Source organism: Triticum urartu, chromosome 3 (assembly GCF_003073215.2).
Source record: "Triticum urartu cultivar G1812 chromosome 3, Tu2.1, whole genome shotgun sequence".
Lineage (NCBI taxonomy): Eukaryota > Viridiplantae > Streptophyta > Magnoliopsida > Poales > Poaceae > Triticum > Triticum urartu.
The window spans coordinates 211,329,146-211,401,234 of record NC_053024.1 but is presented as its reverse complement, the minus strand read 5'-3'; positions in this window follow the sequence as shown (position 1 = coordinate 211,401,234).

Genomic DNA, 72,089 nt, shown 5'->3' with positions numbered 1-72,089 from the left:
CTTTTCCGGTGAAGTACGTTTTCTTCAGGTAATTCCGATACTGCCACCAAGCATTCTTGAAGATAGCAGAGGTATTAGCACAGGTTACCTCATCCTGAGTTTCCAAATCGGTCCTTCTCTATAGAGAAAAATGGGAAAATTTGCTGTATTATAACCATCATGGAGGTAGGATGTATGGGACGAAGCAAACTAATTGCCATGAATAACATTACTTACACATAACTCCTGGACAAACACCTGCAACTGGCATTTTCCTTCATCTTCAGTATAATATTTCCAAGATGGGAAGATACGCACATACGATTTAACAACATCAAATGCGATAGATGCTAAACTACGACTAGCTGGTTGTGCTTCCTCCACAGGAATAGGCGTATTAACTGGTGGAGTTGGGGTTCGCCGTGATAGTACTGGCCCTTTGGGCACTAGAGCTTCCTTACTAACTGCTCTTGTTTGGGAGCTCTGTGGTGGAGATGGTGTTGTGTTAACAGGAACTGGGTTACTATCGGCTGGGGTTGGGGTTAGATTGGGTGAAGCTGGTTCTCTGTCCATCGTAGTAGGGGTACAATCTGCGAGAGTTTGGGTTATGTGTGGTAGGGCTGGTTCTTGTGCATGTACAACCGGGGTGCTATCTCCACCAAGAGGTAGCACTGTTTTATTTGAAGACCGTGTTTTTAGTCCGCTAGATACTGGCATCACCCGCTCCAATTCAAATGGCTGATAAACAGGAAACATAGTTGAATGTACAGACATTGTATGAGAGACAGATGCAATAGATAGTGTGGAAAAAAGAGGGCATGAAATAGTTGACATGTATATTGTTTAACTAAAACGGATAGCATGACATAATTTCAGATATATGATGTCTATCTAAACTGGATAGCATAGCATAACATAATTCAAAGATATGATGAATAACTAAACAGGATCGCATGACATAATTCACCTACATGTTATCTAAGTAATCAGGATCGCATCATTTAATTCACATATGTGATTTATATGCTATACAGAGGGCATTCGATATGATGTCTGAACTAAGAACATGGTGTTGAATATTGTGTATATGATGTCTAAACTATGCAATGCAAGACACTGTATGCATGATATGAACAGTATAACCATGCCAAGTTAGAGCATACACATCAGTGGGGGAATAGGACTGGTCATCTGTCTCTGAATCCATCTCTGAGGAGCTATCGGGACCCAACAAGAGATCTGCTTCGACAGGTAGCACTGTCTGCTCTGAAGGCCTTGTTTTCACTCCAGATTTTTCCATCTCCCACCCAAATGGCTGATTCACAGGAAGAGTAGTTTAATGTACAAACATTGTCGACAAATGGAAATGTAATGAAGAAAAGGAAGGGCAAGATATCATTCAAATATATGATGCATGGTTAAACAGGATGGCATTGCACATTTCACATATATTATGGCTGGCTAAAAGACATGAGACTGCATAATTCCCATATATGATATAGAAACTAAACAGGTGGCATTACAGAACATGTCTAAACTAAGCAGATGACATATATGATGTCAAAAGTAGGCACTGCAAGGCAACATATGCATGATATGACTAACATCATCATGCCAAGGTAGAGCAAACACCTTGGGGGGTAAATAGGAGTGGTCAGCGGCGTTCGAATCCGCCTCAGAATAGATATCTTCCTCTGGATTACAATCTAGAGAGGGGTGGGGAGGGTTTGCCATTGAACCCACCATGGAGCGATGTCTGCATGACATTGTATTGCCGCGCAAAACTCTTCTCTTTTTCTCTACATGTTCAGCATGACTGTGTAAATATCTGACATGCATACGAAAAAATATGGTGAGATTATGTAAGGAGAGCATGCAGAAATTTAGAGTGATGGTAACAACCAGTGGATCGATGTTTTTCCGTTGAACCAAAATAGCCCTAATGGATCGACGTGAATGTATAGTAATAAGTGATGCAACAAGTGAACAACCTCTTTACCGTAGCCGTGTCGACCTCAGCATCATTAGGTTGGTCGCTAAAGCAGTTGAGGCAGAGGTGGCTGTCAGAGGTGTGGAGGAAGATCTGAGGAATCTGTAGACGGCGTCCAGGGCACTGCTCTGTTGTGATGGATCGTTCTGTCGTTGGAGCAGCTCCGGTGAGCCGTAAGATGTCAAGGCTGAAGCAGCACAAGACAGACATCGTCAATCTCAAGTGGGATTCTAATAGCATTTCCAATAGATGATGTAAAATGGATGTAAAATTAACATCACCAAAAACCACCTGACTACAATAGATGAGGTAAAAACTGTTGACTCTGAACTTAACTGTCGAAACTGAAATTTTTGTGGAATCTGAATGCTACTGTTGAAACTGAACGCAATGGTAGCAGAGAGGCACTTGACATGTAGTTTAGGGAGGGCCTACAGTTCATCTTCAACCTGCACCCCCTTGAGCCGCCAGCCACCACCAGCCGAACCGCCGGCCCCAGCGCCGCCTCGCCGCCCCAAAACAACTCACCACCGCCGCCCCGGCCAGCCCTCTAGCCCCCCCGCCCCCACCCTGAACCCTAAGATAGATAGTGGGGTACCTCTCCGGCGAGCCCCCGTCCCCGCTGCGGGTGGTTCTTCCTTAACTCCGGCGAGCCCCCCAACCCCTGAAAATAGACTGACCCAAAAGTCGATTCAGTTGACTGAAGTGTGGCTTAATCGGAGCAGAGCAGCAGCACGAGCGAGGGGGAGAGCAGCAGCAGCAGCTGGGCGAGCGAGCGATCGAGCGAGAGCCGGAGCAGCAGCAAATCCGGCTGGTATGGGCGCCGGCGCTGAAGGGGCCTCACACTGGGGGCGAGCCGCCATGGAGATGTCGCCCGCGATGCCGGCTTCAAGGTAGCCGCTCCATGGGGGTGCGGGATGGAGCACCGTCGGCACTGGGAGGTCGAGTTAAAGAGAAGGTGCGATGCGATGAGTGTACAACCTCTTTGGTGGCGCCGAGTAGGCCTCGGCTTCGTCCGAGGAGTCGGTGAGGATGTTGCGGTTCCGGTGGAGCAGGTTAAGGTGGCGCTGTGGGGATGGAGCAGCCGCGATAGATGACGCGATCGTCGAAGCAGCTCCTTGGAGGTGGAGGACGGGGCGGCTGAACCGGTGGGACGGCGAGATGGACGATGGATCCTCATCCGGGGAGGTGGACGAGGGACGTCGAGCTGTTGCGGTGGACGACGTCGTCGGGGAAGAGGCTCCGGCTGGGCAGCGGTGACGTGGCGGACGGAGGAGGGTGGGGTTTCGCGGCTGGAGCGGAGAGGTTATGGCGGCCTAGGATTTCGAATGGCGAAAAGGGGTTGATGGGAGGGGGTGAAGCATGACTTAGGAACGCGCTTGTCCAAAATGTAGGGTGTGTTACAAATGTACCCCCCACCGATTTGAACTAGCAGCGCTTTCGGCTCAGGGTTAGAAGGGGGATTTCGCGTGTCGGGATTTGGCAGCTGGAGGGAGTTTTCGCGCGCGTTGTAATTTCGGGATAGCAAGGCGCGGGTTGTGAAGGCGCCAGTTTTGTGAGCACGATATCTGAATTTTCGGGATATAACAAGATGCGGGTTGAATTTCAGGGACAAGCCTAACGTGTCATAATATTGTACTTGTACGTACCAAATCAATTCGCACTTCCCTCAACCAAAAAGAAAACGAAAAAAATAAAACTATTCACACCACGCAAAGAGAGAGTCTTGCCCCGTTTTACTATACAAATGCTATTCAAAGCTACTCCCTCCTTCCATCTATATAGGGCCTAATGCATTTTTCGATGCTAACTTTGGCCAAATATTAGAGCAATGATATATGACATGCAACTTACAGAAAGCACACTGTTAAATTCGTCTGTGAAAGGTTCTTTCAATGATATAATTTTCACATTGTGCATGTCATGTACTATTAATCTTGTCAATAGTCAAAGGCGGTCTTAAAAATCTCATTACGCCCTATGTAGATGGAAGGAGGGAGTACGAATCCATGTTATGTCCGATTAAATTTTTTCGCTTGCTGTATAATGCATGTAACCTACTCATACCAACATTTTAGTGCATTCCAAATGTCTATACTACCACTGCAATTCGAACTAAATTTGAATTCGTTTCTCTATTTCAATAAGAATCTACAATCATGATTGTTGCCAACTTCAACCATCAAAGTTTCCTTGCTATCCGCCAGATATAAATCAGACGGCCTATAATGCAGGATGGCAGGCACACCATCATCAACAACTCCGTTTTTTATAAGAGTAGAGATAAAATATATTAAATGTAGTATACCATGTTCATAACCACACCATGTTTATCACCATTATATATATTCACACATCCGTCGGTTTTAAACACTATGATAAATTCTTCAAATATCTGAATTCGCTTTTTATAATGAAGTATATATGATCTCTATTCATCTTTTACACCCACACAACCCTCTTATCTTTGTAGCTAGCGCTAACTTTCTCTTGTGCATGCACCCTCCCTCAGCATTCTCTAGCTCCATCATGCAAATTCGTGTTTTCACTTTAGGTTGTTCACCCACGGTGCGTGTAGGCCCCCCAGCTCCTTCTTTACGGCACACATCGATCGATATGCCTCTCTAGCCAGGTGTGCCTAGCACAAACACAAGCTTCCCCTCTTCTCTTGTCACCGTCCATGCCTCGCTCCCACCACTCTTTTCATCGTTCTCGTACTCGCACACTCCTCCCCCTCGATATAGTATGCCTCTCGTACCACCTCCTACATGCATCCCTCTCTCTCTATCCTTCTCCTCGTGCCTCATTTGCTTCTAACACACACATGCATGTATACCGATCGATCTCCCAACATATACCTAGATCGACTTTAACTAGCCCCCCCATCGATCGACGTACCTCACAAGTTATGTCTCTCCTTTCTCTTACAAAGGGCGATTGATCTTCCTATGTAGTTACGTCTGCTTACCACAGCCACATCGTCCCCCTCATCATTCGTGCATGCCTCCTGACCCGTCTCTCACACGCACGTGCACAGACAACAAGCAGCCATCTCCTCTCTTATTGATATTGCGGGCGTGCCCTCCGTTTGTCTAGAAAGCCTATCCCACCATTTGTTAGAAGCAACTCCACTACCACCCCCTCCAACACTCTAGCTCTGTCTCTCTCCCAACCTTATTCATCTCCTGCACATATGCATGGATGCCGATCGATCTCCCTTAATACATGAGGCAGATCGATCTCCTTAATACATGAGGTAGGCCTCTCTCCTCCTCCACACATATACCAGCCATTGTACCTTTATAGTTAATTGGGCCTCCCTCTTCCCCCACCACACACCGATAGTCGAGCGCTGCAGGTAGGTATCCATGCCACAGAGACAAACTGCACATGTCCCATCTCACATTCTAGTAGGCCAGCCACTCTATATCTTTGACGTGGGCACACACAAATTCGATGGCACTCTTTATCGATCGCGTAAGCGCACACACACACATCATACCTCTCTTCGATTCTATAGACACCTCAAGCCGATGATACCTCCACTCTCTTCTCGTGGATCGCCCCCTCTATATATATGTTATATCCAGGACTCTATTTCACACACATTGCATATGTTAAATTTTTTGATTAACCCCCCCCCCAAAAAAAACTCTCAAGAACCCACACACTATATCTCTCTAGGTTTGTATCTCTCCCACACAACCCCACGTAGGTGGTGTACGTATACAAGAAGTACTCACGCTTCGTGCCTAGCCACACCTGCGCGCGTACACGGTGGAGCTCATTTCTTTACGAAATGGCAGCCCATGTGCTAATTTGAACGCCTGTAGCGGTTGTTTACCTAGGGAGGTCGTGTACCACGCATGCACGAAACAAAGTTTGACTTGACGCGTTGCCGCATTATTTTTAAATAAAGTTATAGCGCTCAATGGCACGTACACAGAATATAAAACGATTTTTATGGAGGAAAAGGTAGTCCGCTCTTCAGAGTATCTCACACAAGGCTCTGGTGGCCTCTCTCTCTCTCACCATTGGTCACTGATCCGGCCGCATCCCGTCCGCCGGGGGAAAGGGAGTGCGGTGGCCTCTCTCTCTCACCGTTGGTCACTGATCCGGCCGCATCCTGTCCGCCGGGGGAAAGGGAGTGCGGTGGCCTCTCTCTCTCTCACCGTTGGTCACTGATTCGGCCGCATTCGTCCGCCGGGGGAAAGGAAGGAAGTGCATCATTTCTCCGTTTGACATTGCCGAGGCAGCACGTCCTGATTTGCGTTACACGCCGTTCTCTCTGACCAAGCTCCGGCGCGGCAGGGCCTATGCCACCTGCTCGCAGATTCCGCCCGCCGCCACTCACCTAGTTACATCCCGACGACCTCCAGGTATCCCCTCCGGCCTTGCTCCACTGCCCGTTTTCCCACGTCGCTGCATGTGGATCTTCCATAGTTCTTTGCCCAAAACGTAGCTCGTCCGATGTACTTTCCATATTGCATTCTTGTCCTCACACCGTTTTAGACAAACACAACCGTGTTGTTATCTTCCCTTAGGACAAGGAATATGCTTCTTTTTTGCCGTCGCATGTGTCATCAACGGTTATTGGCCAGTAATTGTTTCCTTTCTACCTCTTTTTTGCAAATAGGGCTATCCATTTCACCTCGTTGCTATTGCGACCTTTTGGTGAACTGCACAAATCACTTTTTTCTTAAGAGTGTTTTGTGCAGTTGTACTAAAATGTCACACGGGCAACGTCTCTACATTTCAGTGCGACTGCACAAAGCGAGATTGGTTTTGCTCTATCCTCCTCATCCAACTCCGAGCCTAATCTTCTCCAACTAGTTAGTCTTAAGAGAGACTGCAAAGGTGACCGGCTTCTATTTGTGTGTTTATTGTTTCATCAGTAGTCCTCTATTATCGTAATCACACTTGATATCTTTGGAACAGGGACGCTCAGCTCTATTTTAGTGGAACTGCACAAAATGATCGGAATGTTGCATGCTCCAGACAGCTACTTTTTTCCCAACATGCCTTGTTGATTTAGACAGAGCTGGGGGGGGGCGTTGCTGCCAATGAAAACATGGATCAATTTTAATTTAACACCTTCTCACAACTTTGTCTTCAGTTGTGATGTAATTATTAGCTCTGATCTGCTAATAATTGACATGCATTAGCAAGGAAGTTAGTTTTTTATTGTTTCCGAAAGAGCATCGATGGCAAGACACGTGAAACAAAAGCTGAAAGCTCACACCATTGTACAATTTCATGTCGCTGGAAAATTATTTGTATAGTACGTCAATTATGTAAACAAATAATGGAAGCTTGATAGCATTGCCAGAAGCCTCTTCATCATCCGGGTCCATGTGCCATGCACGAAATTATACTCCTTCGTTCCTAAATATTTGTCTTTTTACAAATTTCAAACGGGCATATTTTAGAGTGTAGATTCACTCATTTTGCTTCGTATGTGTACTCCCTCCGTTCCTAAATATTCTATTCGTCTTAACAGAGATTTCAACATATTTTAGGAAGACAAATACTCCGGAGTATATTTAAGAACCGAGGAGGTAGTGCACAACCGCATGGGAGACTCAGCCCGGTCGTTGCACCGCATTAATAGTGAGTAATGAGCAGTCAAATCATAAGCCCCACCTTTCCCACTGTAAGTTGCTCTGAAGAAGCAACCATCAATACGCTCTTCTTTGAATCCGCTCATACTACTCCATCCGTCACTGTTTATACAGCGCGCTTCAGAAAAAAGAAAAAAAATCTGTAGGACCAAGGCGACTAGTGATCGGCCTGAAAAATAGCATTGGTAGTTATAGCACGGCGTCTATTACTAGAGGGAATAATGCGTACACACATGCATGCAGTGCTTCCACCCCGGGTACACACATGCATGCACTCCGTAGTAGTACAGTACGTGGAGAGAAAATTGTGTACTTGATTGCGGTTACCACGCCCTAATTAATTGAGCATTAAACCAAATGCGTCTAAAGTCTCTCTGGTGGTGGAAATGCATTGAGAGAAATGCATCATAATGAAGCTCGCCCTGTAAACTGTGACTGAGGGTGGAGTACTATGAAGGTGCAAAACCAAGTACGCGTACTAGTACTGCGCTTGGCTCTTCGCCCCTTCGTGAAGTCGAACAATGATGGTACTCCGCATGTTGGGTACTACAGTGTATGCCTCTGACAATCTGACACCGAATGGACTGATGCATGTCCACCGAGGGTAGGTTGCATTAGTCAAAAGGCGTAAGCGAGCTTCACCTTGTCCTGCAAGCTTCTCCTCGTCCCGCGAGTTGACGGGACACACCAAAAAGTAGTGCTAGTCCATACTCCCTCCTTTCCGGTTAATATGGCTTAATCTTTTTTGCGGGTAAATGAGAGAGCCTTATTCATATATAAGCATTCTTAGGACGATCAGCCAAGACACTGGTCACTAGAAAGCCAAAAAAAGAAGTAGGAAGCGAGGTGTTTCATCAAGCCAGCTCTCGGCCACATTCAAAGTGCGGCAAGCACGGTTCGCACGAAGATGCGCCGCAAGGTTTGCTAACCTGTTTATGTGCTGAATAACAAAAAAAAGAGGAAATATTACTGAGCGCTACTATTTGTAACAGGATATGAGCCATAATTAAGCGAGAATTGTGGCGAGTGTTCCATGCAATCAACTTCCATTATCACATGCGAGAACCCTCGAAGAGAACCAAATGTGTTGAAGATTGCTTTATCACATTTTAAAATTATAATAAGAGTGCAGACACTCCTCCATCCGGTTCCTAGTAGTATAGTGTAGTATGCTTCTGGCAATCTGACACCGAATAAATTGTGCACGTCCACCGCCCGAGCAAGGGAGAGCTTGCATTAGTCAAAAGTTTCTCCTTGTCCTGCGAGCCACCACGCGCAAGCTTCTCCCGTCCTGCAACCTTCTCCTCGTTCGGCAAGTTGACGGGACACAGCAAAGTAATGCTAGTCCATGCTGCCTCCTCTCCGGTTAACATGGCTTAATTTCAAACGAGATAAATACACTGTCTATCACTGTATATTTGTAAAAATACGGTCAGTGGACTTCATAATACACTCATTGCGCTCAATATATATATTTTCCGATGTTCATACGGTCACTAGCTCATCCTGACTGAGTATGTGTGTGCATGCACGTGTAGGTTGAGCACTTGAGCGTCACCGTGTGTGTTCCGTTGTGTGCTCGGACATGCATGCATTAGGGCGTCGCGCGCGTTTTTGCGTCCATGTGTACGTGTGACTATTGCATACACGTAGGGGGAGTACGTGTAGGGGCCACTAAGGAGCAGTCAAATCACACAGTAAGTTAGTCGGAAGAAGCAACCATCATTTCACTCTTGAATGACACGTACGCAATATAAAATGGTTGATATGGAGAGAAAAATAAAACCACTATATATACACTAGCAGGAGCCTAAGCTACAAGCATGCTTGCTTAGGTTGCTCTCTTCACAAGCATAGAACGACGGGCCTGATCCCGCAGCTAGGGGAAGGGAACAATGTTCTGCGTAGACGCGGTCGACATCGGCGAGGGAGAAAACCCACAGTCGGTGCGTCCCAATCGGGGGTCACCGCGATATGGGCCGATGCCGCGTCCCAACCGCCCTTCTAGCTACAGCCCGATGTCCCAGGTAGTCCATCTTCCTTTTGGAGCCGGCTTGCTCCACTGCCATAGCTCCATCTCCATGTCGATCTTTCTCTACTTCTACCGGCTTCTACTTGTGATGAGTTTATGTCTCATGAACTAGTGCCAGTACTATTATTCTAATCACACTTCTTCAATATCTTTGCCATTAGGGATGCTCAGGTCGATTTTAGTGGAACTGCACAAAAGCATCATATGATCCGAGGGTGCCAGCCGTCTTTCCTTCGACATGTTCTACCTGGCCAGGAAATTAAATCATGTTTAGGGTTTAGGGTTTAAGTCGTAGTGACCCCATCAGTAGTTTTTCTTTCGTACACGCTCTCACAACTTTTTTCTTTAGTTGTGAAGTAAATATTGGCTATGATCTGTGAATCATTGAGATGCATCAGCATGCGTGTTAGTTTTCCTTTGTATTTGATGGAATGTTGTAACGGGGCAACCTTGGAATAGGAATGAAAATGGAGTGGAAAAGTTTCCGTTTTTCCAGAGAAAAAATGGAAACGGAGAGAAACCAACGTTTCGTTTCGTTGGATCGCGCCATCGAGCAAAACCAACGTTTAAATCACGTCCGTCGTGTTCCTGTCTCACATGATCGCTCGGCATGCCACTCACTGCAAACCGAGTAGTATACCATAACTTTCCCGCCTGCTTGTCGATGGATCGCGCCATGGAGTACTAGCACTACTGGAAGAGATTGACGAGTTGGGGGAGGACAGCTAGCTGTAGCACGGACTCCCAATAACTTTTTACATGCATGTTGTAGCCGGCTATTGCGACCTTTGAACGCGGAGCAGCCGCGTGCACCCGGAAGCGGCACGAGCGACGCTCTCTCGGCCGGTGCGCCGCTTCAATGCCGGCGCCAGTGAGAGGTTGCGTCCGCTCTGGCCGGGCATGAATGCGGCACTGACTGTTTTGGGCGGGAAGCACGCGCGGGTGATGAAGAGGGTTCGGGTTGGTCACGACCGGCCGTGGCAGCGGTCCGGACATGCGCAAACAAGAGATGTTGTACGTTTATATTGCTGCGTATATAATTAACAACGTAAATAATGTGCCAGTTGGACAAATATGATTGGAGATGGAGATATATAAGCGGGAGCCTCGGTGCTTGTTCGCTAGGGTTTGCACTCCCCACACGCTCGCCGCACTACATATATGTTACACGCTGGAGGCTCAGCGTTCATTTGCTAGGGTTTTTTATATTCACAGTCTCTCACCCTTTCTTCACCAGATCTAAACAAGACTGCGTTGGCCTCTTGTCCCTCCCCCCTCACAGCTGGTGAAGGAGGCGTCCGTATCCCATCACACCGGGAAGGGGAGGAGGTGCAGCGTTCACTCTATCGCCTTCGGCGAGGGAGGCAATCCACTGCCGGCTGCGCTATTCTCTTTCACCCAGTGCCTGTGCGGGAGGGCCACCGACCCCTTCTTCCTCGCCGTCGTACGTAGTGTGGGCAGATCCGGCCTCCCGCCGCACGCCTTGCCACATCTCGACGACCCTAAGGTATAAGTTTCTTTGAAACCATCGTTGCTCTAGCTGCATGTGGATCTTTTTCGATTTGTAGTCGAATCTAGGTCTTGGTTCAAAGAGGAAAGAAGGGTGCGGTGGGCTGGAGCAAGAATCTAGGACGTGGTTCAATGAGGAAAGGAGGGGCCGAAAGTAGTATAGACTGGCTATCCAGCCGCTTTGTAGGTCGAAAAGGGAAAAAGGGGGTAACCCAGTACACACATCTGTAAGGAACCGATCTCTTTGTTGAAAAGGCAAAGAAACTGGGGGGTCGGGTAGTTTGTGCACGACTAGATTTGCTGCCCTCACATAGGAAGAAGGTTCAAAGAGAACAAATATGGGACCAGCGCATATATGCTGCTTGGCTACATACTCTGCATCACCCATTTATACGTGTGGACGCACATGGTGCTGGCATGTCCCATGCAGCTATTTTGCTGTTGTTAATCTAAGAATGCCGCTGGAAAATTGAAGCAATGCCACTATTAAAAGTAAATTCCATTTTTTTAACGAATGTTGTTTCAAGAGAATGTCTCTGTTAATATGAATCAATGCAGCCATTTTAAATAAATGATGAATTGAAGCTATTGTATTGCTGTCTTTTCCCATTAAGTAGTGAACAAAAATGGGACCAACCCAGACATGATGCTTGTTGCTTTGTTACAACAAATTCAGCATCACCCCCTTTATAAGCCAGTAATTGATGCCACTCTCAGAATTAACTACTGATCTGTTTTAAGAGAATTTATCTGTTAAGATGAATCAATGCAACCGTTTTAGAAATGCTACTGTCCTATACTTTGTTTTCCATCAAGATAAGGTAGATGCTTCTTTTTGTGGCCGCATGTTTCATCCTCCTTTATTGGCCAGTAATTGTTTTATTTTTTGCCTCTTAAAATAGGGATATCTATTCAACTTGTTGCTATAGAAAACTTAAATGTCACACCGGAAACTTTGCTTGATTTCAGTGCAACTGCACAAAACTTGATTGGATTTCCTATTCGTGTTGGTAGATTCGTATTTTATCTTGGTCGTCTCATGAAAGGTCAGTACAGGCCTTCATCCACATGATTGTGCAGTGTGCTTTGAGATGTTGTGCTACTTGTATTAGTACTATTTTAAATAAATGATGAATTGAAGCTATTGTATTGCTGTCTTTTCCCATTAAGTAGTAAACAAAAATGGGACCGACCCAGACATGATGCTTGTTGCTTTGTTACAACAAATTCAGCATCACCCCCTTTATAAGCAAGTAATTGATGCCACTCTCAGAATTAACTACTGAATCTTATTTCAAAACTACAACACTTGTTACGGATTGGCGGGATTACCATCTTTGTGGCCGCATGTTTCATCCTCCTTTATTAGTCAGTAATTGATTCCTTTTTGCCTCTGTTTAAACAGGGATATCTATTCAACTTGTTGCTATTGCGACATTTTGCTTCGCTACGCGAAACACTTTGCTTGATTTCAGTGCAACTGCACAAAACGAGATTGGATTTCCTATTCGTGTTGGCATATTCATATTTTATCGTTGTTGGTCTCATGAAAGGTCAGTACAGGCCTTCATCCACATGATTGTGCAGTGTGCTTTGAGATGTTGTGCTACTTGTATTGGTACTATTTTAAATAAATGTTGAATTGAAGCTATTGTATTGCTGTCTTTTCCCATTAAGTAGTGAACAAAAATGGGACCAACCCAGACATGATGCTTGTTGCTTTGTTACAACAAATTCAGCATCACCCCCTTTATAAGCCAGTAATTGATGCCACTCTCAGCATTAATTACTGAATCTTATTTCAAAACTGCAACACTTGTTAGGGATTGGCTGGATTACCATTTTTGTGGCCGCATGTTTCATCCTCCTTTATTGGCCAGTAATTGATTCCTTTTTTGCCTCTGTTAAAACAGGGATATCTTTTCAACTTGTTGCTATTGCGACATTTTGCTTCGCTTAATTTTGGTGGAACTGCACAAAATGAGACCGGATTTCCATATATGTGTTGAGATCTCTGTGAGATCTTCCTCATGAGTTGTTTCAAATCTTGATATTGAATGGTCAGTACCGACCTTCCTCCGAATTAACTACTAAATCTTAGTTCAAAACTACAAACACTTGTTAGGGATCGGCAAGAGTACCATTTCTGTTTGGGATCGGCCGGAGTACATGTTTAAGAAATGTATTGTTCAGATAATGTCTCTGTTATTATATATCAGTTACAGACTTACAGTGTTTTACAAATGGTACTATCCTGCTTTGTAGTTCTTTCTACATGTTTAACCAAGGTATTGTTAAGATAATGTCTCTGTTAAAATGAATCAGTCGCATGGTTTTAGGAATGATACTTTTCTGCTTTTTCGTTCTTTATACATCTTGAAACAAGGCATTGTTAAGATAATGTCTCAGTTAATATGAATGAATCACACTGATTGAGAATTGCTACTCTCATGCTTTGTTTCCCATTAAGATAAGGTAGATCGGTAGATGTTTTTCTTTTGGGAGTACAAGTCATCAACCGTTATTTCTCAGTAATTGTTTCCCTTTACTATTGTTGCTTACAGGGATATCAAAATTAAAGCTCGGTTTTATTCCGACTTCGATTTTAGTTGAACTGCACAAAAGGAGCCAATGTGTAAGGCAAACTGCTGCATTACTGGGTCTAGTTGGTCGTTCCACTTTGCAGAAAGAAGCAGTCACTGTTTGCGCTACATTACAGAAGGAATGACCGAGAAGCTTTACAGAGTATTATTAGACACCGGTGACATGACTAGTCTGCAGAGACCATTGGCAATTTAACAACACGTGGAGTGCCTCCACGATCATAGGCATTACATATTTTGAATGGGAAAAGCTTGTCAAAGTTTAATCATTGATGTTAGCAAGAAGCGACAGGACTCCACGATCATAGGCATTACATATTTTGAATGGGAAAAGCTTGTCAAAGTTTAATCATTGATGTTAGCAAGAAGCGACAGGACTCCACGATCATAGGCATTACATATTTTGAATGGGAAAAGCTTGTCAAAGTTTAATCATTGATGTTAGCAAGAAGACGTTAGTTTAATATATTGGAATTGGAAACTTGAAAATTTGCTCATTGATGTTAGCAGAAGCGTCGAGTGTTTTTTCCTATTCCTGTGTTCAGTTTAGAAGTAAATAGTTACTCTGCTGAGATATTCCTGTGTTAAGAGTTTGTTCTGAATATTGTCTATGTAATGCCAGGCCTTGTGTTTGATTGCAAAGTTGAGCTTGGAATGTTGTGGCATGCGGCATCACGAGCTGTTCACCGTGCCTCCTGAGAATAATGCTTCGTATTGTTTTGCATGTCGATCTAATGCCAGTGATTTGCTTGTTAAGAAGATCATCCTCTTCTGTTTATTTCCGTGCTTAAGAAGTTCATCGTCTGATGTTTCATTCATAGCCTATGCGACAAGTCGGGTTGGTTAGACGTGAACCATATGATCTTCCAACCAACTCATGATATTAGGCCGTGATTGGATCATTGTTTTCTAACCAAAACCGCTTGTAAAACTGACGGTTGTAAATTAAAGCAGATGGTCTTGGGCGAAGGCACTTGGTTGGTCGATTTCGACTAGTAAAATATCGGAAGTACTTGACACACGATAAAAACGCTGAACGACACTCGGACGATTGGTAGTCCAGCCGTTAGCTGCTGTTTCGGCCTTGCCCATGGATGGCATGATACGCACGTCGTGCATGTATCGTCTGGTAATGTCGTCCATATAGCAGTGCTCGTAAAATATACACTGGTCTCTCAAATTACACGCGTAACACGCCGGTTTTACTTACAGACCTCGGGCCCTCGGTTTCATTACGCCTGTATTTTACGCGTTGTTTTCGACGATGAGTAAATTACACTTGTATGTTAATACAGGTTTGAAATAAACCAGAGCTCCCAAGCATGGCCTTACCGTTTCATGTCGTCCCAGTTTCTCGAAGGTGCTCATAGGTGTCCGATGATCCTGGCTTCCTGAATGAGTAGTGGGCGCTGTATCAGACCATCCGTAGGGCCCGCGAGGCCCTCTCCGTTGTCCTTCGAGTTGTTGCGCTCGCCATGGCGCCGAGCATTGTTAACATCGTCAACGAACATGAGGATTCAGGAGATGACTTTATTTTGACTGGATGACACTAGGGACCCACTAGGGCCATAGCCGTACGTATGCAAGTGCCTCCTTATGTAAGTGCATCTAGTGCCACCCCTAGTTGGTTTTGGAGTATTGACGACAAACCTAGTTGAGGGACTAATGTGTTTGTGAGAATTGCAGGATAACACAGGTAGAAGTGCCTCATTGATTCGGTTTTCCTACCAGAGATGACCCCTAAAAATGTATGAAGACATTGAAGTCAGAGGTGGTATGTGAAGACATTCACATTGAAGACTATGATAAGAGAAGACACACATGAAGCCTATGGAGCTCGAAGACTTAGATCTTTCGTAGTTCTTTTTCTTTTGTGTTGAGTCATAGGAACCACCGTACTGTTAAGTGGGGTCCAGAGAACCAGTCAGAATGACTGAAGTGATGCCTAAACCAAAAACCTATGTCTTCGAGTGAAGACAATGAGAACGAATCTTGTCCAGAGCCGGACAAGTCAGCTTTGCTTGTAGCCCAAGTAAAGTTTCCATGAGAGTTTGAAATCTGACCATTGAGACACGTGTCAGTTCCTTAGTGACCCAGGGTCATTTCGGACAAATCAGGTCGGGTTGCCAAGTGGCTATAAATAGCCCACCCCCTACAACCATAAACGGTTGGCTGCTCAGATTGAGAGTACGGCTTTTGTCGTTTGAGAGCAACCCACCTCGAAGCCTTTGAGAGAGAATTCCTTGCGAGGATAAAGCCCTAACCACCAAAGCCAGAGAGAATTGGGCATCACTTAAGTCTTCTTGGCTGTGTGATCTGAAGACTTATTACACTTGAGGACTGTGCATCCCCAGACGGTTAGGCGTCGCGTTCAGAGCATCCAAGAGACATTGTGGATTGCCAGTGAACGAAGTCTGTGAAGGTTTGGGAGTCTACCTTGAAGACTTACTAGAGTGATTGGGCGAGGACTATGTGACCTTAGCTCAAGGAGAATACGGTGAGGACTTGGTGTCCTGAGCTGCGTGTTCAGGACTGGGTGTCCGGGACTGTGTGTCCTAAGGTTTAAATACCTAGCCGCTCCAACCAGACGTATAGTTGTCACAGCAACTGGAACTGGTCCAACACATCATTGTCTTCAACGAGTCACTAGTTTCATCTTCACTTCCTTTTACTTACTGATCACTCATTGTGAAGTCATTGCGTGTCTGTTCTATCTTTTGTCTTCACAACGTGAGTGTATGATCTGTTTGGCTTCATAGTATCTTCCTACCTGATCCTTATTACACTACAGCTATTTGTCACTGTGCTTTCACTCAGTTGATACTTGAACATGGCTTGCCTAGTGTAGTCTAACTTCCGCTGCATAGTAATAGGCATATCTCTACTGTTTGTCTTCATAACTTCCACGTTTTGAAGACTTTCATAAAAATCGCCTATTCACCCCCCCCCTCTAGTCGATATAACGCACTTTCAATTGGTATCAGAGCAAGGTGCTCCCTTGTTCTGTGTGATTCGGTTTAACCACCTGGAGTTTTAGCTATGTCGACTGCAGGGATAATTAAAGTCTCCGCTGCATGCCCCGTCTTTGATGGAACTGAATATCCCTACTGGAAGAATAAGATGCGTATGCATCTTGAAGCCATTGACGTCGACCTATGGTATGTCGTCGAGAATGGCGTTCCCAAGGTTGGAGAAGGTGTCACTGCTGCTGATGTCAAGAAATTCGTTCAACTGGACTCTACTACCAAGAACATCATCTGTGGTCATCTGACCAAAGGACAGTATGGCCGTGTGAGTGCCTTGAAGACATCCAAGCTGGTCTGGGACTGGCTCTCCAAGGTCAATGAAGGCATCTCAACCCAGAGAGATCAAAGAATCAGTGTCCTTCGCAATCTCTTCAACCGCTTCAAGCAAAATGACAGTGAGAATGTCCAGCACACATTTGACCGACTCACTGACATCACAAATGAGCTTCAAGCCCTCGGCGCCACTGAGATTACCAAACACGAAGTCGTCAAGACGCTGCTGAGATCACTTGATAGTTTGTTTGACATCCTAGCCCTGATGATCCAAGAACGTCCTGATTTCAAGACACTCGATCCGTCTGACATACTTGAGAGGCTCAATACACATGAGTTTCAGCTTTCGGAGAAAAGAGATATCTACGGTCCAAACTATGGGCGAACTCGTGCCTTGAAGGCAAAAGCTGTCTCCTCATCTGAAGAAGAATCTGATAGCAGTTCTGATGATCCTGAAGACATTGGAAGGGAACTTGCTATGCTTGTCAAGAAGTTCCAAAAATTCACGAAGAAGAAAGGTTTCAGAAAGTCTTCCCGATCAAGTTCAAGGAATGATGAAGCTCCTGCTCATGACTACAAGAAGAAAACATGTCACAAGTGTAAGAAACTTGGCCACTTCATCTCTGAGTGTCCATAGTGGGACAATGAGAACAAAAAGAAGAAGAAGAGCAAGGAATATGACTCTGACGACAAGAAGAGGAAGAAATACTCAAAGTCTTCTTCCAAGTCTTCCTCAAAGTCTTCATCACACAAGAAGAGCTCATCTGGCAAGGCACGTGCGTTTGTTGGCAAGGAAATGGATTCAGAGGAGGAGTCCGCTTCTGAGGAGGCGGAGGTGGAGTCTGAGGAGGAGTCCGATTGCAGCGTTGCAAGTCTGGCTACAGCATATTGCCAAGTCCATCTTCAACACTGAAGACAATGACTTCATCACCGACACCGATGCAAATGACAAGGACTACTCCGCTTCTACCTACTGCTTCATGGCACGCGGTGCCAAGGTAAACACACGCACTACTCACTATCAAACATCTAGTGACGATGACTCTGATTGTGGTTCAAGACCCAGCTACAAAACACTTGCTAAAATTGCAACTGAACAACAGAAAGCTATGGAACATATTCAAAAACTGTTAGACAAAAGCGATGATCTGTTAGGTGCTGAAATGACTCGATCTGATCCTTAATTGAAGACATAAAAAATCTTCACGTTAAGTATGAGGAACTTGAAAGTCGTCATGAAACTCTCTCAACAACTCATGAAAAGCTTTCCTATGATTATCTTCAAAGGAAGCAAGATCTTGAGAAATTGAGAGCGGCTCATGAAGATCTTCAAAAGGAAAACATGAGTCACTTCGCGCCAAACAGATCAGTTCCGCTCAGGAAGGATTTGAACCACCATGTCTTAAATGCATTGAGCGTGATAATGCTACTTCTGTTGCTGAATGTTCTACTGCTACTTGTTGCAATATCTTCAACTGTTGATGTGGACTAACCCCTCTGCTGAGGATACCACTGCTATTGCTGATGAGAATGCTAGGTTGAAGACATTGCTTGAAACAGGGATGTACAAAAGTCTTAAAGGGCATCAGACACTATGTGATGTCCTCAAAAGCAGATTCTGAACCGAAACCCGAGGAAAGAGGGTGTTGGGTTTGTAAGGAAAATGAATGCTGATGGCTCTTACTGGAAACCTGAGCAGTACCCCAAAACCACATGTGGGTTGCTGCAAAGGAACCTTCAGCAGATCCATCCAATCTATCTGGCTTCACTTGTGCTAACCCCATTATATTGATGAATCCTTTGATGCAAACTATAAACTGTTTAAGAATCAGAATGGTGAAGTGTTTGCCAGGTACATTGGTACTAACTGCAGGAATGGACCCTATGAAGAAGATCTGGGTTCCGAAAAAGGTGTCTGGAGAATCTTCCTGTGAATGTCATCATGACACCACCAAGTGAAGAAGACAAACCTCAGACCAAAGGCTTCATACGGTCCAAAGGCTTCATACAGACAGAGGACTCACCTGAGTCGCACTAACGCAAATGTTTTGCAGGGAAACCATACTCAGGCATATGAATATGAGAGCGGTTCATCAAACCGCCATGTTCATAAGACCAAGAACTATTCTGCTTATTCTTACGAGTACTATTGTCCGCCTGCAAGACTGTTTGCTAGGGCTTCAAAGCCAAAATTCTCAGATGCTGCACTTAGACTCATTGCTTCTAAGCCACCCTTGAAGATGTGGGTGGCTAAGAAAGCTTAACTCTCTTTTGCAGGGAAAGGTCTACAGCAGAAAACCAAAATCGTCTGACGCTATTGCTGGGGACCTTAAACATCTTGTAGGGCGCAAGATCAAATGCCCAAATGGTCTTACTATGTACTTCGTACCTGAATCGCTTGCTACTCTCCCTATTAGTCCTAACCTGGATCTAAGCTTTCATAACCCACTGGTTCGTCAAATGTTTTTGCTTCACAATGCTCTTGGTGAAGCCTATCCCCCTAACTGCACTGTAGGGTACGACACCAGCGTCTTCAGAATGGATTATTGACAGTGGGTGTACAAATCACATGACTGGCAAAAGAAGCTCTTATGGACTCAACCTTACGTCCATCCGACAAGAGCCACATCACATTTGCTGAACACTGGTAAAAGTAAGGTATTGGGTCTAGGTAGAGTTGCAATCTCAAGGGATCAACACATGGATAAAGTCATGCTTGTTGAATCCCTTGGCTTCAACTTAATGTCTGTCTCAATGCTTTGCGATTTGAACATGATCGTAATATTTGGAAAATATCGTTGCCTTGTTCTAATGGAATCTGACAAGTCTCTAGTGTTTGAAGGGTATCGAGAAAGATGATTTGTACGTGGTAGATTTCTCAGCAGGACCACAGCTTGCCGTATGTCTTCTAGCAAAAGCTTTAGAATGCTGGCTCTGGCATCGGAGGCTTGGGCATGCTGGCATGAGGAACCTCCACACCCTTGCGGCAAAGAAGAAGCATGTCATAGGCATCGAGGGCGTCAAGTTCAAGAAAGATCACTTATGCGGTGCCTGTGAAGCAGGGAAGATGACGAGGGCCAAACATCCTCGAAGACAATCATGACCACTACTCGACCCTTCGAACTGCTTCACATGGATCTTTTCGGTCCCACTCATTACTCAACTCTTACTACTACTGCTTGTCTCTATGGCTTTGTCATTGTTGATGATTATTCTAGATATACTTGGGTGCACATAATCCTCTACAAGACTGAAGTGCAGGATGTCTTCAGACGCTTCGCCAATCGAGCAATGAACAACTATGGCGCCAAGATAAAGCACATCAGAAGTGACAATGGCACTGAATTCAAGAACACTGGCCTTGATACATATCTTGATACCTTGGGCATCACACATGAATTCTCAGCCCCGTACACGCCACAGCAGAATGGCGTCGTCGAACGCAAGAACAGAACACTAATTGAGATGGCCAGAACGATGCTAGATGAATACAAGACCCCAAGAAAATTCTGGCCTGAAGCCATTGATACTGCATGCCATACAATCAATCGTGTTTATCTTCACAAGCTTCTGAACAAGACATCTTATGAGCTCCTTACTGGCAAGAAGCCAAATGTCAGTTACTTCAGAGTATTTGGCGCAAGGTGCTGGATCAAGGATCCACATCACACTTCAAAATTTGCACCAAAAGCATGGATATGGAAAGGATTCGCACTCCTACAGAGTCTTCAATCTCTTTCATTACAAAGTGGTTGAAACAGTGGATGTGCGGTTTCGATGAGACAACGGTTCACAAAGAGAGCCACTGCCAAATGTGCTAGATGAAGTTCCATCTAGTGAATCAATCAAGCTAATGGGAACTGGAGAAATTATACCTTCTGAAGCTCATCCTGAAGAAGAACTTATCATCTCAGCACCTGATCAACATGAAGACAATGCTCAGCCTGAAGACATTCCTTCTAACAATGACAATGATCAGCAAGAGCAAAGATCTTCGCCCTGTACATCCTCGCATTGCCAATGAAGTGCAGATTGAAAGAATAATTGATAGCATCAATGCACCAGGTCCACTCACTCGTTCAAGGGCAACTCAGCTAGCAAATTTCTGTGGGCACTTCGCATTCGTCTCAATAACAGAACCCAAGAAAGTTGAAGAAGCATTCATGGAACCTGAATGGATTCAAGCTATGCAAGAAGAGCTTCAACAGTTTGAGCTGAATAATGTATGGGAACTGGTTAAGCGTCCTGATCACGGAAGCACAATATATATAGGCACCAAATGGATATACCGCAACAAGCAAGATGAGCATGGTCAAGTTGTCAGAAACAAAGCTCGTCTCGTTGCTCAAGGATATACTCAAGTGGAAGGCATTGACTTCGATGAAACATTTGCTCCTGTGGCTACTTGAAGCCATACGCATACTGCTGGCCTATGCAAATCATACATAACATACTTCTATATCAAATGGATGTGAAGAGTGCTTTCTCAATGGCAAGATTGAAGAAGAAGTGTATGTTGCACAACCGCCTGGCTTTGAAGATCCAAAACATCCTGACATGGTATACAAGCTCAACAAGGCACTGTATGGCCTCAAACAAGCCCCTCGGGCCTGGTATGACACACTCAAATACTTCCTGAAGAGCAAAGGCTTCATACCTGGTTCCCTAGATCCCACTCTCTTCACGAAGACATATGATGGTGAACTGTTTGTGTGCCAAATATATGTGGATGACATTATCTTCGGCTGCACCAATCAGAAGTACAGTGAAGAGTTTGGATATATGATGCAAGAGCAATATCAGATGTCCATGATGGGGGAGCTGAAGTTCTTCCTCGGTCTTCAAATACGACAACAACGCAATGGCATCTTCATATCTCAAGAGAAGTATCTCAAAGATTGCCTGAAGAAGTTCGGTATGCAAGACTGCAAAGGCTTCACAACACCAATGCCAGCCAAACATCATCTGGGTCCCGACGACAATGGTAAAGAGTTCGATCAAAAGGTATACCGCTCCATGATTGGTCTTTACTTTATCTATGTGCATCTAGGCCAGATATTATGCTTAGTGTTTGCATGTGTGCTCGATTTCAAGCGGCACCAAAGGAGTCGCATCACTTAGCTGTGAAGCGAATTCTTCGATATTTGGCTCACACCCCAACTCTAGGATTATGGTATCCAAAGGGCTCAGAGTTTGATCTGGTTGGATTCTCGGATGCTGATTATGCTGGTGACAAAGTTGATCGCAAGTCTACATCAGGCACATGTCACTTTCTGGGACGATCACTTGTATGTTGGTCTTCAAAGAAGCAGAACTGTGTATCTCTCTCCACTGCTGAATCTGAATACATTGCTGCTGGATCTTGCTGTGCTCAGCTTCTGTGGATGAAGCAAACACTCAAGGACTATGGCATTCATCTGAAGCAAGTGCCACTTTACTGCGACAACGAAAGCGCCATCAAGATTGCCAACAACCCAGTTCAGCACTCGAAGACAAAGCACATTGAAATTCGTCATCACTTTCTCAGAGATCATGTTGTGAAGGAAGACATTGATATCATACACGTCAACACTGAAGAGCAATTGGCAGATATCTTTCACCAAGCCCTTGGATGAGAAGGTTTTGCAAGTTACGGTGTGAGCTAAATATCTGGAATCCTCAAATGTCCTGTGATCAGGCACACATCCTAACACTTATGCATATTGATTACTTAGATGTGCAACACACGAAGTAAAGTATATCTTCAATCAATGAAGACATACATTCTAAGTGTGAATACATTAATGTGGAATTTGACTTCGGAGCGCCACGATAATTGTGCACCGTGTCTGGGTCTAATACTTCCTATACGGTGGGTAACGCCACCCACCAAACGTTCTATTTTGAAGTGTTTCACTCATGGCGTTACCTTGCAATGTCTTCACATTTGGTTTGGCTTCGATCTCAACATATCTTCATGATTATCTTCACTATGTTGATTATATAGTATATATATATATATATATATATTAGTGTTCTGTCCTCTACAGCATTCACTTATAGCTATGTCTTCTTGTTGAATCTTTTGAACTAAGTGAATGTGATCGGACCCTAACCTCTCTATGCTTTCTATCTCAAATTCTATCTCTCCAAATCATATGCATTCTATTGAAACTGTCGAATGTCTTCTCTGCGTCCTTGTCAGCAGAAGATACAGAGACAACCATTAAGTCCGTTTTCAATGCTCATTCCTCCACATGAAACCCGGAGAAGTAGGAACGACCACCCGACAATCAAGGCGTGCGTGGGACGTGGAACAAACCCCAAAATTCTGCATAATGGCCACGTGTTCCTCAGATGCGAATCGCCAGGGGCACCTGTGTAATAGCGCAGTGCCGCCCTGTACCTATAAATACACACTTCACGGGGTCATTATCTCTTCTTCCACTCTCGCACGAACCCTAGCGCCACCGCTAGCCCTCGACGACGCCGGCGACGAAGCGCTTCGCTGCCGCAACCTCTCCGACGCCATCTTCACGCCGACCGCGGACATCGTCCTCTCCGCCGTCGCCGTAGGTGTCCTCCGTCGCCAAGTTAGGGCACGGAAGATCGAACTGCTCGGCCTCATCTTCCACTCTGTCTAGCAGTTCTTAGTGTGGTAAATAAAGCTTCCTTTTTACAGCACCATTGATCCTATGGATTTGTCACTTTCTACCACAAGCAGTTTCTATTCACACAAGTTAGATCTCTCTCATACTGCATCTCATAACATGCCTAGTATATTCACTTATGCTTCACAAAGTAGTTAGATTCCTCACTTGTACTGATCTCGTGGATTCGTACAAATCTGGAACCAACTCCTTATCTATGAGTGAATGTCTTCGCACGATGAGGTCAATGTCTTCTAAACTGATTTATCTTCAAAATCTTCTGAGAATGCATATGACCTCTTCCCCTTCCCTCGCACCTTAATGCTGTCACAGGTACATGTCCGTGGGAGAATCCTTTGGTTCTCATAGTCTGCATTCATTTGCAGAATTCTTACAGCATCACATAAATTCTCCCGAAGCCAGTTCCTGTTGGTCCAGCAAGCGAAAACCTTTGAAGCCTTTGAACGTGTTGAAGCCTTTCAAGTTAAAGTTTATGGCTTCAGAGAAATCAGTAAGGAAGGGTGGCAGAAAGCGTTGTGGAGAAACATCCAGAGATCTGCCAGATGAACTGTCAGAACTACAAGACAGATCCTGAAGAGGATTACAATCAGCGCAAGACCCGAATCCAATGGATTCGAAGATATTGGGCAGAACAATGGTTCAAATACAGATTTGTAACCCAGGAATATGCTGAGAAAAATGCCATCAAGAGACCGTGGGGAGACATCCTATACAAGAATCTTCAACCCAGGTCCAGAGATGAAGCCATTGAACAAGGCTTCTATCCCTGCATGGTCCGTGGGCCACAGCCTGCTGATGCACACCCATCGTCACTACTATGGTGTCGTGACGACAATCTGTTCAAGCGCAACTTCCAGTTTGCCCAGAACTCAGCGAAGCAGAACAAGAAGACTTTTGGGTTAGACTTCAACCCTGGTCCCTCATCTCCAAGGGCAGATGGCACACGACATGCAGAACCCAATGTCATCGGTCCTTTCAACCTTGAAGGCCTCATCACCTACATCTTGGTTCAAGGGACTGCAGTGAATGAGCCTGCAGCTGAAGCTGAAGTCAGATGAGCCTGCAGTGCCGAAGCCAAAGCAGTTGAAGAAGCCTAAAGCTTCAAAGCCTGCCCCTTCACCAAAAATCTCACGGCGAAGCCACTGGCAACTGCACCTCCTGAAGACAGTGTGCAGTCGAAGACTTATCACGCATCTCCAAGCCCCAGAAGGTCCAAGATGCCTCTGCCACACACCGGCCAAGAGCTAAGCTGCTGCCATTCTGCGCAATGACACATTGATCTGTCAAGTGATGAAGATCTTGCAGATGACGCTCTTGAGCAACTCATCAAGAGCAAAGAAGAAGCAGAAATCTTCAATGATCTGCCTCTCTTTGATGTGACCATCATCCACAACTTCATTGACGAGTGGTTTGACACGCCAAACATCAGCTTTGAAGATCTGCAGCTACCCATTGGCCTCAGTGTCGCCTTCCAAGGCGCCATTGCTTCAGAGCTAAGCTGTGCCCCAGCGCATTGTTGAACTGAAGCAAAAGATTGACTATGAAAAGGCTCGGTTCAAGACGCATATGGCAAGGCTCAGCGTGCAGGAAGTGAAGAACTTCAAGAGTATGAGCGCACGAGCTCAAGGAAGCTTTGTAAAGGAACGTGCAAGAAGCTCAGGGTTCGCGTGCGCATGAAGGATCTGGCTGACAGATGTGTGCAAGCCTATAATGAGGCCTGAGAAGCGCAAGGCACTTGGGCGTCTGGCATCGACCCCAGGATGGCCGCAAAGAAGAAGAAGAAGCCTGCTACGGCTGAACCTGACGCACCAAGGCAGGAAGCAGTTCCGATTGTCTTCCCAACTAGACTGACTGGTTCGAAGCCAAAAAGCCGGTCAACCGCTTCAGAGCTCAAGAAGACAAGGACTGCTGAGGCTGAAGCCAGGAAGAGGAAACACTTTGAAGCCTCTCCAACTGCCCCCTCCAAGAAGAAGAGGAAGACCAAGAAAGATCGGGCTGCTCCCACAGAGCCTTTGATTGTTGAACCTATTTCGATGGTCTATCCTGAAGCTGAACAACAACTGACAATCCATGAGCCTGCTTCCACAGAGGCTCATGAAGCTGAAGACTTTCCAGCAGCTGATCCCATCGCTGCTGAAGACATTGGTCAACAGGACCAGGTAGATGATGGTGTAGTCCTTCCTCAGCTTGAAAACAGCAAACTCATCAGCATTGGTCGTCCACTGACGCCAATTGCACAGGATGCTTCATGGGCGGATTGCCCACAAGAGGAAGAAGACTATGAGGCCCAGCCCACTCAAACTCCACAAGTGTCGCCCGCATTGCGCGGGCTTCGCAAAGGTCCAAGGCCTCAAGTCTCTGCTGAAGACAATCCGGCTGCATCAGCCGCGGAAGAAGTAGTCCCACAAGTTCCCACTCCCCTGTCCCACCAAAAAGCAGTTCTCAAGGAGAACGTGCTTGTGACGGACCCTCCAGCTCGTCAAGTGGAGGATGAAAATCTTGAGGCTGCCACAACCACCAATGAAGCTAATGTGGAGCCCTCCCAGCAAAAGCATCAGAAGACAGCGAAGCCACTGATCCCGCCACTTCTGTTCCTGAGTCTGCTGCCGGTCCCCAGTTCGACTATCATGTTGAGCATAGGCCTCAGGTACAAAAGCCAATTCCAAGATTGCCAAGGTTCCCAGGTCCTGCATCAGCACCTGGCTCCTTCAATATCAATGGCTTCAGAGCAAACAACACATTCTTCGATAGCTCCAGGAACCCCTACTCAAGGGAAAGGATATCATCTGACCGGTTCTGGAGCTATCCTCAGCGAAGCTATTACTCATGCATTCTTTACAACCAAGGTTGCATCTTCCCACACAAGCGCCTTGACATTGAAGCTATAGCTGGTCTGCCCTGTCTGGAAGAAGCTTTGGATTGCTTCAAGGAAGTTGGACTGCTGCCGTTCGTAACTGACCAAGAGCATTGGAATGAAGAGTTGCTGCTCCAATTCTATGCCACACTTCACATCCGCGGGTATAGCAGAGATCCGAAGACTTGGGTCCTGGAGTGGATGACTGGAAACATTCATCACGAAGCCAAAGCCTTTGACATCATTGAGCTCACTGGCTTGCCCACTCCTGGGGATCTCTACGAGCATGGCTGTCAGCTGCATAGTGAAGCTATTGAGAGCATCTTTAAGAGGCCGGAACCTGATATGAGTCAGATGCTCAGCATGATGAAGCCATTGCCCCAAGATGCTGCTTATCCCACGGAGTTATTCGTTGAAGACCTTGAGTATCTACCAAGAACCATCTATCACATCATCAGGCGAACTCTCTGGCCCATCAAAGGGCACTCTCCAAATGCCAAGCTTGAGGGTGCAATGAAGACATTGGTCTTCTATATTCCTCATGGAAAATGCTTCAATGCACAGGACTTATTCATTCGCCAACTTGCTGCATCAGGCTCTGATCTGTTTGGCTTGAAAGTTCTACGCCCCATGGGTAATGCGGCTAATTAAACTTCACTCCGATATCTCATATCAGCCATCTGCTCGCAATCATAGGATTTTTCTGCCTGATGTGGATATCTCTACTGAAGCCATCTATCCTGAGCCTGCAAAGGAACCTCTAAGTCTTCAGAATGCAGAGCATCAGAGTTTCTCACAGAACATTGAAGGAGTTGAAGCAGTCACTCGGGTGTATCCTATGGCTGGCACTACACGTGCACCACACCCTGCTTCCACTGAAGCCACTGATAGTACAACTGCTCCAAGACCCAAGAAGCACACTCGTGTACTCAACGACCGAGAGCTTCTTGTGGCTCTTCATCAGAAACAGGATAGGCATCATGACTGGCTGAAGCGTCAGATGAAAAGCCTCTTGGTCGATGTTAATCGCATTTGCAATCTTGCCACCAAGAATGCTTTTGTTGCCCATGAAACCTGTTGCCACACATGGAAAGGGCTGACGATGATGTGTTCTGAAGATGATCTTCAAGAGGATGGCTTCACTGAGCAATTCAAGTTTGACTCCACACCTCCTCGAAGAGCTGTGCTGCTAGGAACTCCATCCCTTGAAGACTCTGAGTTCTCTTCCTCTGCTGCAACAATGACTGCCAGAGTTATCGAGGATGAAGACGATGCTACTTCACCGCCACCTCCTTCAGCACGCGTCAACTCTGCTCCAAGCTCTTCTGCACTGCCAAACACCACCAACAACACTGCTACTTCACCTACTCCGCATGGGAACGAGTAGATGCTCTATGTCTTCAAACCTTTTTGGTCCTTACTAACAAAAGGGGGAGAAGCATATGAGGTTGATAGTCTTCAAGCGGGTCCATATGGGCGGGTGCTTTATATTTTTGCTTCGTGCTTACAACTCTCGTTTTTTTTGCTACATTTGGTTCTTTGAGTTGTAACACTTAAACTCGATGGTCGTCCGCTACTTATCTGCCACTTTGTTTTGCGAAGATAAATTCTGCATGTGCGACGATAAATTCCGCACTTAGATCATTCTGCAGACGTCCATTTTCCATTATGCATGTCATTATCTTCATATACTTCCACATGCATAGTGGATTGTCATCATAAGTTGAAGTGGATCTCCACAAGTACAACCTACCATGTGCATTTGCATTCCAAAAGCAAATTACTTATATGCACATCTTCATGGGGAGCCCTTGCAACTTATGAAGACAATTCCTTATCCTTTACAATTTCACAGATTATATTCCCCGTTGAAAACTTCAACTAGTTTGTCATCAATCACCAAAAATGGGGAGATTGTAAGTGCATCTAGTGCCACCCCTAGTTGGTTTTGGAGTATTGACGACAAACCTAGTTGAGGGACTAATGTGTTTGTGAGAATTGCAGGATAACACAGGTAGAAGTCCCTCATTGATTCGGTTTTACTACCAGAGATGACCCCTAAAAATGTATCAAGACATTGAAGTCAAAGGTGGTATATGAAGATATTCACATTGAAGACTATGATAAGAGAAGACACCACATGAAGCCTATGGAGCTCGAAGACTTTGATCTTTCATAGTTCTTTTTCTTTTGTGTTGAGTCATAGGAACCACCGTACTGTTAAGTGGGGTCCAAGAGAACCTGTCAGAATGACTGAAGTGATGCCTAACCAAAAACCTATGTCTTCGAGTGAAGACTATGAGAGCGAATCTTGTCCAGAGTCGGACAAGTCAGCTTTGCTTGTAGCCCAAGTAAAGTTGCCGTGTGAGTTTGAAATCTGACCGTTGGAACACGTGTCTGTTCCTTAGTGACCCAGGGTCATTTCGGACAAATCAGGTCGGGTTGCCAAGTGGCTATAAATAGCCCACCCCTACAACCATAAACGGTTGGCTGCTCAGATTGAGAGTACGGCTTTTGTCGTTTGAGAGCAACCCACCTCGAAGCCTTTGAGAGATAATTCCTTGCGAGGATAAAGCCCTAACCACCCAGAGCCAAAGAGAATCAGGCATCACTTAAGTCTTCTTGTCTGTGTGATCTGAAGACTTATTACACTTGAGGACTGTGCATCCTCCAGCCGGTTAGGCGTTGCGTTCTGAGCATCCAAGGGACATTGTGGATTGCCGGTGAACGAAGTCTGTGAAGGTTTGGGAGTCTACCTTGAAGACTTACCAGAGTGATTGGGCGAGGTCTGTGTGACCTTAGCTCAAGGGGAATACGGTGAGGACTGGGTGTCCTGAGCTGCGTGTTCAGGACTGGGTGTCCGGGACTGTGTGTCCTAAGGTTTAAATACCTAGCCGCCCCAACCAGACGTACAGTTGTCACAGCAACTGGAACTGGTCCAACAAATCATTGTCTTCAACGAGTCACTGGTTTCATCTTCCCTTCCCTTTACTTACTGTTACTCCTTGTGAAGTCACTATATGTTTGCACTATCTTTTGTCTTCACTGAGTGACTGCGTATTCTGTCTGGCTTCACAATATCTTCCTACCTGATCCTTACTACATTGCTGCTATTAGTCATTGTGCTTTCACTCTATTGAATACTTGACTATGGCTTGCCTAGTGTAGTCTACCTTCCGCTGCAGGGAAATAGGTTTATTTCTATTGTTTGTCTTCATAACTTCCACGTTTTGAAGACTTTCATAAAAATCGCCTATTCACCCCTCCTCTAGTCGATATAATGCACTTTCACCTTATTATGTACAACTATATTTTTTTTTGCTTTCTCCTGGTTTCCTGACATCACGGTCCCACACCATTGTCAACCTATGTAGTCAATATAAATGAGAGAATTGCACAAGGTGCGGCCGACAGCTGGGACCAAGCAGCTTGAGCAGTATTGAGGAGAGCAGGGTATTAACTGGGCGAGTTGTGGCCCGTCTAGCCCAGGCCAGATATCCAGCCCAGATACTAATTTTTTCAAGATGAAAATGGCTAGCCCAGCTATACGTCTTTTTGAGGAATACCCGCTGGGCTGCAAATCTTTCCTAGGAGGGATGCATTAGGCTTAACAGGAAAATGAGCTTTAAAAAATAATAAATGTGATGTAATTATAAAAACTGGGCAGTAACTATAAAAAATGCACCAAACACGATATTAGTTTATAAAATATTATTTATGGATTTTGAAAATCTTAAATTTTCATTATTGCGCGCGCAATGTTTCGTTAAATTTTTACGTAATACAAATTTATATTTAATCTGACTAGAAATATCGGGATAAAAATATTTCGGAGCCCATCAAAATGTGGGAAATTTTATTGAATTCTGTCTTCAACGGTTCGTTGAAATTATTAATCATTGTCCTAGCTAGAAAATGGGCTGTACTTTTAACAAACTGTAAATGGGTTGTTGTAAATTCCATTAGAATTCCAAAATGGGTTGTACATTCTTACAAAACGTAAATGGGCTCTAAGTTCTATGCCACACACTGGTGGGCCTACTAAGTGACGTGTCCCCTAAAAAAATAAGTTGACGCGTATGCAAGGCTTTGCCAACTTATTATAGTCAACACACGGTTCTAGCAGCAGTGGCCGTTGGATGTCTATCCAACGGATGTCGTGCTTCTTCTTCAATTTCGGATATTCTTAGCTTCGGCCGCCCAAAAAATGATTCCTCCCCCTGACATCTTGGGCGCACCGTTTCGGAGGCTGACCTGTGGGCCTACTAAGTTGGAGCGTACCAAGGGCTTTGTCAACTTAGTCAATAATAAACGTTTCTAGCTTCAGTGACCATACGATGTCCATCCAATGGTCGTAGTGCTTCCTCAACCTCTGTTCTTCTTGGTCTAGCCACCCAAAGCAGCGCCGGTCGTGCCGCCTGCTCCTGCCTCGCGTGGCCGGTTGTGCTGCCGCGGAGGCCTCACCGCCCCCATACTACTCCCATCGCTGGCCAGGCCATCCCTCCACTCACCCACACCCCCTGTTATTCTGTGGCGACGGCAGCCTCACACCACAGCCGAACCAGTGAACCCTTGTACTCCTCTCCGTGCGGGCTTCCACTGCTGCATCTTCCCCGGCTCTGCGTCGTCCCCTTCCTAGGCCTCGCCGTCGTCTAGACCACCGCCCTGGTGCTCTCGGCGCGGCGTGGTCAACGACCGACTTCCATCGGAAGAGTACTGTACGTGGAGAGGCTGACAGCTGGGTCCAGGCGGCCACAAGGAAGTGCCTCCTTATTACGCGCAAAATAATTATTCCTCCACCTTACAGCAGGGACCCACTGGACGTGCCACCTTATTTCGCGAAAAAAAACATTACCCCCCTGACAGCTCGGACCCATCGGACGGGCCAGCATATTTCGCGAAAAAAACGTTCCCCCGCTGTCAGCTCGGACCCACCGGAAGTGCCTCCTTGTTACGCACAAAAAAAGAATACTCCCCCTGCTAGCTGGGACCCACCATGGTGGGAGGCTGACTTGTGGGCCTACTAAGTTGACTAGGACGGGGGCCTTTGTCAACTTTAGTCAATATGAACGATTCTAGCTCCAGTGACCGTACGATGTGCATCCAACAGCCGTAGTGCTTCTTCAACCTCTGGTATTCTTGCTCCAGCCGCCCAAAGCAACACCGGTCATGCCGCATGCTCCTGCCTCCCATGGCCGGCTGTGATGCCGCGGAGGCCTCACCGCCCCGTACTACTCCATCGCTGGCCAGGCCATCCCTCTACTCACCCACGCCCCCTGTTATTCTGCGGCGACGACAGCCTCACACCGCAGCCGAACCAGTGAACCCTCGTACTCCTCTCCGCGCGGGCTTCCACTTCTGTGTCTTCCTCGGCTCCGCGCCGTCCCCTTCCTAGGCCTCGTCGTCGTCCACTTCCCTGGTGCTCTCGGCGCGGCATGGTTAACATAGTTAAGGAACGACTTCCATCGGACGTGGACTGTACGTGGAGAGGCTGACAGCTGGGTCCACGGCCGCAGCAAGGAAGTGCCTCCTTATTACGCGGAAAATAATGTTTCCTCCACCTGACAGCAGGGACCCATCGGACGGACCACCGTATTTCGCGAAAAAACGTTTCCCCCTGACTGCTGGGACCCACCAGCTACACCTTCGCACGCAAGGAAGTGCCTGACAGTCGGGACTCACCTGGTCGAAGCGTACGTAGCGTTGTCATTCTGGTCGCAAACGTGTACGTACATATATACTGGTGGATGTAGAGGCGCGCACGTGTCGTAGTAGAGGCGTGCACGTGTCGTAGTAGAGGCGCGCACGTAGCATGTACACGTACGTACAGCGGCCAGGGTGCAAGAAACAAAATATGGCCACGTATGTGTACATACGGACGGGGTCTCAAACGCCTACTCGCGCATACGTACGGCGAGGGCTCGTGTACATTGCTGGGTCAGAACGGAGAAACAACGTCGTCGTTGTGTTCATGGGTCGGAACGGAATGCGTGGTCGTGTTCATCGGGAGGGCTTGGACGGAAGAGGCGATGGAAATGAGGCCTGGCGTACCGCACAACGAAGGAAACGGACCTCCTACGGTCGAAACGGGGGGTCCTGTTGATCGGGAGGGGTGTGGCGTACCGCAAAACGGAGGAAACGGACCTCCTACGGTCGAAACGGGGGTCCTGTTGATCGGGAGGGGTGTGGCGTACCGCAAAACGGAGTAAACGGACTTGTGTTGGAGCGCTACGATCGAAACGGGGGTCCTGTTCATCGGGAGAGGTGTGGCGTACCGCAAAACGGGACTCCACGGGATACTGTTCATCTCCACCGTCGACCCCCTCCAGCCTCCACGAGCTACTGTTCATCCACCGTCGACCTCCTCCAGCCTCCACGGGCTCCTGTTCATCCAGCCTCCACCACGCGCTACTCCACCGTCTACTGTTCAACCAGCCCTCCACACCACGGGGTCCTGTTCAACCACCCCTCCACGGGCACCCCCCACCGTATACTGTTCATCCTGCCCTCCACACCACGGGGTCCTCTTCATCCACCCCTCCACGGGCAACCCTCCACTATCTACTGTTCATCCAGCCCTCCACCACACCACGGGGTCCTGTTCATCCAGAGGCAACACCACCGCTCACTGTTCATCCAAACCCCCCCGCAACGCTCACTGTTCATCCCATCGACCGGCTTCAGTTAGCAGCAGTAGCCAAGGAATCGCTCGATCGGGTTCAGTTAACAGCCATCGATCGATCGCTCGGGTTCAGTAACGCGTAGCCTGCAGTGCAATCGCTCGGGTTCAGTTAGAGCCCAACGCCTCGCTCGGGTTCAGTTTGAGCCAACGCCTCAAACACACGCGCGTACATGTATGAGAGAAACGCGCATCGCTCGGCCCCCGACCTCCCACCGTAACCGGAAAATCCCCGAAATTCCCCCCCCCCCTTGCTTCTACCATGGTTTTTTCTGTCATGGACGGCCCAAAGAATGTCATGTAGCTGCGTCTCCGGCCCGCCCAGGACGAAAAGCCCATTTTTTGTCATGATTTTTTGTCATAGAAGTAGGAGCCCACCACATCTATGATGATACCGGGTTTTGTCACAATTATCGTCATAGAAGTGTCATATGTATGACAGAATTTTTTTTCGTTCGGCCCAAAATGTCACGGATGTGTCTTTTTTTGTAGTGCGTGGTGGTTTCTTTAATAGAAATCGGAGGGGAAACTCTCTTTTGCTAAAAAAATATGCTTAGAGTTTCCCCCTTTTATGATCACTATACGATCAGAATACGTGCTTCGTGTCATAATAACACTGCTCCACCCATCAAGCTAAACAAGCTTAATTGTTCAAATACGAATCTGATATTATTAAAATAGAGTTGTTTAATTGGTCAGCTAAATGTTCCTAAATTAGTTTCGAAAATGCATGTTCGCCGCTCGGGTGTGTATCTCTACAGGGTGCCCACAGTGGGCCGGCCCACCCTGGGATTTTGGGTCGTCCCAGGCCCCGATTCCCCTTTGTTCTGCTGCGCGCTTCCGATCTCTACTCGCCCCCAGCCGCCTGCCTCGCCGGCGACTTGCCGTTCCCGGACGGCATGATTCCAGGAGGAGACGCCGGACTAATAGGAGGCCAGGAGCCGCTCGCCCAACAACGTCACCGCTGCCCGGGCGCGCCGCCGTGCCTACTTTCCCAGTCCGTTAAGGGCTCAGGCGTGCAGCACCCACCAAGCCAACCCGATTTATCCTGAGATACGTCCTCTACACTTAACAGCCACTCCTCATCACCCATTTTCTAATTGATTCATTACTCATTAGGTAGGACTGTCATTAGGGTTTGTTGTGTGGTCAGTGCTACCTACACTTAATGGTTCAGATGTATTTCGGTAATCTTTAGTACCTCTAAAGTTCACAGGGTTTTCAAAATTCCGGCCCTCGGAACAGAAACTAGTCATTTTGGATTGTTGGTCATAGTGACATTGACCCAGATTACTACTGCAAGCCAGGTTTGTTGACAATTTTACTTGTCTTTCTTACTCATTCAATATAATATCCAATTATTCACGTCAATTAGTTGCAAACAATAAGTGCCAGACAAACTTCTTCATTCAGATTTTAGACGGTCTCTTACTGCAGTTACAATTCTGCATACTTGTCCTAGTAAGCTCACAAGTAAATGATTGATTCACTACATCTATGCTTGCCTTGTCATATTTGTTGTCAATATTCTTTTAGGGTGGACCACCCTGTTTCTAAATACTGGAACTGTAGACATGAGTGAATAGTATTTCTCTATGTGATCTCTTCCATCATGTGTGGGTAACGAACACTGCATTGTATAGAAAGAAAGTGTCATTTCCAGCTTTTACATAGGTTTAGATCTTTTACATGGAATACAATCTGCCTACTTGCTTTGTGTCGCACTACCAACACTCCACCCTTGAAGCTAAACATTACGCCACTCATAATTGCTTAGTTTATTTGTTCAAATACGAATTTCATATGATTCTAATGTTCCTACTTCAGTTTTGAAATGTGTGCCTGCCTGTTATAGAGACATAAGGGGTTTGTATTTCTGTGTGTGGTCTGGTCAGCACGGTTGGGGAGGTGAACTTTGCATATGCAGGGGTTTATAGGGAGACACTCTCTGAGTTGAATCCACAATGCATTCCATAGATAAATCTGACTACTTTTTATGTTTTCATGAATCTCAGATTCTGAACAACATCATAATGATTATGAGCTTGCGCGCATGAAAAGAATAAAGCAGAACAATGCCATGGCTATCAAACGTGGCATTAAGGGACTGAAATTAAGTTTGGATGCAATGCAATGCAAACGCTCTCCACCTACATATTCATGCTCAGAATATGATCCTAACAGTGATTCTGAGCTAGAGGGAGACCTAAGTCAATGTAGCTCCCTAGGAGAGGAGTCAGAGGAAGATGCCCTATCTTATTCACCCATCAAGGTACTTGCTCTAACTTTCCAAGGTTACATTGCTCGCACATATCTTGCAACTGATGCTTGCATTGCTTCTACTTTGTTGAACTACCATTAGCTTAGTTTACACATCGCGTATGTGAATACGCCCTGCCTATCCATTTTCAGTACATATTCCATCTGTCATCATACCATATTTATCCATTCAAATGTTGTTCTTGTGTATCAGACGTTCAAAAGGAAGAGGGTGATTGCTGATCGTGGAGGAGCACAAGCAAAGTATTTGGAAAAGGTAGTGGCACCTGATAAATCAAATAGCCCATTAGGTGTAGTTGCAATATCACCTGACCCACAAAATACCCCAACTCTAGCAGACTCTAGCCCTACTACACTGGTCATTTCTGATGCCCCAACTCAGCAGACCCCAACTGCAGCAAACAATATGATTATGCCAGTTGACATAGCACCAGCTGTACGACGCAAAACCCCCATTCCAGCAAAGAGTACACCAAATCCAGTTGCCAAATCCCTTTTCGAACCAGAGAGAGCCCCAATTGCAGCAAATAGGACCCCTGTTCCATTTCTTCCCAATTTAGAAGACGAAGCTTATGTTGTTGCCAGGAACTTTGTGTGCATCTTTCCTTCATGGAAAGATTATACCACAGACACAGAACAATTTCCAGTCTTCCTCCGCAACTTACGTGTAAGTAATGTACTAATGTTATTCATGGTCATTACTGCATATGTTTCTGCTGATAGAAGACACAAGATTTCATTCTTTTAAATAGGCGAGGAGCAAACTGGATTATGATGACGAGCAAGGGTTGTTTGCGCTTTTCAAGCACTCGTTGATGAAGTATCGTTCCTACCTGAGGCAAGCGCACTTCGATGGCAAGCCTCTAAACGAAATTTCTGTAAAGTCTCCGGTGCTACATTTATCCGACGGTGACTGGAATAATCTTGTTACACATTGGTCTCGGCTGCAGCGTAAGGTACTGTCTATGATATCACATCACAATTTGAACTACATTTCTGCATTTGCCTTAATGTCTCACTTGTACGAAAACTGTTAGCAGAAGAACATTTGTTCTCAAGGGACCACAGAATCTCGCAACTATAATGCACACTGCATTGCTCTTGTGAGTACCTCTTGCCCTGTATGACCATACTTACTTTCGTAGCTATTTGATTATGTAGCATCACTGCACATGTTAGCCTCATAATCGTCCATTTGGTGGACATTATAAGATCCGTATGGACTCTTACATAAATTTAGAATCAACCCAATGCTTTTGAAGAGGTTTAGCTCTGCAGTCCTCTTGTAAGGACTGAACGGGGTCTATCACTGTACTTACATTAACAGCTACTCCCTCCGTCCCATAATATAAGAATGTTTTGTACAGTACATCAGTGTTCAAAACACTCTTGTATTATGGGAAGAGGGATTGGTTCATTTTGTAGCATTCTACATCTTATCTCCCTCGCCCACCATTTACTAAAAAAGATCAGATCTATATTTAATCTTACCAACAAGTAGAATACACAGACAATGCCAGTGCAGAAGTGTAGCCCATTCCTCTTGTCAGTACATTTTGTCCTGTAACACTTGTACTTCCAGGGATTGGTAGTTGATTATGTAGCATCAATCTGCATCTTATCTTCATTATCCTCTATCCCTTCCAGTATTATCATATCTATAATTACTCTCTACAGAAATGTAGACTACAGGCAATGCTTATGAAGAAGATTCTGTGCTGAAATTCTTGAGTTATCCTTCCCTTGACATGGAGAAGGGCATTATAAAGCCAGTGTTAACTGTTGATGTAAGTCAGTCCTTCTAAAGCCTTTATCCTCAACTGCTGTTTAATTTGCTCATACTCCCTATCGTTCACTGCTGTTTAGTTTGCTGTTTCTACCAAAATGCATGTTCGTAAGAACCGTAAGTTCTAAGTTTTACTTGTAAAACCAAATTCCTTATTCATACCATGCACATTACTTAATACTCCCTATATGTATGCTTGTTTTTGTGGATCTATAATCCAGTGTGTGGTGAAGCAGCCCACGTTTGCACCTTGTCATCTCCTGTTTTATCTTACTGATGTGGCTGATGATATGAACAACATGCCATGCACATTATCCAAAATAGATACAATGATTTTCTTTGCCCTTCATCTATGCTTGTTATGTTGACATGGTAATCCAGTAGTGTGGTGAAGCTCCCCGCATTTTGAACAATGCCAAATTATGCTATTGATATTTTGAACTTACTCTTTATTTTCTAATTTGAAATTGGATAGAATTGATAGAACAGTTATCATCTTTGTTTATACACGTGCAAAACCTGTCATCTCTCTGCTTTGTTTCAGGGTGATATGCCTGATGGCATGCACAAGTCCGCTGAAGGCTGTGAGACAAACCCAACATATATTACAGCAAAGAAGGCAAAACATCTTGAAGATAGCGAGACAACCCCAAAGTCTTGTCTTGATGCAGTGTTCAAGTTACTTGAGACTAACAGTCAGACAAGCTCACAGAATTCGTTGTCTGAATCAGTTTGACTTCTTCAGTCCCAAGTTCTAGCAGAAAGGCATTCTGCAACTCAACTTCGACTTGAAGTCCTATCTCTAAGAAAGATTGCGGAGAACACCAATGAGAACCTCATCGCTAAACAGCTACACCTGGAAGCTATGACTGACATGCTAGGCCGGTCTCACAGCCTTGCTCAGCAGCTTGCGCAGCAGTTCCCCCGCAAGGCTAACCTTTCTTGAACTGTCTTGGAAGTGGTCTCGGTTCAGTATTATTTTGTTACGCTGCAATGGTGCCCAGTTTTTGTAATCTGCTTCTTCGTTGCGCTTTATGATCACTGGTGGCGAACTTCGATGCCTAGTGGATGTAATATACCTTAAATCCTTTATTGTATTGTGTAGGTTTATTCTTAGTTACTATGCCGTAATTTCTTTATTGTATAGAGTAAGTTTGTTCTTAATTCCTACTAGTTACTGCCATCATTCGCTATCTGAAAAAAATCAGATGTAGTCAACCAGACCGAAACATTTGACTCTAACGGGCCAGGTTTTTAGCGGGCCACAATTGGGCCGGCCTGCGTCTTTCTTGGGCCCGAATGATTGGGGCCTTCACACATTGCGCCAGGCCCAAACTTACACCGGCCTATATTTTAGTTGGGCCTTTTGTCGACCCAGCGCTTAGTTTGGCCCAGGTAGCATTGGGCCATTAACAGGCTAAATATTGTACTGGCCTGTTACGGCCGAGATGAAACCACGGGCTGTTAGCAGGCCAAAATGCATGTTGGGCCTCAATTTTCACTAGTCGTCGACGGGCCTTCAGTAGGCCAAAATGTAGACCGGGCCGTTTTGGGCCCAGTTGCTCACGGGCCATTACCAGGCCGAAACATATCTCGGGCCTTAGTTGGCCCACTGATATCATGGGCCTTTAAGAGGCCAAAAGCTTAGCACAGGCATCAACGGGCCGAATTACGCGACAGGCCTTTAACAGGCCCAAAGTCATGTTGGGCTTAAGTGTTGCCACCTTTAGCACGGGCCGTTAGTGGGCCCGATGTCCCGTCAGACCATATATGGCCCATGGGCAGCACGGGCCATTCCCAGGCCGAAAGTCACACCGGGCTGAAATGGGCCCATGTCTACATCAGGCCTCTAACAGGCCGAAAGTCACTGGGCTGTAGTTGGGTCCAAATATTTGGCGAACAATTAACAGGCCAGATATGGCTTCGGGCCGCAAATGGGCCCAAATATTGGGCGAACAATTACCGGGCCAGATCTGGCTTCAGGCCGTAAATGGGCCCAAATATTGGGCGAACAATTAACGGGCCAGATCTAGCTTCGGGACGTAAATGGGCCTTTATTAAGCAGGTCGTTATTGGGCTGGCCCACTAGTACCTGATTAAGTTCTACGGGCATTTGACTGGGCTGGCCTTTTTAACCTATATGGGCCTCTGTTGGGCCCAGCCACGTGTCGACGTATCATAGGCATGCCTCCTCCAATGGACGGGCGACATCCGGCCCACTGACGAGCTGACAGGTGTTCCCTTCGGCCAATCAGAATTTTACACTTGGAAATTTCCCATTGGTCAGGGCTATTAACGGGTTATCGGATCCAAAATCCGACCCGATAGCTTAACGGCGTTCCGTTACGGTGGATGCCATGTGTCGATCACCCTTGACGAAAGCACTTCTGTGACGTGCAATTTATCGTCATGGAAGTGGACACTTCCGTGATGATAATTTTGGTAATGCCATGGAACACTTCTACGACAGCACAGGTATGACTATCTTGATTCTGTCATAAAATCGTCATGGATGTACATGCATGACAAAAAATGCGACCTACTGTGACAAACACGTATCATCACGGAAGTGTATTTTTTTATAGTGTTTTGACCCCAAGGCTCAACATATAAATATAGGGGTAGGGCTAGCACCCAAGACACATCAAGAAACACCAAGCCATGTGCCGGCAACCTTGTCCCCTCTAGTTTATCCTCCGTCATAGTTTTCGTAGTGCTTAGGTGAAGCCCTGCGGAGATTGTTCTTCACCAACACCGTCACCACGCCATCGTGCTGCCGGAACTCATCTACTACTTCGCCCCTCTTGCTGGATCAAGAAGGCGAGGACGTCACTGAGCCGAACGTGTGCAGAACTCGGAGGTGCCGTGCTTTCGGTACTTGGATCGGTCGGATCGTGAAGACGTACGACTACATCAACCGCGTTGACATAACGCTTCCGCGAACGGTCTACGAGGGTACGTAGACAACACTCTCCCCTCTCGTTGCTATGCATCACCATGATCCTGTGTGTGCGTAGGATTTTTTTTTTGAAATTACCACGTTCCCCAATAGTGGCATCCGAGCCAGGTTACATGCGTTGATGTAATATGCACAAGTAGAACACAAGTGAGTTGTGGGCGATATAAGTCATACTGCTTACTAACATGTCACACTTTGGTTCGGCGGTATTGTTGGATGAAGCGGCCCGGACTGACATTACGCGCACGCTTACGCGAGACTGGTTCTACCGACTTGCTTTGCACACAGGTGGCTGGCGGGTGTCAGTTTCTCCAACTTTAGTTGAACCAAGTGTGGCTACGCCCAGTCCTTGAGAAGGTTAAAACAACACTAACTTGACAAACTATCGTTGTGGTTTTGATGCGTAGGTAAGAACGATTCTTGCTCAGCCCGTAGCAGCCACGTAAAACTTGCAACAACAAAGTAGAGGACGTCTAACTTGTTTTGCAGGGCATGTTGTGATGTGATATGGTCAAGGCATGATGCAAAATTTTATTGTATGAGATGATCATGTTTTGTAACCGGGTTATCGGCAACTAGCAGGAGCCATATGGTTGTCGCTTTATTGTATGCAATGCAAACGCCCTATAATGCTTTACTTTATCACTAAGCAGTAGCGATAGTCGTAGAAGCATAAGTTGGCGATACGACAACGATGCTACGATGGAGATCAAGGTGTCGCGACAGTGATGATGGTGATCATGACGGTGCTTCGAAGATGGAGATCACAAGCACAAGATGATGATGGCCATATCATATCACTTATATTGATTGCATGTGATGTTTATCTTTTTATGCATCTTATCTTGCTTTGATTGACGGTAGCATTATAAGATGATCTCTCACTAAATTATCAAGGTATAAGTGTTCTCCCTGAGTATGCACTGTTGTGAAAGTTCTTCGTGCTGAAACACCACGTGATGATCGGGTGTGATAGGCTCTACGTTCAAATACAACGGGTGCAAAACAGTTGCACACGCGGAATACTCAGGTTAAACTTGACGAGCCTAGCATATAACAGATATGGCCTCGGAACACGGAGACCGAAAGTTCGAGCATGAATCATATAGTAGATATGATCAACATAGTGATGTTCAACATTGAAACTACTCCATCTCACGTGATGATCGGACATGGTTTAGTTGATATGGATCACGTGATCACTTAGAGGATTAGAGGGATATCTATCTAAGTGGGAGTTCTTTAATAATTTGATTAAATGAACTTTAATTTATCATGAACTTAGTCCTGGTAGTATTAGCATATCTATGTTGTAGATCAATAGCTCGCGATGTTGCTCCCTGTTTATTATTTATATGTTCCTAGAGAAAACTAAGTTGAAAGATGTTAGTAGCAATAATGCGGATTGGATCCATGATATGAGGTTTATCCTCATTGTTGCGCAAAAGAATTATGTCCTTGATGCACCGCTAGGTGACAGACCTATTGCAGGAGCAGATGCAGACGTTATGAAGATCAAAAAGAAATCACTATGCCACATTGTGGTTTTTGATGCGTAGGTAAGAACGGTTCTTGCTAGAAGCCCGTAGCAGCCACGTAAAACTTGCAACAGCAAAGTAGAGGACGTCTAACTTGTTTTTGCAGGGCATGTTGTGATGTGATATGGTCAAGACATGATGCTAAATTTTATTGCATGAGATGATCATGTTTTGTAACAGAGTTATCAACAACTGGCAGGAGCCATATGGTTGTCGCTTTATTGTATAAAATGCAATCACCATGTAATTGCTTTACTTTATCACTAAGCGATAGCGATAGTCGTAGAAACAATAGTTGGCGAGACAACAATGATGCTTCAATGGAGATCAAGGTGTCAAGCCGGTGATGATGGTGATCATGACGGTGCTTTGGAGATGGAGATCAAAAGGCACAAGATGATGATGGCCATATCATATCAATTATATTGATTGCATGTGATGTTTATCCTTTATGCATCTTATTTGGCTAAGTACGGCGATAGCATTATAAGATGATCTCTCACTAAATTTCAAGGTACAAGTGTCCTCCCTGAGTATGCACCGTTGCGACAGTTCATCGTGCCGAGACACCACGTGATGATCGGGTGTGATAAGCTCTATGTTCACATACAACGGGTGCAAGCCAGTTTTGCACACGCAGAATACTCGGGTTAAACTTGACGAGCCTAGCATATGCAGATATGGCCTCGGAACACTGAGACCGAAAGGTCGAGCATGAATCATATAGTAGATATGATCAACATAGTGATGTTCACCATTGAAACTACTCCATCTCACGTGATGATCGGACATGGTTTAGTTGATATGGATCACGTGATCACTTAGAGGATTAGAGGGGTGTCTATCTAAGTGGGACTTCTTTAATAATTTGATTAAATGAACTTAGTCCTGGTAGTATTAGCATATCTATGTTGTAGATCAATAGCTCGCGATGTTGCTCCCCGTTTATTATTTATATGTTCCTAGAGAAAACTAAGTTGAAAGATGTTAGTAGCAATAATGCGGATTGGATCTGTGATATGAGGTTTATCCTCATTGATGCACAGAAGAATTATGTCCTTGATGCACCGCTAGGTGACAGACCTATTGCAGGAGCAGATGCAGACGTTATGAACGTTTTGACAAAAGCTCGGTATGATGACTACTTGATAGTTAAGTGCACCATGCTTTACGGCTTAGAACTGGGACTTCAAAAATGTTTTGAATGCCACAGAGCATATAAGATGTTCCAAGAGTTGAAATTGGTATTTCATACTCATGCCCGTGTCGAGAGATATGAGATCTCTGACAGTACTTTGCCTACAAGATGGAGGAGAATAGCTCAACCAGTGAGCATGTGTTCAGATTGTCTGGGTACTACAATCGCTTGAATCAATTGGGAGTAAATCTTCCAGATAAAATAGTGATTGATAGAATTCTCTAGTCACCATCACCAAGTTAGTAGAACTTCGTGATGAACTATAATATGCAAGGGATAACGGAAACGATTCCCAAGCTCTTCGTGATGCTGAAATCGACGAAGGTAGAAATCAAGAAAAACATCAAGTGTTGATGGTAAACAAAACCACTAGTTTCAAGTAAAGGGACAAAGGGAAGAAAGGGGAACTTCAAGAAGAACGGCAAGCAAGTTGCTTCTCAAGAAGAAGCCCAAGTCTGGACCTAAGCCTGAAACTAAGTGCTTCTACTGCAAAGGGACTGGTCACTAGAAGTGAAACTACCCCAAGTATTTGGTGGATAAGAAGGATGGAAAAGTGAACATAGGTATATTTGATATACATGTTATTGATGTGTACTTTACTAGTGTTTATACCAACCCCTCAGTATTTGATACTAGTTCAATTGCTAAGAATAGTAACTCGAAACGGGAGTTGCAGAATGAACAGAGACTAGTTAAGGGTGAAGTGACGATGTGCATTGGAAATGGTTCCAAGATTGATATGATCATCATCGCACACTCCCTATACTTTCAGGATTAGTGTTGAACCTAAAATAAATGTTATTTAGTGTTTGCATTGAGCATGAATATGATTGGATCTTTATTGCAATACGATTATTCATGTAAGTTAGAGAATAATTGTTGTTCTGTTTACATGAATAAAACCTTCTATGGTCATACACCCAATGAAAATGGTTTGTTGGATCTCGATCGTGGTGATACACATTTTCATAATATTGAAGCCAAAAGATGCAAAGTTAATAATGATAGTGCAACTTATTTGTGGCACTGCCATTTAGGTCATATTGGTGTAAAGCGCATGAAGAAAATCCATGCTGATGGACTTTTGGAATCACTTGATTATGGATCAGTTGATGCTTGTGAACCATGCCTCATGGGCAAGATGACTAAGACTCCGTTCTCCGGAACAATGGAGCGAGCAACAGATCTGTGGGAAATCATAAATACCAATGTATGTGGTCCGATGAATATTGAGGCTCGCGGTAGGTATCATTATTTTCTGATCTTCACAGATGATTTGAGCAGATTTGAGTATATCTACTTGATGAAACACAAGTCTGAAACATTTGAAAAGTTCAAAGAATTTCATAGTGAAGTGGAGAATCATCGTAACCAAAATAAAAGTTTCTACGATATGATCGCAGAAGTAAAATATTTGAGTTACGAGTTTGGCCTTCAGTTAAAACAATGTGAAATAGTTTCACTACTCACACCACCTGGAACACCACAGTGTAATGGTGTGTCCGAACATCATAACTGTACTTTATTAGATATGGTGCGATCTATGATGTCTCTTACCAATTTACCACTATCGTTTTGGGGTTATGCATTAGAGACAACTACATTCACGTTAAATAGGGCACCATCTAAATCCGTTGAGACGACACCGTATGACCTATGGTTTGGCAAGAAACCTAAGCTGTCATTTCTTAAAGTTTGAGGTTGCAATGCTTATGTGAAAAAGTTTCAATCTGATAAGCTCAGACCCAAATCGGAGAAGTGCGTCTTCATAGGATACCCAAAAGGAAATGTTGGGTACACCTTCTATCACAGATCCGAAGGCAAGATATTCATTGCTGAGAATGGATCCTTTCTAGAGAAGGAGTTTCTCTCGAAAGAAGTGAGTGGGAGGAAAGTAGAACTTGATGAGGTAACTGTACCTGCTCCCTTATTGGAAAGTAGTTCATCACAGAAATCTGTTCCTGTGACTACTACACCAATTAGTGAGGAAGCTAATGATGATGATCATGTAACTTCAGATCAAGTTACTACCGAACCTCGTAGGTAAACCAAAGCGAGATCCGCACAAGAGTGGTACGGTAATCCTGTTCTGGAGGTCATGTTACTTGACCATGACGATCCTACGAACTATGAGGAAGCGATGATGAGCCCTGATTCCATGAAATGGCTTGAGGCCATGAAATCTGAGATGAGATCCATGTATAAGAACAAAGTATGGACTTTGATTGACTTGCCCAATGATCGACGAGCCATTGAGATTAAATGGATCTTCAAGAGGAAGACGGACACTGATAGTAGTGTTACTATCTACAAAGCTAGAATTGTCGCAAAAAGGTTTTCGACAAGTTCAAGGTGTTGGCCATGATGAGATTTTCTCACTCGTATCTATGCTTAAGTCTGTCTGAATCATGTTAGCAATTGCCGCATTTTATGAAATTTGGCAAATGGATAAACAAAACTGCATTCCTTAATGGATTTATTTAAGAAGAGTTGTATATGATGCAACCAGAAGGTTTTGTCAATCCAAAAGGTGCTAACAAAATATGCAAGCTCCAGCGATCCATCTATGGACTGGTGCAAGCATCTCGGAGTTGGAATATACGCTTTGATAAGTTGATCAAAGCATATAGTTTTATACAGACTTGCGGTGAAGCCTGTATTTACAAGAAATTGAGTGGGAGAACTACAACATTTCTGATAAGTATATGTGAATGACATTTTGTTGATCGGAGATAATGTAGAATTATTCTGCAAAGCATAAAGGAATGTTTGAAAGGAGTTTTTCAAAGAAAGACCTTGGTGAAACTGCTTACATATTGAGCATCAAGATCTATAGAGATAGATCAAGACACTTGATAAGTTTTTCAATGAGTACATACCTTGAATTTTTTTTGAAGTAGTTCAAAATGGAACAGTCAAAGAAAGAGTTCTTGCCTGTGTTACAAGGTGTGAAACTGAGTAAGACTCAAAGCCCGACCATGGCAGAAGATAGAAAGAGAATGAAAGTCATTCCCTATGCCTTGGCCATAGGTTTTATAAAATATGCCATGCTATGTACCAGATCTATTGTATACCCTACACTGATTTTGGCAAGGGAGTACAATAGTGATCTAGGAGTAGATCACTGGACAACGGTCAAAATTATCCTTAGTGAAATAAGGAGATGTTTCTTGATTATGGAAGTGACAAAAAGGTTTGTCGTAAAAGGTTACATCGATGCAAATTTTGACACTGATCCAGATGACTCTAAGTCTCAATATGGATACATATTGAAAGTGGGAGCAATTAGCTAGAGTAGCTCCGTGCAGAGCATTGTTGACATAGAAATTTGCAAAATACATACGGATCTGAATGTTGCAGACCTGTTGACTAAACTTCTCTCACAAGCAAAACATGATCACACCTTAGTAATCTTTGGGTGTTAATCACATAGCGATGTGAACTAGATTATTGACTCTAGTAAACCCTTTGGGTGTTGGTCACATGACGATGTGAACTATGGGTGTTAATCACATGTTGATGTGAACTATTGATGTTAAATCACATGGCGATGTGATCTAGATTATTGACTCTAGTGCAAGTGGGAGACTGAAGGAAATATGCCCTAGAGGCAATAATAAAGTTATTATTTATTTCCTTATTTCATGATAAATGTTTATTATTCATGCTAGAATTGTATTAACTGGAAACATAATACATGTGTGAATACATAGACAAACAGAGTGTCACTAGTATGCCTCTACTTGACTAGCTCGTTGATCAAAGATGGTTAAGTTTCCTAACCATAGACATGAGTTGTCATTTGATTAACGGAATCATATCATTAGGAGAATGATGTGATTGACTTGACCCATTCCGTTAGCTTAGCACTTGATCGTTTAGTTTGTTGCTATTGCTTTCTTCATGACTTATACATGTTCCTATGACTATGAGATTATGCAACTCCCGTTTACCGGAGGAACACTTTGTGTGCCACCAAACGTCACAACGTAACTGGGTGATTATAAAGGTGCTCAACAGGTGTCTCCGAAGGTACTTGTTGGGTTGGTGTGTTTCGAGATTAGGATTTGTCACTCCGATTGTCGGAGATCTTTGGGCGCACTCGGTAATGCACATCACTATAAGCCTTGCAAGCATTGCAACTAATGAGTTAGTTGCGGGATGATGTATTACGGAATGAGTAAAGAGACTTGTCGGTAACGAGATTGAACTAGGTATTGAGATACCGACGATCGAATCTCGGGCAAGTAACATATCGATGACAAAGGGAACAACGTATGTTGTTATGCGGTCTGACCGATAAAGATCTTAGTAGAATATGTAGGAGCCAATATGGGCATCCAGATCCCGCTATTTGTTATTGACCAGAGAGGTGTCTCAGTCATGTCTACATAGTTCTCGAACTCGTAGGGTCTGCACGCTTAACGTTCGTTGACGGTATAGTAGTATGAGTTATGTATGTTGGTGACCGAATGTTGTTCGGAGTTCCAGATAAGATCACGGACATGATGAGGAACTCCCAAATGGTCTGGAGATAGAGATTGATATATGGGATAATAGTGTTTGGACTCCGGAAGGGTTCCGGAATTCACCGGAAGGGGTTCCGGGTGTTTCCCGAAATGTTTGGGTACAAGAACACTTTATTTGGGCCAAAGGGGAAAGCCCACAAGGTTTTTGGAAAGCGCAAAAGGAAGTTTTGCGGAGTCCAGGGGCCAGACGCCAGGGTCCCTGGCGTCTGGGTCCAGACGCCAGGAACCCTGGAGTCCGAGAAGGACTCTTGCCTTTCGGGTGAAACCGACTTTGTGGAGGCTTTTACTCTAAGTTTCAACCCCAAGGCTCAACATATAAATAAGAGGGGTAGGGCTAGCACCCAAGACACATCAAGAAACACCAAGCCGTGTGCCGGCAACCCCGTCCCCTCTAGTTTATCCTCTGTCATAGTTTTCGTAGTGCTTAGGCGAAGCCCTGCGGAGATTGTTCTTCACCAACACCATCACCACGCTGTCGTGCTGCCGGAACTCATCTACTACTTCGCCCCTCTTGCTGGATCGTGAAGGCGAGGATGTCACCGAGCCGAACATGCGCAGAACTCAGAAGTGCCGTGCTTTCGGTACTTGGATCGGTCGGATCATGAAGACGTACGACTACATCAACCGCGTTGATATAACGCTTCCGCGAACGATCTACGAGGGTACGTCGACAACACTCTCCCCTCTCGTTGCTATGCATCACCATGATCCTGTGTGTGCGTAGGATTTTTTTTGAAATTAGCACGTTCCCCAATAGCAACGTCTCATGTTGCAGGAATCTTATGATGAGTAAGTGATACGTTAGGGTTACGATTTCTACACTCAACTTTGTCGTTGGTCTTGATGGGAATCCGCAACCTTGTTGTTATTTCCGCTATTTGGATTGAGGTAATAGTATTTACGTTACTTTATACATGTGATTTACCTCTGTTATAAATCCTCGAGTACTGTGTGTGTTAGCATACCGATCCATGGACAACACTTAAGCACAGAGACTTGATCCATTCGGGTCGGGTTGCTACAAGATGGTATCAGAGCACATGTTGACTGTAGGACGTGACCCCTAGAAACTGGCAAGCCCATAGGAAAGATTTTCTCTAAAACCTTATTTTCAAAAAGATCTTCTACCTCTCTTCTTTTCTGAGCTTTATCAAATATTCCCTTTTAGTTAGACTATACCCCTTTCCCCGTTTGACCACATGAAGATTCGACTGATGAGACTACTCCAAGAAGTACAAGATATCAGACAACTAAGACCACTTCGGAATGAAGAGGATTTTTACCGTGCATTATAACAATGGAAACTACAACGGATGGAGACTCCGAAGACTAGGAGAATTTGAAGGCTCTGAAGAATTCCGAGAGTGAAGTGACTTGGAAGGCTCGGAATAGGATCTAATTAAGTTATTCCCATACCCTTCTGAATTTCTTTACTGAAGAACCCCTGGCTTACATATTTTAGATGAAGAGCTTCGCCCTGAACCAAAGCCAACACTATGAAGACTTTTCCTATGGTCGAGCCTTATGGAACTTGACAGACTATTGAAGCTGCCAATACCTGAGATCAAGGTGTGTCGGAGAAAGACCGAAACATGGAGCGTCATGACTCAAGTTTTTGGCCGTCAAGAAAACCCTAAGGCAGGAGATATCAACTATGGTATGATAGCTCATGGCAATGACAAGGACACAACTATCTATGATGTTATCGTCTGCTCATGCTATTGTCACTGAGCTGAGTTAAGCATGCATTTCTTCGGAAGGATTGGATGGTAGAAGGCTAATGGAGCACCTATCAGCAAAAGATGAAGTTTTAACCTTAGCTGGTGTATCGCCAGGATCTGGAGTGTTACATCAAGAATTTTAAGATGGAGCTCCAGGAAGCTGTATTAGACAAGCATTTCATGAAGAACTCGGGACCCAGAAGCTGAAAGTAGACAAGCTGGAGGAGCAAAACCTCAAGATACCGGAGATTCATCGGGAACTGAAGGACAGTAGGACCATGGTTCATGATAATGAAGTTGAAACCCAGAAGTTTGGGACACAACTCCAAAATATTAAAGGACGTCACGATAGACTTCACGTCAACAGAGATGATCTGACAAAAGAACTTGAGAAGGACAAGCACGACCGGAAGAAGCCATCGGAGACCTAAACAAGACTTGAAGAGTTTGGTGACTTTGAATATTTATTGACCTTTAGAAGACCAAACCCCTGTTATATACTTACGTTAGATGCGACGATTGTGAGTTGTCATTTGTTTGATGTTTTTCCGACAGCCACAAAATAAAATATGTCTCTTCAAAACTATTGTTTGTATTGTGTGTATCCCTCTCTATCTCTCTTATCTCCCCCCCAAAAAAACCCTTGGAACCAATAGAGGATGAATGGAGATGAACTCACATTTTCTAGACTAATGACTCAATTGGAGACGGACCGATGGATTCAGAATATGGAAGGTCGCATGAAGAATAACATTATAGCCGGAAAGGATATGGCCCAACATGCTCTTCGGTGCTTTAAAAGAGGTGTCGATACTTGGTGGAGGATGTACCAAACCATCAATGGATGGCAAAGAGTAACCACTTGGGAATGATTTAAGTTGACTCTGCTAAAGTCTCATCTTGTGTCCCGGAAATTAAAGCCTTGTGGAAATGATATGAAGAAACCTTGTGCATGCAAGCTTTGTGGAGAAATAGGACACAACCATAAAGAACACAAGGATGAATGCCCAAATTGTGAAGAAAGTCACCCAGCTGAAGAATGCCCAACTAGGCAGATTACTTGTTTCTTGTGTGAAGGGACTACCCACTACCCTACTCAGTGTCACATTTCCCCCATGGTACAAAGAACCATCTAGCAGAAGAAAGAAGAAATGAAAGGAGCCCTCATGGAAATTTTAGGAGAACATGTGATGAAGAAAGAGGTGGAGGACACACCCAAAGAAGACCCAATTAAACCCTGCATCAAGTCATGCTATTCATGTGGGGATGAAGGACGCATCTCCCAAAATTGTCTGAATGGGGATCTGGTAGAATTCCCGACAGAGGAAGTAGAGTATGACCCACTGGAAATAGAAGCCCTGGTTGGAATGGAAAAATCCAGGAAGAGAAATAGATTGGATTCTAGGAAGGACTTGAGTCATATCACCTATTTTAGGTGCAGGGAGTCAGGGCACTACTTCAGCAGTTGCCCAAAAAGGAAGCTGTCGGATCACGGGTTCCGGCAAACCCTCGAGGTTCGAACACTGGGGTGCGCGCGAAGGTTTTCTTCCTATCGATCCATGCCCTAGCTCGCTAAGATCTCGCGGATGAACTCGACGAACTTGCAAAACAAAGACACAAGATTTATACTGGTTCAGGTCACCGTTGTGGTGTAATACCCTACTCCAGTGTGGTGGTGGTGGATTACCTCTTGGGCTGATGATGAACAGTACAAGGGGAAGAACAGCCTCCTGAGGACGAGGTGCTCTTGTGCTTGGTGCACTTGTGTGGTTGGGGATGATCTTGATGATCCGTCCCTTTTCTCTCTCTCTCTTTGATTTCGTCCTCCTCTTTTCGAATCACTTCCCCTACTGTGGTGGATAGTTCTACTTATATAGGCCCTGGTCCTCTTCCCAAATATTGAGCGGGAAGGGAGCCAACAACGGCCAATTTGAAAGGGGACAACTAGTACAAGCTATCCTGACAAAAGGTGGTCTTCGCCTGCCAAAGGTTCTGGTGGTGACTGATACATCCATTTTGCATCATGCTTTTATATCGATATTTATTGCATTATGGACTGTTATTTCACTTTATGTCACAATACTTATGGCTATTCTCTCTTATTTTACAAGGTTTACATAAGGAGGGAGAATGCCGGCAGCTGGAATTATGGGCTGGAAAAGGAGCAAATATTAGAGACCTATTCTACGCAACTCCAAAAGTCCTGAAACTCCACGGAACATCTTAAAATAAATAAAGAAAAATCCTCGCCAAAGATGAAGGCCAGGGGGCCCACACCCTGCTCATGAGGGTGGGGGCGCCCCCCTAGGGCGCGCCCCCTACCTCGTGGGCCCCCTGGTGGCTCTCCGACGTCCATCTTCTCCTATATGAAGTATTTCGATGAGAAAAAAATAAGAAGGAACTTTTTGGGATGAGACTCCGCCGCCACGAGGCGGAACCTTGGCGGAACCAATCTAGAGCTCCGGCAGAGCTGTTCTGCCGGGGATACTTCCCTCTGGGAGGGGGAAATCATCACCATCGTCATCACCAACACTCCTCTCATCGGGAGAGGGCAATCTCCATCAACATCTTCACCAGCACCATCTCATCTCCAAACCCTAGTTCATCTCTTGTATCCAATTCTTGTCTCAAAGTCCGGGATTGGTGCTAGTAGGTTGCTAGAAGTGTTGATTACTCCTTGTAGTTGATGCTAATTGGTTTATTTGGTGGAAGATCATATGTTTAGATCCTATATGCATATTATTACCCCTATGATTATGAACATGAATATGCTTTGTGAGTAATTACGTTTGTTCCTGAGGACAAGGGAGAAGTCTTCCTATTAGTAGTCATGTGAATTTGGTATTCGTTTGATATTTTGATAAGATGTATGTTGTCTAGCCTCTAGTGTTGTTATGTGAACGTCGACTACATAACACTTCACCATTATTTGGGCCTAGAGGAAGGCATTGGGAAGTAATAAGTAGATGATGGGTTGCTAGAGTGACAAAAGCTTAAACCCTAGTTTATGCATTGCTTCGTAAGGGGCTGATTTGGATCCACATGTTTCATGCTATGGTTAGGTTTACCTTAATACTTTTGTTGTAGTTGCGGATGCTTGCAATAGAGATTAATCATAAGTGGGATGCTTGTTCAAGTAAGAACAGCACCCAAGTACCGGTCCACCCACATATCAAATTATCAAAGTATCGAACGCGAATCATATGAACGTGATGAAAACTAGCTTGACGATATTCCCATGTGTCCTCGGGAGCGCTTTTCCTATTATAAGAGTTTGTTCCGGCTTGTCCTTTGCTACAAAAAGGATTGGGCCACCTTGCTGCACTTTATTTACTTTTGTTACTTGTTGCTTGTTACAATTTATCTTATCACAAAACTATCTGTTACCACTTATTTCAGTACTTGCAGAGAATACCTTGCTGAAAACCGCTTATCATTTCCTTCTGCTCCTCGTTGGGTTCGACACTCTTACTTATCGAAAGGACTACGATAGATCCCCTATACTTGTGGGTCATCAAGACTATTTTCTGGCGCCGTTGCCAGGGAGTGTAGCGCCTTTGGTAGGTGGAATTTGGTAAGGAAAAATTTATATAGTGTGCTGAAATTTACTGTCACTTATTACTATGGAAAGTAATTCTCTGAGGAGTTTGTTCGGGGTATCTTCACCCCGTCCAGTAGAGCAAAGAGTTTCTCCTCAACCTACTGAACCTATTGAAAATGAAACTCCTTTTGAATTTCCTTCGGGTATGATGGAAAAACTGCTAGCTAACCCTTTTACAGGAGATGGAACAAAGCATCCTGATGAGCACTTAATATATGTGGATGAAGTTTGTGGATTATTTAAGCTTGCAGGTATAGCCGATGATGTTGCTAAGAAGAAGGTCTTCCCTTTATCTTTTAAGGGAGACACATTGATATGGTATAGGCTATGTGATGATATGAAATCATGGGACTATAAAAGATTGAAGTTGGAATTTCATCAAAAGTATTACCCTATGCATCTTGTTCATCGTGATCGCAATTATATATATAGTTTCTGGCCTCACAAAGGAGAAAGCATCGCTTAAGCTTGGGGGAGGCTTAAATCAATGTTATATTCATGCTCCAATCATGAGCTCTCGAGAGAAATAATTATGCAAAGTTTTTATGCTCGGCTTTCTGAAAACAATCGCACCATGCTCGATACTTCTTGCGCTGGCTCTTTTATGATGAAGACTGTTGAATTCAGATGGAATTTATTGGATAGAATTAAACGCAACTCTGAAGATTGGGACCTCGACGAAGGTAAGGAGTTAGGTATGACACCTAAGTTTTATTGTGTTAAATCTTTTATGGACACCGATATTTTCCATAAGTTTAGCACTAAATATGGACTTGACTCTGAGATAGTAGCTTCTTTCTGTGAATCTTTTGCTACTTATGTTGATCTCCCTAAGGGGAAGTGGTTTAAATATCATCCTCCCATAGAAGTAAAAGTAGCTGCACCCATTAAAGTTGAAGAAAAGACTGTCACTTATAATGATCCTATTGTTCCTACTTCTTATGTTGAGAAACCACCTTTCCCTGTTAGAATAAAGGATCATGCTAAAGCTTCAACTATTGTTCGTAAAAGCAATATTAGAACTTATACACCTCCTGAGCAAGTTAAAGTAGAACCTAATATTGCTATTGTTAAAGATCTCTTGTCTGATAATATTGATGGGCATGTTATTCAGTTCGAAGGTGAAACTGCTAGAATTGCTAAACCTGCTAGAATTGCTAAACCTTGTGATAAAGATAAACATAGACCTGTGGTAGGCGTGCCTGTTATTTCTGTTAAAATAGGAGATCATTGTTATCATGGCTTATGTGATATGGGTGCTAGTGCTAGTGTTATACCTTATGACTTGTATAAAGAAATCAAGCATGAAATTGCACCTGCTGAGTTAGAAGATATTGATGTCACAATTAAACTTGCCAATAGAGATACTATTTCAGCGATGGGAATTGTTAGAGATGTTGAAGTCTTGTGTGGGAAAACTAAATATCCTGCTGATTTTCTTGTTCTTACTTCTCCGCAAGATAGCTTTTGTCCCATTATATTTGGTAGACCCTTCTTGAACACTGTTAATGCTAGGATAGATTGCAAAAAGAATTTTTTTACTATTGGTTTGGATGATATGGTTCATGAGTTTAATTTCTCTAAATTTAGTAAACAACATCGTGAGGAAGAATTACCTAGTAAGGATGAAATTATTGGTCTTGCTTCTATTTCCATACCTCCTAGTGATCCTTTAGAACACTATTTGCTAGACCATGAAAATGATATGTTCATGAATGAAAGAAGGGAAATAGATGAAGTATTCTTTAAATAGGAACCTATTCTGCAACATAATTTGCCTGTTGAAATTTTAGGGGATCCTCCTCCACCCAAGGGTGATCCAGTGTTTGAGCTTAAACCTTTGCCTAATAATCTTAAATATGCTTATCTTGATGAAAAGAAGATATATCCTATTATTGTTAGTGCTAACCTTTCAGAGCATGAAGAAGAAAGATTATTGAAAACTCTGAAGAAGCATCGTGCTGCTATCGGATATACTCTTCATGATCTTAAGGGCATTAGTCCCACTCTATGTCAACATAAAATAAATTTGGAGGCAGATGCCAAACCAGTTCGTGATCTTCAATGATGTCTGAATCCTAAAATGAAAGAAGTGGTAAGAAAAGAAATACTAAAGCTTCTGGAGGAAGGTATAATCTATCCCGTTGCTGATAGTGAGTGGGTAAGTCATGTCCATTGTGTCCCTAAGAAGGGAGGTATTACTGTTGTTCCTAATGATAAAGAAGAATTGATTCCACAAAGAATTATCACAGGTTATAGGATGGTAATTGATTTCCGCAAATTAAATAAAGCTACTAAGAAAGATCATTACCCCTTACCTTTTATTGATCAAATGCTAGAAAGATTATGCAAACATACACACTATTCCTTTCTAGATGGTTATTCTGGTTTCTCTCAAATACCTGTGTCGGCTAGAGATCAATCAAAGACTACTTTTACATGCCCTTTTGGTACTTTTGCTTATAGACGTATGCCTTTTGGTTTATGTAATGCACCTGCTACCTTTCAAACATGCATGATGGCTATATTCTCTGACTTTTGTGAAAAGATTTGTGAGGTTTTCATGGACGACTTTTCCATCTATGGTTCCTCTTTTGATGATTGCTTGAGAAATCTTGATCAAGTTTTGCAGAGATGTGAAGAAACTAATCTTGTCTTGAATTGGGAAAAGTGCCACTTTATGGTTAAAGAAAGTATTGTCTTGGGGCATAAAGTTTCTGAAAGAGGTATTGAAGTTGATAAAGCCAAGGTCGATGCTATTGAAAAGATGCCATGTCCCAAGGACATCAAAGGTATAAGAAGTTTCCTTGGTCACGCCGGATTTTACAGGAGGTTCATTAAGGACTTCTCAAAAATTTCCCGGCCTCTGACTAATTTATTGCAAAAAGATATACCATTTGTCTTTGATGATGATTGTATAGAAGCATTTGAAATACTTAAGAAAGCATTAGTCTCTGCACCTGTTGTTCAGCCACCTGATTGGAATTTACCCTTTGAAATTATGTGTGATGCTAGTGATTATGCTGTAGGTGCTATTCTAGGGCAAAGAGTTGATAAGAAATTAAATGTTATTCATTATGCTAGTAAGACTCTAGACAATGCTCAAAGAAATTATGCTACTACTGAAAAAGAGCTTTTAGCAGTTGTATTTTCTTGTGATAAGTTCAGATCTTATATTGTTGACTCTAAAGTAACTATTCGCACTGATCATGCTGCTATTAAATATCTTATGGAAAAGAAAGATGCTAAACCTAGACTTATTAGATGGGTTCTCTTGCTACAAGAATTTGATTTGCATATTGTTGATAGAAAGGGAGCTGAGAACCCCGTTGCAGACAACTTGTCTAGGTTAGAGAATGTTCTTGATGACCCACTACCTATTAATGATAGCTTTCCTGATGAACAATTAAATGTTATAAGTACCTCTCGTAGTACTCCATGGTATGCTGATTATGCTAATTATATTGTTGCTAAGTTTATACCACCTAGCTTCACATACCAGCAAAAGAAAAAGTTTTTCTATGATTTAAGACATTACTTTTGGGATGACCCACATATTTATAAAGAAGGAGTAGATGGTGTTATTATACGTTGTGTACCTGAGCATGAACAGGAACAGATCCTACGCAAGTGTCATTCCGAGGCTTATGGAGGACACCACGCTGGAGATAGAACTGCACATAAGGTATTGCAATCTGGTTTTTATTGGCCTACTCTCTTCAAGGATGCCCGTAAGTTTGTCTTGTCTCGTGATGAATGTTAAAGAATTGGTAATATTAGTAGATGTCAAGAAATGCCTATGAATTATTCACTTGTTATTGAACTGTTTGATGTTTAGGGCTTTGATTATATGGGACCTTTTCCTGCCTCTAATGGATATACTCATATTTAGTTGTTGTTGATTACGTTACTAAGTGGGTAGAAGCTATTCCAACTAGTAGTGCTGATCATAACACTTCTATTAAAATGCTTAAGGAAGTTTTTGCCCGAGGTTTGGAGTCCCTAGATATTTAATGACAGATGGTGGTTCACACTTTATTCATGGTGCTTTCTGTAAAATGCTTGCTAAATATGATGTTAATCATAGAATTGCATCTCCTTATCACCCACAGTCTAGTGGTCAAGTAGAGTTGAGCAATAGAGAGCTCAAATTAATTTTTCAAAAGACTGTTAATAGGTCTAGAATGAATTGGTCCAAGAAACTTGATGATGCATTATGGGCTTATAGAACTGCATACAAAAATCCTATGGGTATGTCTCCGTATAAAATGGTTTATGGAAAAGCATGTCACTTACCTCTCGAACTAGAACATAAGGCATATTGGGCTATTAAAGAGCTCAACTATGATTTTAAACTTGCTGGTGAGAAGAGGTTATTTGATATTAGCTCACTTGATGAATGGAGAACCCAAGCTTATGAAAATGCCAAGTTGTTTAAAGAAAAAGTTAAAAGATGGCATGACAAAAGGATACAAAAGCATGAGTTTAATGTAGGTGATTATGTATTGCTATACAACTCTTGTTTAAGATTTTTTGCAGGAAAACTTCTCTCTAAATGGGAAGGCCCCTATGTTATCGAAGAGGTCTATCGTTCCGGTGCCATAAAGATCAACAACTTTGAAGGCACAAATCCGAAGGTGGTAAACGGTCAAAGAATTAAACATTATATCTCAGGTAATCCCATAAATGTTGAAACCAACATTATTGAAACCGTAACCCCGGAGGAATACATAAGGGACACTTTCCGGAACGTTTCAGACTCCAAAAAGGAATAGGTATGTGGTACGGTAAGTAAACCGACTCCAAAACAATTTTTAAGGCAATATTTCTCCGTTTTGGAATATTTAGAAAAATAGAAAAATAAGTAGCAGTCCGGGAAGGACACGAGGGCCCCACGAGGGTGGTGGGCGCGCCCTACCCCCCTGGGTGCGCCCCCTACCTCGTGAGCACCTCGTGTGCCTTCCGGACTCCGTTTTCTTGCACGATATGTATTTCGGTTGGTAAAAATTCATTATATAACCTCCTGAAGGTTTTGACTCCCGTATCACGCAAACCTCCTCTGTTCTTGTTTCGAGCTGTTTTCTGTCAGGGTTTTCTAGGCTAGGCATCATGTCGTCTCCCTCCTCCAACAATGGTGACAATGATGCTTGGCTAATGAAGATAGATCTGAAGAGGGAAGAACCCACGAGGGTCAACAAGGATGAAAGGATCAAGAAGGCCACGGAGGATCAAGCTCCAACAGCAAAAGACACCCTCCAACTTGATCATAACCTTTTTACCCCAACTGAGATCGAAGCTTTCAAGATGATTGAGTTAGCTCGTATACAAAACAAGTATCTCACACAAGAAAATATTTTGTTGAAGGAGCATATTGTTGCACTCAAGGGCATTATTCGCAAGCTGGAGGACCTCTTACGCTCGATGTGCGATTATCCGTCACCTCCACCTTCTTCACCAACAAAGGAGATATAATCACATGGGTATGGGCACTCCCCTTGGCAACTGCCAAGCTTGGGGGAGGTGCCCCGGTATTGTATCACAATCACAACTCCTATCTTTACCGTTTTTCTTAGTTCGATCCTATTAGTAGTATCTTGATCTAGTAGAATAAAGTTTATTGCATGATCTTGTTTTGAGTTTGCTTTATGATCTCTCTTTGTATTCGAGTCCATGAGCTATATATAATAAAGATTAGTGTTGAGTCAAGGGCTTGATTATTTTGCCATGATCATGGGTGAATAAAAGAAAAGAGAAAAAGAATAAAAAGAAACAAAGAGTTCATATTGATCTTATTGAGAGTAATGACTTCACATAGCAAGAGTATGATGATTAAAAGTTGTTGGGAGTTGGCAAACATAGCTTTGGTCATTGTTGCAATTAACAGGAAGTAATAAGGAAAGAGAGGTTTTCACATATAGATATATTATCATTGACATCTTTTATGATTGGGAGCACTCATTAAAATATGACATGCTAAAGGGTTGATGTTGGACAAGGAAGACAACGTAATGAGTTATGTCTTTTTATATCTGAGATAAAGTATGTTGTCATGGATCCTCTAACTTGTTAGCTTGCCTTTCCCCCTCATGCTAGCCAAATTCTCAGCACCAAGTAGAAATACTACTTGTGCTTCCAAATACCCTTAAACCAGTTTTGCCATGAGAGTCCACCATATCTACCAATGGATTGAGTAAGATCCTTCAAGTAAGTTGTGATCGGTGCAAAGCAATAAAAATTGCTCTAAATATGTATGATTGATTGGTGTGGGATAAATAAGCTTTATACGATCTTGTGATGTGGAAGTAATAAAAGCGACGGACTGCATAATAAAGTTTCATATCACAAGGGGCAATATAAAGTGACGTTCTTTCACATTGAGATTTTATGCATCCAACCATAAAAGCGCATGGCAACCTCTGCTTCCCTCTACGAAGGGCCTATCCTTTATTATTATCTTCTACCTTATGCAAGAGTCATGGTGATCTTCACCTTTCCTTTTTCATTTTATCCTTTGGCAAGCTCAGCATGTTGGAAAGAACATGATATATATATCTAATTGGATGTAGGGGAGCATGAACCATTATTGTTGACATCACCCTTGAGGTAAAAGGTTGTGGGGAAAAACTATAAGCCCCTATATTTCTCTGTGTCTGATCAAAACTCCATAACCACAAGTATTGCGTGAGTGTTAGCAATTATGGAGGACTAAATGATAGTTGAGCATGTGGACTTGCTTTTTAGCTCTGACATAGACTCTTTCCGATTTTATGATAAATTGCAATTGCTTCAATGACTGAGATTATAGTTTGTCGGATCCCAATAAGGTTTATGATTTATACTCTTGCATTGTGAATAGATCATCACTTGAACATAAGTAATCATATGACAAAATCTATATATGTTGCTGTTATGAGAATAATCATGATGCCTTCATGTCCGTATTTTATTTTTTATCGATGCCTCTACCTCTAAACATGAGGACATATTTATTGTTATGGGCTTTTCGCTTGAGGACAAGCGAGGTCTAAGCTTGGGAGAGTTGATACGTCCATTTTGCATCATGCTTTTATATCGATATTTATTGCATTATGGACTGTTATTTCACTTTATGTCACATTCTCTCTTATTTTACAAGGTTTACATAAGGAGGGAGAATGCCGGCAGCTGGAATTCTGGGCTAGAAAAGGAGCAAATATTAGAGACCTATTCTGCGCAACTCCAAAAGTCCTGAAACTCCACGGAACTTCTTAAAATAAATAAAGAAAAATCCTCGCCAAAGATGAAGGCCAGGGGGCCCACACCCAGCTCATGAGGGTGGGGGCCCCCCCTAGGGCGCGCCCCCTACCTCGTGGGCCCCCTGGTGGATCTCCGACGTCCATCTTCTCCTATATGAAGTCTTTCGATGATAAAAAATAAGAAGGAACTTTTCGGGACGAGACTCTGCCGCCACGAGGCGGAACCTTGGCGGAACCAATCTAGAGCTCCGGTAGAGCTGTTCTGCCGGGGATACTTCCCTCCAGGAGGGGGAAATCATCACCACCGTCATCACCAACGCTCCTCTCATCGGGAGAGGGCAATCTCCATCAACATCTTCAACAGGACCATCTCATCTCCAAACCCTAGTTCATCTCTTGTATCCAATTCTTATCTCAAAGTCTGGGATTGGTGCTAGTAGGTTGCTAGTAGTGTTGATTACTCCTTGTAGTTGATGCTAATTGGTTTATTTGGTGGAAGATCATATGTTCAGATCCCATATGCATATTATTTCCCCTCTGGTTATGAACATGAATATGCTTTGTGAGTAATTACGTTTGTTCCTGAGGACAAGGGAGAAGTCTTGCTATTAGTAGTCATGTGAATTTGGTATTCGTTTGGTATTTTGATAAGATGTATGTTGTCTAGCCTCTAGTGGTGTTATGTGAACGTCGACTACATAACACTTCACCATTATTTGGGCCTAGAGGAAGGCATTGGGAAGTAATAAGTAGATGATGGGTTGCTAGAGTGACATAAGCTTAAACCCCTAGTTTATGCGTTGCTTCGTAAGGGGCTGATTTGGATCCACATGTTTCATGCTATGGTTAGGTTTGCCTTAATAATTTTGTTGTAGTTGCGGATGCTTGCAATAGAGGTTAATCATAAGTGGGATGCTTGTTCAAGTAAGAACAGCACCCAAGCACCGGTCCACCCACATATCAAATTATCAAAGTATCGAACGCGAATCATATGAACGTGATGAAAACTAGCTTGACAATATTCCCATGTGTCCTCGGGAGCACTTTTCCTATTATAAGAATTTGTTCCGGCTTGTCCTTTGCTACAAAAAGGATTGGGCCACCTTGCTGCACTTTATTTACTTTTGTTACTTGTTGCTCGTTACAATTTATCTTATCACAAAGCTATCTGTTACCACTTATTTCAGTACTTGCAGAGAATACCTTGCTGAAATCCGCTTATCATTTCCTTCTGCTCCTTGTTGGGTTCGACACTCTTACTTATAGAAAGGACTACGATAGATCCCCTATACTTGTGGGTCATCAGTGACGCCGTCCTGGGCTCCATGGTGACCTCCGTCTTTCCATCCTTCTGGTCTTGGTCTCGTTGCACCAATATGGAAACCTCTGCTTGATGCCTCGGTACTCCGCGCCTGCGCTTGCCCCCTTGGCACCAAAGAGGAAGCAAGGACACTGCGCACGCTGGTGCCCGCCTGGCACCCGCCTGGTCTCGATCGTCATGGCTCACGTCATGAGGACCTTGCGAGGTTTGCCTTGCCTTGATCTCTCCGCCCCTCGTGAGCCTGCCTGGAGAGGCCACTCCTGAGGAGGTCTTGCGTCATTTGCCTCGCGAGGCTTGGCCCCTCGCGAGGGTCTTGAATACCTCGTTGATGGAGATGGGCCGTACAGACCTGCTAGCCTAGCCACGCCGTGGGCCGCAGGCAGGCAAGTCTAGGGACCCCCGTTCCCAGAACGCCGACAGTAGCCCCCGGGCCCAAGGTGAGCTCGGGCTTGGCTTCGAGGCAAAGCCAAAGGTCAAGCGCGGAGTGCTGCGGGCCCCAAAAGCCTGCGGCCTCGGTTGATGCATGGCGGTTGATTGGACGTGGGCGTCTTCGCTTCCCGATGCTGCCTCGGCAACTGCCCGACTTGACAAGTCCCTGCGACCTGCAAGGAAAACCATCATTACCTGTGATCGTGGGGGGCGCTGGTTTGCCTTCTCCTGCTATAAATGAGGAAGGGGCGGAGCCCCCATCCCCCACTTCTTCCCATTCCGCCTACTTCTTCCTCCTCTGCTCCACTACTAGTAGCAACTTCAATGGCGCCGATCTGAAGGTTCTCAGCTGACGAGAAGGGAAAGATTCCTCTCGACATGCTGGCACTGCTTCCGCCGAAGAAGAGGTCGGCCCACCGTCACGACGCTGCAGCGATGCAGGTGGTGACGGGGCCTTGGTGTGAGCGGCCTCCTCCTAGGTACCCACTGCCCTTGCACGCCCAAGCAGGGGGCTCGGGAGGAAGGAGCAACGAGCGTCGGCGCGCGCACCGCAGCCAAGGTCGACGCGATGCGGCGACGAGCGTCGTCGCTCCTGGAGTCCTTGTCGCGGGCTCCTCACGCGAGCTCGTGCTGCGGGTGGCGATGCCCCCAAGCTCCTGTATCATGAAAGTGTGTTATATCGACTAGAGGGGGGGGGTGAATAGGCAATTTTTATGAAAGTCTTCAAAACGTGGAAGTTATGAAGACAAACGATAGAAATAAACCTATTTCCCTGCAGCGGAAGGTAGACTACACTAGGCAAGCCATATTCAAGTATTCAATAGAGTGAAAGCACAATGACTAATAGCAGCAATGTAGTAAGGATCAGGTAGGAAGATATTGTGAAGTCAGACAGAACACGCAGTCACTCAGTGAAGACAAAAGATAGTGCAAACATACAATGACTTCACAAAGAGTAACAGTAAGTAAAGGGAAGGGAAGATGAAATCAGTGACTCGTTGAACACAATGATTTGTTGGACCAGTTCCAGTTGCTGTGACAACTGTACGTCTGGTTGGGGCGGCTAGGTATTTAAACCTTAGGACACACAGTCCCGGACACCCAGTCCTGAACACGCAGCTCAGGACACCCAGTCCTCACCGTATTCCCCTTGAGCTAAGGTCACACAGACCTTGCCCAATCACTCTGGTAAGTCTTCAAGGTAGACTCCCAAACCTTCACAGACTTCGTTCACCAGCAATCCACAATGTCTCTTGGATGCTCAGAACGCGACGCCTAACCAGCTGGAGGATGCACAGTCCTCAAGTGTAATAAGTCTTCAGATCACACAGACAAGAAGACTTAAGTGATGCCCAATTCTCTCTGGCTCTGGGTGGTTAGGGCTTTATCCTCGCAAGGAATTCTCTCTCAAAGGCTTCGAGGTGGGTTGCTCTCAAACGACAAAAGCCGTACTCTCAATCTGAGCAGCCAACCGTTTATGGTTGTAGGGGGTGGGCTATTTATAGTCACTTGGCAACCCGACCTGATTTGTCCAAAATGACCCTGGGTCACTAAGGAACTAACACGTGTTCCAACGGTCAGATTTCAAACTCATACGGCAACTTTACTTGGGCTACAAGCAAAGCTGACTTGTCCGACTCTGGACAAGATTCGCTCTCATAGTCTTCACTCGAAGACATAGGTTTTTGGTTAGGCATCACTTCAGTCATTCTGACTGGTTCTCTTGGACCCCACTTAACAGTACGGTGGTTCCTATGACTCAACACAAAAGAAAGAGAACTACGAAAGATCTAAGTCTTCGAGCTCCATAGGCTTCATGTGGTGTCTTCTCTTGTCATAGTCTTCAATGTGAATATCTTCATATACCACCTTTGACTTCAATGTCTTCATACATTTTTAGGGGTCATCTTTGGTAGGAAAACCGAATCAATGAGGGACTTCTACCTGTGTTATCCTGCAATTCTCACAGACACATTAGTCCCTCAACTAGGTTTGTCGTCAATACTCCAAAACCAACTAGGGGTGGCACTAGATGCACTTACAATCTCCCCCTTTTTGGTGATTGATGACAAACTAGTTGAAGTTTTCAACGGGGAATATAATCTGTGAAATTGTAAAGGATAAGGAATTGTCTTCATAAGTTGCAAGGGATCCCCCTGAAGATGTGCATATAAGTAATTTGCTTTTGGAATGCAAATGCACATGGCAGGTTGTACTTGTGGAGATCCACTTCAACTTATGATGACAATTCACTATGCATGTGAAAGTATATGAAGATAATGACATGCATAATGGAAAATGGACGTCTGCAGAATGATCTAAGTGCGGAATTTATCGTCGCACATGCGGAATTTATCATCGCAAAACAAAGTGGCAGATAAGTAGCAGACGACCATCGAGTTTAAGTGTTACAACTCAAAGAACCAAATGTAGCAAAAAAAATGAGAGTTGTAAGCACGAAGCAAAATATAAAGCACCCGCCCATATGGACCTGCTTGAAGACTATCAACCTCATATGCTTCTCCGCCTTTTGTCAGTAAGGACCAAAAAGGTTTGAAGACATAGAGCATCTACTCGTTCCCATGAGGAGTAGGTGAAGTAGCAGGGTCGTTGATGGTGTTTGGCGGTGCTGAAGAGCTTGGAGCAGAGTTGAAGCATGCTGAAGGAGGTGGCGGTGAAGTAGCATCGTCTTCATCCTCGATAACTCTGGCAGTCACTATTGCAGCACATGAAGAGAACTCAGAGTCTTCAAGGGATGGAGTTCCTAGCAGCACAGCCCTTCGAGGAGGTGTGGAGTCAAACTTGAATCGCTCAGTGAAGCCATCCTCTTGAAGATCATCTTCAGAACACATCATCGTTAGCCCTTTCCATATGCGGCGACAGGTTTCATGGGCAACGAAAGCATTCTTGGTGGCAAGATTGCGAATGCGATTAACATCCACCAAGAGGCTTTTCATCTGACGCTTCAGCCAGTCATGATTCCTATCCTGTTTCTGATGAAGAGCCACAAGAAGCTCTCGGTCGTTGAGAACACGAGTGTGCTTCTTGGGTCTTGGAGCAGTTGTGCTATCAGTGGCTTCAGTGGAAGCAGGGTGTGGTGCACGTGTAGTGCCAGCCAGAGGATACACCCGAGTGACTGCTTCAACTCCTTCAATGTTCTGAGAGAAACTCTGATGCTCTGCATTCTAAAGACTTAGAGGTGCTTTGGCAGGCACAGGATAGATGGCTTCAATAGAGATATCCACATCAGGCAGAAAAATCCGATGATTGCGAGCAGATGGCTGATATGAGATATCGGAGTGAAGTTTGATTAGCCGCATTACCCATGGGGCGTAGAACTTCAAGCCAAACAGATCAGAGCCTGATGCAGCAAGTTGGCGGATGAATAAGTGCTGTGCATTGAAGCATTTTCCATGAAGAATATAGAAGACCAAGGTCTTCATTGCACCCTCAAGCTTGGCATGTGGAGAGTGCCCTTTGATGGGCCAGAGAGTTCGCCTGATGATGTGATAGATGGTTCTTGGCAGATACTCAAGGTCTTCAACGAAGAACTCCGTGGGATAAGAAGCATCTTGGGGCAATGGCTTCATCATGCTGAGCATCTGACTCATATCAGGTTCAGGCTTCTTAAAGATGCTCTCAATAGCTTCACTATGCAGCTGACAGCCATGCTCGTATAGATCGCCAGGAGTGGGCAAGCCAGTGAGCTCAATGATGTCAAAGGCTTTGGCTTCGTGATGGATGTTTCCAGTCATCCACTCCAGGACCCAAGTCTTCGGATCTCTGCTATACCCGCGGATGTGAAGTATGGCATAGAATTGGAGCAGCAGCTCTTCATTTCAGTGCTCTTGGTCAGTAACGAACTGCAGCAGTCCAACTTCCTTGAAGCAATCCAAAGCTTCTTCCAGACAGGGCAGACCAGCTATAGCTTCAATGTCAAGGTGCTTTTGTGGGAATATACGACCTTGGTTGTAAAGAATGCATGAGTAATAGCTTCGCTGAGGATAGCTCCAGAACCGTTCAGATGATATCCTTTCCCTTGAGTAGGGGTTCCTGGAGCTATCGAAGAATGTGTTGTTTGCTCTGAAGCCATTGATATTGAAGGAGCCAGGTGCTGATGCAGGACCTGGGAACCTTGGCAATCTTGGGATTGGCTTCTGTACCTGAGGCCTATGCTCAACATGATAGTCGAACTGGGGACCAGCAGCAGACTCAGGAACAGAAGTGACGGGATTGGTGGCTTCGCTGTCTTCTTCTTCCGTTGGGGAGGGCTCCACATTAGCTTCATTGGTGGTTGTGGCAGCCTCAAGATTTGCATCCTCCACTTGATGAGCTGGAGGGTCGGTCACAGGCACGTTCTCCTTAAGAACTGCTTCTTGTTGGGACAGGGGAGTGGGAACTTGTGGGACTTCTTCTTCCGCGGCTGATGCAGCCGGATTGTCTTCAGCAGAGACTTGAGGCCTTGGACCTTTGCGAAGCCTGCGCGACGCGGGCGATGCCTGTGGAGTTTGAGTGGGCTGGGCCTCATAGTCTTCTTCCTCTTGTGGGCGATCCGCCCATGAAGCATCCTGTGCAATTGGCGTCAGTGGACGACCAATGCTGATGAGTTCGCTGTTCTCAAGCTGAGGAAGGACTGCACCATCTTCTACATGGTCCTGTTGACCAATGTCTTCAGCAGGGATGGGATCAGCTGTTGGAAAGTCTTCAGCTTCATGATCCTCTATGGAAGCAGGCTCATGGATTGTCAGTTGTCGTTCAGCTTCAGGATAGACCATCGAAATAGGTTCAACTATCAAAGGCTCTGCGGGAGCAGCCCGATCTTTCTTGGTCTTCCTCTTCTTCTTGGAGGGGGCAGTTGGAGAGGATTCAGAGTGTTTCCTCTTCCTGGCTTCAGCCTCAGCAGTCCTTGTCTTCTTGAGCTCTGAAGCAGTTGACCGGCTTTTTGGCTTCGAGCCAGTCAATCTAGTTGGGAAGACAATCGGAACTGCTTCCTGCCTTGGTGCGTCAGGTTCAGCCGTAGCAGGCTTCTTCTTCTTCTTTGCGGCCATCCTGGGGTCGATGCAGGACGCCCAAGTGCCTTGCGCTTCTCAGCCTCATTATAGGCTTGCACACATCTGTCAGCCAGAGTCTTCATGCGCTCACGCAAACCCTGAGCTTCTGCACGTTTCTTTACAAAGGCTTCCTTGAGCTCGTGCATCATACTCTTGAAGTTCTTCACTTCCTGCACGCTGAGCTTGGCCATATGCTTCTTGAACTGAGCCTTTTCATAGTCAATCTTTTGCTTCAGTTCAACAATGCGCTGGGCAATAGCTAGCTCTAAAGCAATGGCGCCTTGGAAGGCGACACTGAGGCCAATGGGTAGCTGCAGATCTTCAAAGCTGATGTTTGGCGTGTCAAACCACTCGTCAATGAAGTTGTGGATGATGGTCACATCAAAGAGAGGCAGATCATTGAAGATTTCTGCTTCTTCTTTGCTCTTGATGAGTTGCTCAAGAGCGTCATCTGCTAGATCTTCATCACTTGACAGGTCAATGGCGTCATTGCGCAGAATGGCAGCAGCAGTTAGCTCTTGGCCGGTGTGTGGCAGAGGCATCTTGGCCTTCTGGGGCTTGGAGATTCGAGATAAGTCTTCGGACTGCACACTGTCTTCAGGAGGTGCAGTTGCCAGTGGCTTCGCTCGTGAGATTTTTGGTGAAGGGGCAGGCTTTGAAGCTTTAGGCTTCTTCATCTTCTTTGGCTTCGGCACTGCAGGAGCTTCTTCTGATTCAGCGTCAGCTGCAGGCTCATTCACTGCAGTCCCTTGAACTAAGATGCGGATGATGAGGCCTTCAAGGTTGTAGAAGGGACCGATGACATTTGGTTCTGCATCTCGTGTGCCATCTGACGTTGGTGCTGAGGGGCCAGGGTTGAAGTCTAACCCCAAAGTCTTCTTGTTTTGCTTCGCTGAGTTCTGGGCAAACTGGAAGTTGCGCTTGAACAGATTGTCGTCACGACACCATAGTAGTGACGATGGGTGTGCATTAGCAGGCTGTGGCCCATGGACCATGCAGGGATAGAAGCCTTGTTCAATGGCTTCATCTCTGGACCTGGGTAGAAGATTCTTGTATAGGATGTCTCCCCACGGTCTCTTGATGGCGTTTTTCTCAGCATATTCCTGGGTTACAAATCTGTATTTGAACCATTGTTCTGCCCAATATCTTCGAATCCATTGGATTCGGGTCTTGCACTAATTGTAATCCTCTTCAGGATATGTCTTGTACAGTTCTGACAGTTCATCTGGCAGATCTCTGGATGTTTCTCCACGACGCTTTCTGCCACCCTTCCTTACTGATTTCTCTGAAGCCATAAACTTTAACCTGAAAGGCTTCAACACGTTCAAAGGCTTCAAAGGTTTTCACTTGCTGGACCAACAGGAACTGGCTTCGGGAGAATTTATGTGATGCTGTAAGAATTCTGCAAATGAATGCAGACTATGAGAACCAAAGGATTCTCCCACGGACATGTACCTGTGACAGCATTAAGGTGCGAGGGAAGGGGAAGAGGTCATATGCATTCTCAGAAGATTTTGAAGATAAATCAGTTTAGAAGACATTAACCTCATCGTGCGAAGACATTCACTCATAGATAAGGAGTTGGTTGCAGATTTGTACGAATCCAGAGATCAGTACAAGTGAGGAATCTAACTACTTTGTGAAGCATAAGTGAATATACTAGGCATGTTATGAGATGCAGTATGAGAGAGATCTAACTTGTGTGAATAGAAACTGCTTGTGGTAGAAAGTGACAAATCCATAGGATCAACGGTGCTGTAAAAAGGAAGTTTTATTTACCACACTAAGAACTGCTAGACGGAGTGGAAGATGAGGCCGAGCAGTTCGATCTTCCGTGCCCTAACTTGGCGATGGAGGACACCTACGGCGACGACGGAGAGGACGATGTCCGTGGTCGGCATGAAGACGGCGTCGGAGAGGTTGCGGCAGTGAAGCGCTTCGTCGCCGGCGTCGTCGAGGGCTAGCGGTGGCGCTAGGGTTCGTGCGAGAGTGGAAGAAGAGATAATGACCGCTGTGAAGTGTGTATTTATAGGTATATGGGCGGCACTGCGCTATTACACAGGTGCCCCTGGCGATTCGCATCTGAGGAACACGTGGCCATTATACGGAATTTTGGGGTTTGTTCCACGTCCCACGCACGCCTAGATTGTCGGGTGGTCGTTCCTACTTCTCCGGATTTCATGTGGAGGAATGAGCATTGAAAACGGACTTAATGGTTGTCTCTGTATCTCCTGCTGACAAGGACACAGAGAAGACATTCGACAGTTTCAATAGAATGCATATGATTCGGAGAGATAGAATTTGAGATAGAAAGCATAGAGAGGTTAGGGTCCGATCACATTCACTTAGTTCAAAAGATTCAACACGAAGACATAGCTATAAGTGAATGCTATAGAGGACAGAACACTAATATATATATATATATCTATATAATCAACATAGTGAAGATAATCATGAAGATATGTTGAGATCGAAGCCAAACCAAATGTGAAGACATTGCAAGGTAACGCCATGAGTGAAACACTTCAAATTAGAACGTTTGGTGGTGGCGTTACCCACCGTATAGGAAGTATTAGACCCAGACATGGCGCACAATTATCGTGGTGCTTCGAAGTCAAATTCCACATTAATGTATTCACATTTAGAATGTATGTCTTCATTGATTGAAAATATACTTTACTTCGTGTGTTGCACATCTAAGTCATCAATATGCATAAGGGTTAGGATGTGTGCCTGATCACAGGACATTTGAGGATTCCAGGATATTTAGCTCACACCGTAACTTGCAAAATCTCTTCTCATCCAAGGGCTTGGTGAAGATATCTGCCAATTGCTCTTCAGTGTTGACGTGTATGATATCAATGTCTTCCTTCACAACATGATCTCTGAGAAAGTGATGACGAATTTCAATGTGCGTTGTCTTCGAGTGCTGAACTAGGTTGTTGGCAATCTTGATGGCGCTTTCGTTGTCGCAGTAAAGTGGCACTTGCTTCAGATGAATGCCATAGTCCTTGAGTGTTTGCTTCATCCACAGAAGTTGAGCGCAGCAAGATCCAGCAGCAATGTATTCAGATTTAGCAGTGGAGAGAGATACACAGTTCTGCTTCTTTGAAGACCAACATACAAGTGATCGTCCCAGAAAGTGACATGTGCCAGATGTAGACTTGCGATCAACTTTGTCACCAGCATAATCAGCATCCGAGAATCCAACCAGATCAAACTCTGAGCCCTTTGGATACCATAATCCTAGAGTTGGGGTGTGAGGCAAATATCAAAGAATTCGCTTCACAGCTAAGTGATGCGACTCCTTTGGTGCCGCTTGAAATCGAGCACACATGCAAACACTAAGCATAATATCTGGCCTAGATGCACATAGATAAAGTAAAGAACCAATCATGGAGCGGTATACCTTTTGATCGAACTCTTTACCATTGTCGTCAGGACCCAGATGATGTTTGGTTGGCATTGGTGTTGTGAAGCCTTTGCAGTCTTGCATACCAAACTTCTTCAGGCAATCTTTGAGATACTTCTCTTGAGATATGAAGATGCCATTGCGTTGTTGTCGTATTTGAAGACCGAGGAAGAACTTCAGCTCCCCCACCATGGACATCTGGTATTGCTCTTGCATCATATATCCAAACTCTTCACTGTACTTCTGATTGGTGCAGCCGAAGATTATGTCATCCACATATATTTGGCACACAAACAGTTCACCATCATATGTCTTCATGAAGAGAGTGGGGTCTAGGGAACCAGGTATGAAGCCTTTGCTCTTCAGGAAGTGTTTGAGTGTGTCATACCAGGCCCAAGGGGCTTGTTTGAGGCCATACAGTGCCTTGTTGAGCTTGTATACCATGTCAGGATGTTTTGGATCTTCAAAGCCAGGCGGTTGTGCAACATACACTTCTTCTTCATTCTTGCCGTCGAGAAAAGCACTCTTCACATCCATTTGATATAGAAGTATGTTATGATGATTTGCATAGGCCAGCAGTATGCGTATGGCTTCAAGTATAGCCACAGGAGCAAATGTTTCATCGAAGTCAATGCCTTCCACTTGAGTATATCCTTGAGCAACGAGACGAGCTTTGTTTCTGACAACTTGACCATGCTCATCTTGCTTGTTGCGGTATATCCATTTGGTGCCTATTATATTGTGCTTCCGTGGATCAGGACGCTTAACTAGTTCCCATACATTATTCAGCTCAAACTGTTGAAGCTCTTCTTGCATAGCTTGAATCCATTCAGGTTCCATGAATGCTTCTTCAACTTTCTTGGGTTCTGTTATTGAGATGAATGCGAAGTGCCCATAGAAATTTGCTAGCTGAGTTGCCCTTGAACGAGTGAGTGGACCTGGTGCATTGATGCTATCAATTATTCTTTCAACCTGCACTTCATTGGCAATGCGAGGATGTACAGGGCGAAGACTTTGCTCTTGCTGATCATTGTCATTGTTAGAAGGAATGTCTTCAGGCTGAGCATTGTCTTCATGTTGATCAGGTGCTGAGATGATAAGTTCTTCTTCAGGATGAGCTTCAGAAGGTATAATTTCTCCAGTTCCCATTAGCTTGATCGATTCACTAGATGGAACTTCATCTAGCACATTTGGCAGTTGGTCTCTTTGTGAACCGTTGGTCTCATCGAACCGCACATCCACTGTTTCAACCACTTTGTAATGAAAGAGATTGAAGACTCTGTAGGAGTGCGAATCCTTTCCATATCCATGTGCTTTTGGTGCAAACTTTGAGGTGTGATGTGGGTCCTTGATCCAGCACCTTGCGCCAAATACTCTGAAGTAACTGACATTTGGCTTCTTGCCAATAAGGAGCTCATAAGATGTCTTGTTCAGAAGCTTGTGAAGATAAACACGATTGATTGTATGGCATGCAGTATCAATGGCTTCAGGCCAGAATTTTCTTGGGGTCTTGTATTCATCTAGCATCGTTCTGGCCATCTCAATGAGTGTTCTGTTGTTGCGTTCAACGACGCCATTCTGCTGTGGCGTGTACGGGGCTGAGAATTCATGTGTGATGCCCAAGGTATCAAGATATGTATCAAGGCCAGTGTTCTTGAATTCAGTGCCATTGTCACTTCTGATGTGCTGTATCTTGGCGCCATAATTGTTCATAGCTCGATTGGCGAAGCGTCTGAAGACATCCTGCACTTCAGTCTTGTAAAGGATTATGTGCACCCAAGTATATCTAGAATAATCATCAACAATGACAAAG